Below are 58,710 nucleotides of genomic sequence, written 5' to 3'. Positions count from 1 at the left end.
TAGATATAAAATTAATACAGTCACTGGCAATCACCACAAAGTATTTAAGGTAAATTATATACATTATCAAAATCTGTCATGTATCATATTTCTATCTAATGCATCCAAATGCCCTAATGATTAGTGAATGGAAGCAAACTGATAAGCTACAAGAGATATCTAGAAAATTGGTCACTGAGACTGTATTAGAAATCTTCCAGGAATAGAAGCAAACAAAAAACAAGTAAGCCTAATTGTTCCCATGGTTGTAGTCAACATTAAATTAAAATGTACCACACAGTTTTTAAACTGTTGATTTAAAATTTCTTGGTTTTAAATGTGAAGAACGCCTTCTCTAAAGTATTCCTAAAATACAGCAGAAAGCTTAATAAAGAACTGTGATAGAGCTCTGTGTTTTATTACCTTATTTTATTTGCCTGGGTCATAAATGAAGGATTTCAATCTTTCATTTGGCATCTTTCAGAAGTACTGAATTTACAAGCATAAAAAAAGTTATATTTTTATTTTCTGATGTGATTTTAGAAAGTAAACTGGTGGTTTTATTAAGCATTTATTAACCTTATAACAATGCCTCAGATTTAATGTTAAATATATTACTTGTGTGTCCTGAAAAATATGTTTTAAATGTGGAGGAAATATGCTATTTCTTGAAAGAGAGAAGAAACACAGAACTAAGAAAAATGCATGGTCACTTGCCATAAAGCTTAAGCAGCATTGCTTTTTAGAGAGAGAAGAAAAATAAAACATTTTTCTTTTCTCAGGGTTTTAAAAAAATTAGTGACTTGGTCCTAACAATGAGAAGCATAACAGAAAATAGCAGAGATTTGGTTGCTTGATACTGTTGCTATGAGACTGAATTCAACCCAGCATGTGTGAGACCTTGTTCTGGCCCCTGAGCTCTACTGTATTCCAAGGCGCATGGAAGTGTGCAGTGGTAGATAGTTCTGGTGCCCTGTGATTGAGGACTACAAATGCCAGGATACAGAGATTGCCCATAATTTGGTAGGCTGTAAAGAATAACTAGAGATTAAGAGATCAAGAGGTAAGGGGTGGAGGAAAGTTATACTTAAAAACATAAATTCTTAAGGAAAGAACTCAATAATTTACCTAATGTAAAGATCTGATAACTAAAGTAATTTGAAATGAAGATTTCAAAAGACAATGTCTAACTCAGGCATGGACTAATAATCATATAATGTATGACTGGACTATAAAAATGAGATCCTAACTGTTATGTCAGAGATTCTTTAGGTGCAAGTAAAATCTTATGTAGAAGGGGGGGGTGGTTGGTAAGTCTGAGCAGTAATTTTCTAATGGTTTTTAAGAGTAATCACTTAAATTTGAAAATAAAAAAGAAGCAACCATACACAACATTTCATTAAGACCAATAAATGCAGAGCTGTTTTGGTTGACAAAGGGATGGGCATGGAGATAGGGGCACTCAACACATCTGGTATGGCCTTGAGGCTTCTTGGCACAATTTTAGGGCACTATTCAATATAAGTAAAGAGGTCCAGATGACTTCTCTAGGTCCTCTACATCCCTTGATCAATGATAAAACAGCCTGGCTTTAATAAAGATGTATCTTTAGATTTTTGCATATCTCCAAATTAATACCACTAAAGTATATAATTATCCCTACCTTTGCTCGTATGGCATAATTTTATCAGAGTAACCACACATACAATACATAAGAAACTACAAAAATGTTCTGAAATGACAGGCTGGGCAATTCCCAGGCTCACTTATTACCTACGTGACTTGTTCCCACATCAGCCTTGCAAAATAATCTAACTATTCAGATAGAGCCCTTTGCATAGTCTTTTATATAACCCTATTTTGGGGTTTAATGTTGGATTTAGTATTTCACTCCAAAGCATGCATAAGCATAACAGAAACTAAATACCACAACCCACAGTTTCATTCTCAACATTAGAAATTATTGTGGCAATATGGCAAATGATTTTGTGAAGTTCATGTTTCAATTCTATACATACTCAAGGCATGATGAAATTCTTGAATCAGTGAAATATCAGAATTGAGGAAATTAAGGATGTCCATGATAAAAATGCACACACTCACATAAACAAACATAAATAAAGACTTTCTCTAAGGAATTCAAAATGTTTCACACATGATTCTTTATCATTCATGTTAATGAAGGGCAGATGATCTTCATTTCAGTTAATGGCTTTAATTTTCCACCCTGCCAAATTTTTTTACTGACCCCACTGCTGAATAATTTAAACATAACATCCTCTTTCTCCCTTTGCATCATCCTTTAAAGGGAGAGCTAATGAATAATAAAAACACAAAATTGGACAACAGATCTAGAAAGGACAAAAAAGAAATTCTGAATCGTTCATAACTTGTATAATAAATAGGTGACTACCCTATTTAATCTTGTAATTCTCTTGTGAGCTAGAATGGGAAGATGCAATTTGCTAATAAGGAAACAGGCAAAGAGAATATATTCACTATGCTAATTCCAAATGATTTATCCAATGTCACCCTGAGCTAAGGTTCAGCATAGAATTGAGTGATTATTGAGATAATCTAAATAGGGCATTGGATTACTAAAGAAGCACATGGATCTCCTTCTCAGAAAATACAAAAATAAGATTGGTACTCATGTTGGCTGTGGATAGAAATAATTTTGTCAAAAGATACAATTATTAACTCTGGAGAAAATAACTCCTTTTCAAATAACATTAGGTATATCAATTCAAAATAAAAATTGCTATTGTTTTTCCTATTAGCTTTGGGGCACTGGCTTGTACTGGATAGATGCTGAAGGTCAGCAACAGACACTTTTTACCTTCAAGGGACTTTAAATCTAGGAGAGGGTGCAAATATATCCTAATAGTTATAAAATGCTCACATCAATGTTAGTGCTACACACAGATGAGGGACTGAGTATATGGAGCTTGACACCTAATAAAAAGGAGGGTAGTAGGTAGGGGTACAGATAAAACTAGACTAGGCATGAATTAAGTACTGAAGCTGATAATGAGTATATGAAGGTTCCTTACATTATTTTGTCCATTTAAGTTTTCTCATAATAAAAAGTGTCTCTTAAATTAAAAAAAAAAAAAAGGCTTCATGAATGAAGTGGCATTTGAGATACACCTTGACAAAAGGCACTATTTTGATAAACCAAGAAATGAGGGTAAAAACAGGAAGATGCTGATATGTAGTTGAAAATCCTGGGACTGTTTAGATTCAAAATTGTACTAGTTAGTTAGGACATAATGTAGGAAGCAGTGACAAAACTAAAAACTATTTTTATTATTATTGATTTGATGACTACAAATATTCAGTTGTGATGATTAAAACTGCAGTAATTGCAGTTAATAGCCATTGGGGACTTAAGCATGATTTGAGTAAATCTTTGATTAGTGGTGGGGGGGAAGAGAAAGACTGGGATGAAGCAGGTCTAAGTCCAAATTCCAATTACGAGGACATTACAAAGTTCAAAAGAGGCAATCTAGAAAAGAACAGTGACATTAGACATGGAAAAGAAAGACTAGAAAACAGGGAGAATGCTGGAACAATTGCTTGAACTGTGAAAAGACAGAAAGAGGACAGAGAAAGTAAAAGATAAATTCAAGATTTTGATTCCAGTCTGGGAGCACAGAAGCAGGGGTGACATATCTAGATAAGTGAAGAAGGCATGGTGGGTTTTGGCCATAGCTAGTCTGAAGGACTAGAGGGAAAGCATCTACACAGAGGTGACCAAAAGACAGGAAAGTATTGTTGCTCTACAAAAGAGAGGAATGGGAAAAGAAAGAAACTTGGGACTTATTCATATGGAACTAATCAGTGAAGCACAAAATTGCTGAGCAGGTGAGAGAGTGAAAAGAAAAAAGATTAGAGGGCTGAGAACAAAATCTTGGGGAGTTAGGGGCTTGGTTTGGGATAAGAAAAGAAAAACAGTGAAAGACAGAAGAGAATGTGGATAGAAATACTACTAATAACACCTTGTATTGACTCAAGATTGGCAAACAATAAACAATGCCAAATTTAAGAGGTTTAAAACAATGAAAGTTCTTTCCCTCAAGCAAGGGCCCAACATGGATTTCTGCTTAGGGAGCTCTACCAGCAGCAGTGCCTGGATTCAGATTCCTCCAAGTCCTTAAAGTCTATCCTGTTCAATCAAAGGATGGAAAAAGCAAATGGAAAATCATGGCAGGGAGGTTTTATGGATCAGCCCTAGAAGTGATGTGTATCCCTACTGCCCATATATCAGTAGCCAAAATTCAGTCACTCAGCTGCACCAAAATGTAAGGTCTAACTAGTCAGAATCTGTCATATCCTATGTTTGTTATCACACAATTTTTAGAAGACTTTCTTATACTTTACTATATAGTACAGTTTCATGGAAGGCAATTAAGCACAGTGGTTAAAAGTATGAGCTCTAGAGTTAAAATCACTTGGATTTGTTTCTTGGCTTCAGTATTTGAAGCACAGGTGTCACCTAGGATAAATTAATTCACCTCCCTGTCCCTCATCTGTAAAATGGTGATAATAACAAAAGCCAACCCACAGGACTGTTAGTAAGATTAAATGAGTTTAAATGTGAAGTGTTTAAATAGTGCCTGGCATGTGTCTGGCATATACTAAGTACTCAGTGCGGATTAGCCATTATTATCATATTAGAACTATCATATTAGGACTGTAGCAATTTAGTGACAGCGTGGGCATTAAATAATGTGAAATGTAGAGAGGCAGCAGCAGAGGCCAGAGGAGAAAAAGCCATCGATTTGTCCATTAAGCTACACAAATAATTGCAGAAAATTCTGCTTTGTTACAGTTGTTTAGCACCAACCAACTAAGAGGTGAAAGAGGCAAGATTCCCAAATCACAGCAAATTTCAGTTTATATGTTTAGAACTGCAAAATAAATGACCTCTGAGCAAATCAGATGGCATTGCAATCAAGTTAAATCCTAGAAGGTTCAGATGGGGTCTTATTCCAAAGATCTCATACTGAGTTTAATAATCCATGCCTTGGAGAAAGAATGCTTATCAATTTGAGATCCACTTTCTCTTCCTCCCTCTCTCAGGATGAAATCTTTTGGTAGATCACAGCCAGAGGACCTAAGCAAGCTCACTTCATCCGAGCAAGTACTCGACGATACTTTATGTATATATAGTGTAAGCATGAATATTGCCTATGGGTATTTAGTTTTGGAAGGTTCACTTTTTTTAAATTTTATTTATTTATGATAAGCACACAGTGAGAGAGAGAGAGAGAGGCAGAGACACAGGCAGAGGGAGAAGGGGGCCCCATGCAGGGAGCCTGACGTGGGATTCGATCCCAGGTCTCCAGGATCACGCCCTGGGCCAAAGGCAGGCGCTAAACCGCTGCACCACCCAGGGATCCTGGAAGGTTCACTTTTCTATCTTTTGTTGCTCTGTCCCCATGCCTGTCAAATAATCTATCCATTTTGTCACTTTTGTGGTTTCTTGGTAAATGCCCAATATATTTTTTATTTAAAAAATTATTTTAAAATTAAATCTTTTACTTTGATTTAATTGCAGGTTGGCATGGGTTCTAAATAGCAATATAGAGATCTAGGACACGCTTTACCTGTCATTTCCCCCAGTGGTCACATGGTACTAGTACAATACAGTACAGGACAGTACAGCATCACAACCAGAATACTGAAATTGATACAGTCAAGATACAGAACATTTCCATCACAAGGATCCCTGTTGTAACTGCCTTCATTCTGCACTCACTCCCACTCCTTCCTTGAACCCTAGTAACTACTAATCTGTTTTCCATTTTTATAATTTTGTCATTTCAAGAATGTTATGTAAATGAAATCGTATAGTATATAACCTTTTGTCATTGGCTTTTTTTTTCACTCAGCATAATTCTCTGCTGATATTACTCCAGGATGTTGTGTGTATCAATAATTTTCTTCTTTCTATTGCTGAATAGTATTCCACAGTGTGGGTGAACTGGTGTGTTTTACCATAAACCTGCTGAAGAATAACATCTGGGTTGCTTCCAGTTTTAAAAACACCCAGACAATGGTATACAAAAAATACATATCAACCATCCCTCCAACCTAATATCTAAGGCAATGAATCTAAGAACAACCAAGTAGGCAATGAGGGGAATACTGAACTAGACAGGTTTTTTTTTCCTAAAGCATAAATGCATAGGAAAAAAAAACCAATATGAAGCCTAGGAAAATATTCTGCAATGTGAAATTCTAGTATTTCACTTTTATGATATGAATAGACACCACAGTTTTGAATAACGTTTACCATAGGAAATTTTAGAAAGCTTTTCTCTATATCCCTCAAAATCCAGAAAAATTTAGATTCTATGAAACTGGAACTAAAAGATGAGATAACAGACCTGGAAAAAGGGAATTGGCTAAAATCCAGGTGAACTGAATTATAGGAAGAAAGATCAGGAAAAAAAACAAAAAGAAAATTCATCTGCAGAACTGAAAACACTGTCACAAGTAATAAATTGCAGATATAGAAAATATTTTGGCAATTAGGATGATACACTTGGTTAACTCTACTGTAATAAAGAAAGAGAAAAATGAAATTTTGAAAGAGAAGATTATAGAAAGAGAACATAGGGAACAGAGAGTGAACAAATGGAAGCAAAGTGAAACTTTAGACTGAACAGAAGAAAGTTTCTAGTCTGAAGAAAGACTGGTCTATATAGATGGAAGAGGTATTAAAATTAATGAAAAGACAAGACTAGGAATAGATACTATTTAAATATATCTCCATGACTGTAGGGAATTATAAGCAAATGAAAAGATCCTAGAGGCATTAGGAAAAAGGGAAAAAAAAAACAGTTTTTATCCTATAATAAGAATTGAGCTTGTCTTAGACAGCTTATAACAAACAAAATAGCATTTCATAATAAATAGAAGAAAATAGAGCTACATCTAAAGCTCTGAGGGAAAAAAAGATTGAGACTCAAAAATTTCAACCAAAACAAAATTTGTCATTTACAATTGAAAGCAGCAGAAAAAGTCTCAGGTATAGAAGGTCTCAGAACATATGCCATTCATCTAGTCTTAAATAAACTGTGAAGACATATTTCAGGTAAATGAGAAACAAAGCAAACAGAAAACTCAATTACGGTATTGTAAATTAATTATAAACATTGAAGACAATGAAATATAGAATTAAATTAATAAAACTTTTTTTGGAGTGATTTCAAAACAAGAGGCAAAAATCACTTTTAAAAGATGCAGTATAAAGACATTCAATAATCTGGATGTTGGGTGAAGGGGGTACTAATTCCTTTGTATTACCAATTCTGTTTTTTTTTTTTTTTGTATTTTTTTATTGCAGTTCAATTTGCCAACATATAGCAAAACACCTAGTGTTCATCCCGTCAAGTGCCCCCCTCAGTGCCTGTCATCCAGTCACCCCCACCTCCTGCCCACCTGCCCATCCACTACCCTTGGTTTTTTCCCAGAGTTAGGAGTCTCTCATGTTCTGTCTCCCTCACTGATATTTCCCACTCATTTTCTCTCCTTTCCCCTTTATTCCCTTTCACTATTTTTTTATATTCCCTGAATGAATGAAACCATATGTCCTTCTCCAATTGACTTACTTCACACAGCATATTACCCTCCAGTTCCATCCACGTTGAAACAAATGGTGGGTATTCGTCCTTTCTGATGGCTGAGGAATATTCCATTGTATACATAAACCACATCTTCTTTATCCATTCATCTTTTGATGGACACCGAGGCTTCTTCCACAGTTTGGCTATTGTGGACATTGCTGCTACGGACATTGGGGTACAGGTGTCCTGCCATTTCCCTACATCAATACCTTTGGGGTAAATCCCCTGTAGTGCAATAGCTGGGTCGTAGGGCAGTTCTATATTTAACTCTTTGAGGAACCTCCACACAGTTTTCCAGAGTGGCTACACCAGTTCACATTCCCACCAACAGTACAAGAGGGTTCCCCTTTCTCCACATCCTCTCCAACATTTGTTGTTTCCTGTCTTGTTAGTTTTCACCATTCTCACTCTCATTCGCCACAATGAGATCATTGTGGTTTGGATTTGTATTTCCCTGATGGCAAGTGATACGGGACATTTTCTCATGTGCATGTTGGCCATGTGTATGTTTTCTTTGGTGAAATTTCTGTTCATGTCTTTTTCCCACTTCATGATTGGATTGTTTGTTTCTTTGCTGTTGAGTTTAAGAAGTTCTTTCTAGATCTTGGATACTAGCCCTTTATCTGATAGGTCATTTGCAAATATCTTCTCCCATTCTGTAGGTTGTCTTTTAGTTTTGTTGACTGTTTCTTTTGCTGTGCAGAAGCTTTTTATTTTGATGAAGTCCCAATAGTTCATTTTTTGCTTTTGTTTCCCTCACCTTCATAGATGTGTCTTGCAAGAAGTTGATGTGGCCAAGTTAAAAAAGGGTGTTGCCTGTGTTCTCCTCTAGGATTTTGATGGATTCTTGTCTCACATTTAGATCTTTCAACCATTTTGAGTGTATTTTTGTGTCTGGTGTAAGAGAATGGTCTAGTTTCATTTTTCTGCACGTGGCTGTCCAATTTTCGCAACACCATTTATTGAAGAGACTGTCCTTTTTCCAGTGGATAGTTTTACCTGCTTTGTTGAATATTAGTTGACCATAGAGTTGAGGGCCCACTTCTGGGATCTCTATTCTGTTCCACTGATCTATGTGTCTGTTTATGTGCCAGTACCACACTGTCTTGATCATCACAGCTTTGTAGTACAGCTTGAAATCCAGCATAGTGATGCCCCCGGCTCTGGTTTTCTTTTTCAATATTCCCCCGGCTATTTGGGGTCTTTTCTGCTTCCACACAAATCTTAAGATTATTTGTTCCAACTCTCTGAAGAAAGCCATGGTAATTTTTTTTTTTTTTTTGCCCATGGTATTTTGACAGGGATTGCATTGAATGTGTAAATTGCCCTGGGTAGCATTGACATTTTCACAATATTAATTCTTCCAATCCATGAGCATGGAATATTTTTCCATCTCTTTGTGTCTTCCTCAATTTCCTTCAGAAGTGTTCGATAGTTTTTAGGGTATAGATCCTTTACCTCTTTGGTTAGGTTTATTCCTAGGTATCTTATGCTTTTGGGTGCAATTGTAAATGGGATTGACTCCTTAATTTCTCTTTCTTCAGTCTCATTGTTAGTGCATAGAAACGCCACTGATTTCTGGGCATTGATTTTGTATCCTGCCACGTTGCCGAATTGCTGTATGAGTTCTAGCAACCTTGGGGTGGAGTCTTTTGGGTTTTCTATGCACAGTATCATGTCATCTGCAAAGAGGGAGAGTTTGACTTCTCTGCCAATATGAATGCCTTTTATTTCTTTTTGTTGCCTGATTGCTGAGGCTAGGACTTCCAGTACTATGTTGAATAGCAGTGGTAAGAGTGGACATCCCCGTCTTATTCCTGATCTTAGGGGAAAGGCTCCCAGTGTTTCCCCATTAAGAATGATATTTGCTGTGGGCTTTCGTAGCTGGCTTTTAAGATGCTGAGGAATTTCCCTCTATCCCTACACTCTGAAAAGTTTTGATCAGGAATGGATGCTGTATTTTATCAAATGCTTTCTCTGCATCTTATTGAGAGGATCATATGGTTCTTGTTTTTTCTCTTGTCAATATGATGTATCACATTGATTGCTTTACGAGTGTTGAACTAGCTTTGCTTCCCGGGGATAAATCCCACTTGGTCAGGGTGAATAATCTTAATGTATTGTTGGATCCTACTGGCTAGTATCTTGTTGAGAATTTTTGCCTCTGTGTTCATCAGGGATATTGGTCTATAATTCTCCTTTTTGGTGGAGTCTTTGTCTGGTTTTGGAATTAAGGTGACGCTGGCCTTATAAAACGAGTTTGGAAGTATTCCATCCCTTTCTATCTTTCAGGAACAGCTTTAGTAGAATAGGTGTGGTTTCTTCTTTAAACATTTGATAGAATTCCCCTGGGAAGCCATCTGGCCCTGGGCTTTTGTGTCTTGGGAGGTCTGATGATGGCTTCAATTTCCTCCCTGGTTATCGACCTGTTCAGGTTTTCTATTTCTTCCTGTTCCACTTTTGGTAATTTGTGGTTTTCCAGAAATGCGTCCATTTCTTCTAGATTGCCTAATTTATTGGCGTATAGCTGCTCATAATATGTTTTTAAAATCATTTGTATTTCCTTGGTATTTGTTGTGATCTCTTATTTTTTATTCATGATTTTATTAATTAGAGTCTTTTTGTTTTTAATAAGGCTGGCTAATGGTTTACCTATCTTATTAATTCTTTCAAAAACCAACTCCTAGTTTTGTTGATCTGTTCCACAGTTCTTCTGGTCTCTATTTCATTGAGTTCTGCTCAAATCTTTATTAATTATCTTCTTCTGCTTGGTGTAGGTTTTATTTGCTGTTCTTTCTCCAGTTCCTTTAGGCGCAAAGTTAGCTTGTGTATTTGAGTTTTTTCCAGTTTTTTGAGGGAGGCTTGCAATGTGATGTATTTTGCTCTCAGGACTGCTTTTGCTGCATCCCAAAGATTTTGAATGGTTATACCTTCATTCTCATTAGTTTCCATGAATCTTTTTAATTCTTCTCTAATTTTCTGGTTGACTCTTTCATCTTTTAGCAGGATGCTCTTTAACCTCCACGTGTTTGAGTTTCTTCAAAATTTCTTCTTGTGACTGAGTTCTAGTTTCAAAGCATTATGGTCTGAAAATATGCAGGGGACAATCCCAATCTTTTGGTATCAGTTGAGACCTGATTTGTGACCTAGTATGTGGTCTATTCTGGAGAAAGTTCCAAGTGCAGTTGAGAAGAATGTGTATTCAGTTGCATATGTATGTAAAGTTCTATAAATATCTGTGAAATCCATCTGGTCCAGTGTATCATTTAAAGCTCTTGTTTCTTTGGAGATGTTATACTTAGAAAACCTGTCATTTGCAGAAAGTGCCGTTGAAGTCTCCCAGTATTAGTGTATTATTATCTAAGTATGTCTTTACTTTAGTTATTAATTGATTGATACTTGGCATCTCCCACATCAGGGGCATACATATTCATGATTGTTAGGTCCTCTTGTTGGATAGATCCTTTAAGTATGATATAGTGTCCCTCTTCATCTCTCACTACAGTCTTCGGGGTAAACCCTAATTTATCTGCTATGAGGATGGCTACCCCTGCTTTCTTTTGAGGATAATTTGAATGGTAAATGGTTTTCCAACCTTTCACTTTCAGGCTGTAGGCGTCCTTAGGTCTAAAATGAGTCTCTTGTAGACAGCAAATAGATGGCTCTTGCTTTTTTATCCAGTCTGAACCCCTACGCCTTTTGATGGGATCATTAAGCCCATTCACGTTCAGAGTTACTAATGAAAGATATGAATTTAGTGCCATCATAATACCTATTCAGTCCCTGTTTTTGTGGATTATTTCTTTGGGTGTCCCCTTTCTTTTACAGAGTCTCCCTTAATGTTTCTTGCAGAGCTGCTTTGGTGATCACATATTCTTTCAGTTTCTGCCTATCTTGGAAGCTCTTTATCTCTCCTTCTATTCTGAATGAGAGCCTTGCTGGATAAAGTATTCTTGGCTGCATGTTCTTCTCATTTAGGACCCTGAATATATCCTGCCAGCCTTTCTGGTCTGCCAGGTCTCTGTGGAGAGGGCTGCTGTTAATCTAATATTTCTCCCCGTATAACTTAGGGACCTCTTGTCTCTTGCTTCTTTAAGGATTTTCTCTTTATCTTTGGAATTTGCAAGTTTCACTATTAAATGTTGAGGCGTTGAATGTTTTTTATTGATTTTGGGGGGGACCTCTCTGTCTCCTGGATTTGAATGTCTGTTTCCTTCCCCAAATTAGGGAAGTTCTCAGCTATGATTTGTTCAAATATGTTTTCTGGTCCTCTGTCTCTCTCCGCAACCTCTGGAACCCCAATTAAACATAGATTTTTCCTTCTGAGGCTGTCATTTATTTCTCTTAACTTTCCTCATTGTCTTTTAATTGTGTTTCTCTTTTTTCCTCAGCATCCTTCCTTGCCATCAATTTGTCTTCTATGTCACTCACTCTTTCTTCTACCTCATTAACTCTCACTGTTAGCACCTCCATTTTGGATTGCATCTCATTTAATTGATTTTTAATTTTGGCCTGATTAGATCTAAATTCTGCAGTCATGAAGTCTCTTGAATCCTTTATGCTTTTTTCCAGATCCACCAGTAGCTTTATAACTGTGCTTCTGAATTGGCTTTCTGACATTGAATTATAATCTAAATTCTGTAACTCTGTGGCAGAGAGTACTGTTCCTGATTCTTTTTTGTGGTGAGTTCTTCTTTCTAGTCATTTTGCTTAGTGCAGCATGGCTAAAAATGAGTTGTACTTGTTAGAAGTGCAAACTCTTTTCTCTGAGTGTTCCAGCTGTTCTCTCTTTAAATATCAGGTCGAATTCGTAGGTTTTCAGTATGATTTAAAAGTTATAAGTTGGTGAGGACAGGTGACCTGGGGATCCTACTCCTCCACCATCTTGCCCCTTTTATCTGCTGGAGACCCACAGCAGAGTGGCGGACACTGAGTGCTCCATCAAAGTCCTCCTGATTCTTTTTATTTTATTTGGTATATTAATCATTAAAGAAACATGGATTTATTTATGTAATGTGATGGCAATCTTTAGTAAAATTATCAGATAATATCAGATATTATCAACACCACTAGAATAAGTACTAAAATTTCAATTTTCTTACAGCAAAAATAGAAATCAAAATAGAAATCAACAGAATTATCAAAGAAACATAAAAACAAAAATGACACATGTTAAAATGCATGAAGCTGTCAGCTAGGACAGTAAGTGTCAGTGGGTTAAAATTTTCAATTAAAATACATAAATATTCTCAGACTAAGTCAAAATACAAAGTCAATTATGTGTTCTTTACAAAGAGACATATTGCCAAACAAAATAGAAATGTTTTAAAGTAAGATACCTAAACTATTTCAAACAAAGTAAAAACAAAGAGAAAAAGGACAAAAGGGAAAAAGCACATGTTCAATTATTAATGATGGCCAGAGTAGAACCCAGGGCAAGGAAAGAGCACCAAACAGGGCAAAGATGATGATTATTTTATTTTTATAAAGGTAACTTTATAACAGAAATAAGTGATTATGTATCTGACATATCATCAAAATTTACAAAACAAAACTGTAAGAGTAATGGATACAAATTCTAATTGTTAGAAATAAATATCTTTAATTTTGTACCCCATGAGTAGAGGATAAATGATCTTTCAAGAATCTATAGCACTCTTTACAAATTGATCATAAATTAGATCAAAGTTTGAAGATTTTCATAGTAAAGTTTGGAAATCTACATACAACATGAGAATAATGTAAGTTTGAATCTTTCTCATTTCACTCTCTTTGCTTTTTATGTGTAAAGGGAAGACTTTTGTGGAGGACTCTGGCATTTGTCATTGTGAGAACTAATTTCATGGTGAATACTACCTAGAAGAAATTGTGTGTTTTGAAATAATTTGGAAGATCACTTCTGTTAGCATGTTGGACATTTATTTTTTAACTAATTTATGCTCACAAGGTATATGGCCTTCATGAGCATGTGGCCATTCAAACCACTTATCTACTTTAATACAGTCACCTCAATAGAGTTATTCAGGTGGTTATTTGAAGTTTTGTAGTATAATCTTCTTGTATGAGACTGTGCTTTTGTGGGTTAGAAATTAACATTAAAAAGAATCATGCACATGATACTCTATGTGGAAAACGCAAAAGACTCCAATCCAAAATTGCTAGAACTCATACAGAAATTCAGTATAAAATCAATGCACAGAAATCAGTTGCATTTCTATATACTAACAATGAGACAGAAGAAAGAGAAATTAAGGAGTCAATCCCATTTATAATTGTGCCAATAATCATAAGATACTTAGGAATAAACCTAACCAAAGAGGCAAAGGATCAGTACCCAGAAATCTATAGAATACTCATGAAAGAAATTGAGGAAAACACAAAGAAATGGAAAAATGTTCTATGCTCATGGTTTGGAAGAACAAATATTGTTAAAATGTCTACACTACACAGAGAAATCTATACATTCAATATGATCCCTATCAAAATACCATCAATTCATTTCTTAGAGTTGGAATAAATAATCCTAAAATTCGTATGGAACCAGAAAAGACCCCAAAAAGCCAAACGAATGTTGAAAAAGAACACCAAAACTTGTGGCATCACAATTCCAGAGCCCAAGCTCTATTACAAAGCTGTGATCATCAAGACAGTATGGCACTGGCACATAAACGGACACATAGATCCATGGAACAGAATAGAGAACCCAGAAATGGACCCTCACCTTTATGGTCAATTCATCTTTGACAAAGCAGGAAGGAAGGAACATATAATTGAAAAAATACAGCCTCTCCAACAAATGGTGTTGGGAAAATTGGACAGCCACATACAAAAGAATGAAACTGGACCATTTTCTTAAACCATACACAAAAATAGACTCAAAATGGATGAGAGATCTAAATGTGAGATAGGAATCCATCAAAATCCTAGAGGAGAACACAGGCAGCAACTTCTGTGACCTTGGCCACAGCAACTTCTTTCTAGACACGTCTTGCTAGATACATCTCGAGAAGTGTCTAGTTTATCCAATGAATACCCACCATTTGCTTCCACATGGATGGAACTGGAGGGTATTACGCAAGGGATTATAGGGTAAAGGAGAGAAAATGAGTGAAAATATCAGAGAGGGTGACAGAACATGAGAAACTCCTAACTCTGGGAAATGAACAAGGGGTAGTGGAAGGGGAGGTGGGCAGGGGGATGGGGTGACCGGGTGACAGGCACTGAGAGGGAGCACTGGGTATTATATGTTGGCAAATTGAACTCCAATAAAAATATACACAAAAAGTAAAAAATAAGTTTAAAAAAAGGAGTGTCTAGTTTATCAAACTCAATACCCAAAAAACAAACAATCAAGAAATGGGCAGAAGACATGAACAGACATTTCTCCAAAAAGGCATACAAATGGCCAACAGACACATAATAAAATGCTCAACATCACTTGGCTTCAGGGAAATAAAAATCAAAACCACAATGAGATACCACCTCTCACCAGTCAGAATGGCTAAAATGAACAAGTCAGTAAATAACAGATGTTGGTGAAGATGTGGAGAAAGGACAACCCTTGTATACTGTTGGTGGAAATGCAAGCTGGTGCCGTCATTCTGGAAAACAGTATGGAGGTTTCTCAAAAAATTGAAAATAGAGCTACTTTATGACCCAGCAATTGCACTACTAGGGTTTTACTCCAAAGATACAAATGTAGTATGATCTGAAGAGGCACCTGCACCCCAGTGCAGCAGCAATGTTTACAGCAGCAATGTCCACAGTAGTCAAACTATGGAAAGAGCCCAGATTTCCATCAACAGATGAATGGATAAAGAAGATGGGGCATATATAAATACAATTGAATGCCACTCAGCCATAAAAAAAAAGAAAGAAAGAAGAAAGAAGAAAGAAAGAAAGAAAGAAAGAAAGAAAGAAAGAAAGAAAGAAAGAAAGAAAGTTCTCCATTTGCAACGATATGGATTGAACTAGAGGTTATTATGCTAAGCGACATAAGTCAAATCTGAGAAAGACAATTATTATATGATCTCATTCGATGTGGTTTAAGAAACAAAACAGAGGATCATAGGAAAAGGGAGGGGAAAATAAGACAAAATCAGAGAGGGAGACAAAGCATAAAAGGCTCTTAATAATAGGAAACAAACTGGAGGTTGCTGGAGGGGAGAGGAATGGGAGGATGGGGTAAGTGGGTGATAGACCTTAAGGAGGGCACATGATGTAATGAGTGCTGGGTATTATTTAACACTGATGAATCACTAAACTCTACCTCTGAAACCAATAATACACTATATGTTAATTTAATTTAAATTAAAAAATAAAAATAAAAAGGTTCATGCATTAATTTAGGTTGTATATGATTCGTCACTCAGCATGTCATTGCAGACTACCTTGTAATGGAGGAGTGGGATTAAGTGGGAAGAAAAATACCAGAGCTCTCCTTTTTGATAGAATGAAAATTTTAAACCTTTAGGAATCCTACTTGGAAGAACATGTACTTTGGTGAAAATACAGGATTTAAATGTTATATTCAAAAGATCAGAACTTGACTTTTTTATTTCTAGATGTGAGAATAACTCATATAACTACATCAGAATCTTAAAAAGTGAGCACTGTTTCAATTTAAAATGGCACACTGTTACCATTAGGGATTCAGGTAAATTAGTTTTCAGTTGGACTTCCAGTCTCATATCTGTTCCTTGAGTTGGTCAATGTTAAAATGCAGTTCCCAAATATTTGGTAATTTCTGCCTTTTTCTCAAATTTCTGTAGCAGTTACCACTTCATTTCCTTTTTTCACCTTCCTTTATTTTTCCTTCCTATTTCAACCAAACAACTCATTATGTAATTAACAAAATAACATTTTTAAGTAGTAATAAGAGAGAGGTCAAGAATATCTTTTGAGAGTCCAGAAATATGACTATCTTAAATCTTATAACCCAAAATTATTTTTCAAAGAGTATATTATTTTAAAAATCTAGTTTATAAGGTTCGTTCAGGATTTACTAGGCTTATACAAATAACATCAAGATAAAGAAAGGTAATCATAGACATATTAAATGTCTCACTTTAAAGTTGTTTTTCTCTGAGTCATTTATCTAATTTCTAGATGAATTTCTTTTTTTTTTTTTTAATTTATGTATGATAGTCACACAGAGAGAGAGAGAGAGGCAGAGACATAGGCAGAGGGAGAAGCAGGCTCCATGCACCGGGAGCCCGATGTGGGATTCGATCCCGGGTCTCCAGGATCGCACCCTGGGCCAAAGGCAGGCACCAAACCACTGCGCCACTCAGGGATCCTCTAGATGAATTTATAAATTCAATGGTTGAGAGCAATGAACCATATCCTTAGAAGTGTTTTCCCTCTGGTGAAATTCAATAAGATGTTGAAGTATTACTGTTTCTAGGAATTAACATTTTTTTTACCATAACAATTAAAGCAATTTGATGGGCATCTGGATTAAATGTTCATCTCTTATTTTGGCTCAGGTCATGACCTCAGGGTTGTGAGCTCAAGCCCCTCATCTGGCTCTGCACTGGGTGTGGAGCCTGCTTAAGAGTCTCTCTCCCTCTCCCTCTGGCCCTCCCACTGCTCATGCTCTCTCTCTTTCAAAAAATAAATACAATCTTTTTTTTTTTTTTTTAAGAGAGAGGCAGAGATATGGGCAGAAGGAGAAGCAGGTGTCCTATGGGGAGCCTGATGCTGGACTCAATCCCAGGAACCCGGAATCATGACCTGAGCCAAAGGCAGACGCTCGAGGCTGAGCCACCCAAGTGCCTCAATAAATACAATCTTTAAAGTAACTTGAGAACAGGACAATTAAATATATGTATATGTATCAGGTTCATCTCCCAACATAAGAAAGAATAAAACTGGGACTCCTGGGTGGCTCAGCAGTTGAGCATCTGCCTTCGGCTCAGGGTGTGATCCCAGCATCCTGGGATTGAGTCCCACATCCGGCTCCCAGTGAGGAGCCTGCTTCTCCCTCTGCCTATGTCTCTGCCTCTCTCTCTGTGTCTCTCATGAATAAATAAAAATCTTAAAAAAAAAAAAACAATAAAACTTGTTTGTTATGTCAATAATATCTCAATAATATTTTTTAATTAAAAAAGCTTCTTTATTAAATGTCTATCAATCTTCATGGATTGGAAAAAAGTGTACTTTGGAAAAGCTGACATTTTACTGCACATATTATTTATCTTTATGTTGTAGGATTTAAAGAGATAAAATACTACAAATAAAATAACATTCAAACAAATTATTTGCCACGTTCTCAAGTTAAACATATCCCTTTCCCTTCCTCCATCATCTTCTTTTTTACTTTTACAGTATAGCCTCTAAAAGTCATTGTGTTATGTATTCATAGTAGTGTACCTTAGGATGAATGCTTTGATTTCAGCTTCAGAAAAAAAAAAAAAAAAAAGAAGAAAAAATTGAGCAATAGAATTTTGATAATAGAATACATTTCCTTAAATTTTATTCCAATCTTATTTAGATTTAACACAGCTTTACAAAGGATTTATACCTCACAAAAATATATCTATTATGTTTGAGGTGAAAGTGGCAAAGTTTGTAAACATGAGAAAAATAAAAGGCATTCTGAGTCTGAAAGATTATCTCACATTAGAACATTTGATTAAAGCTAAAATGTCTGTTATATCTTGATCAGGGGTAACCTTTCCTTACAATTACCCAGAATTACCAACATTATACACAAAACTTCACTATGCCAGTCTTTCTGTTTCATTGCCTTAGTCACCAAATTGGAGTTGTTTTAAAAAAAAAAAAATCCATCCATTTGCTTCAAACAGCTATTCCTTCTCTTTTATGAGGTAACCAAGAATTACCTATGCTATGCTGCTTGTAGATCAAGCGATTAAGAGCTAATTAGCTGGACGCCTGGGTGGCTCAGCAGTTGAGCGTCTGCCTTTGGCTCAGGGTCTGATCGGATTCCCAGGATTAAATCCCACATCCAGCTCCTTGCATGGAGCCTGCTTCTTCCTCTACCTGTGTCTCTGCCTCTCTTTCTGTGTCTCTCATGAATAAATAAATAAAATTAAAAAAAAAAAAAAAAAGCTAGGGCAGCCTGGGTGGCTCAGTGGTTTGGCGCTGCCTTTGGCCCAGAGTGATTCTGGGGACCTGGGATGGAGTCCGTGTTGGGCTCCCTGCATGGAGCCTACTTCTCCCTCTGTCTGTGTCTCTGTGCCTCTCTCTCTCTCATACTCTCTCTCTCTCTGTTTCTCATGAATAAATAAATAAAATCTTAAAAAAAAAAAGGAAATGCTATAAGAGTAATTTCTGTTTAAAAAAAAAGAGCTAATTAGCTAGTTTTGCTAATTGTACTGTGTTCCTGTGTCCTTTGCATTGATCACTAAATACTACATGTAAGTTAAATCTTTACCTTATATCCTTAGGAATGTGAAGAAAAAGAAAAAAGAGCCCCCAGAATGCTCCATAACATAGATGAAATACTCATACCAAAATATATCATTGCAAAATTTTAGTACAATGGAAATGGTATTCTAGAAAGAAAATAACAGGTTACATAACATGAATGAAAAATCAAAATAGTTTTATACTTCTCATTGGAATAGAGGAAGTTCAAGGCTAACTGGGGTTCACTTTCAAAATTCTGAAGAAAAATTACTTCTGTCCTAAAGTTCTGTATTAAGAAAACTTTTAATCAAGATTTACTGTAGGATAAATAAATTTCAGCTAGGCAAGTTCTAAGAAATATATTTTCCCTGTTCCCTTTGCTCAGGAAGCTACTGAAGGCTGAATTCTTCAAAATGAGGGATCAAACCAAGAAAGAACTGGCAAACCAAAAACAGTATTTCCAACCCAACAGAGAGATGAAGTTAATAACCATGATGCTCATGAAGGGAAATCTCAGGACAAAAAAAAAAAAAAAAATGCAGGAATAGAGGATAACTCATTCATAGTGGAGCGTGGCAGAGACTCTGTGAGAGTCTCCATTAGGAAGATGAAAATGATAGGATGAGCATTGGGTGTTATACTATATGTTGGAAAATTGAATTTAAATAAAATATTAAAAAAAAGAAAATAATGGAATATCTGATACTTTTGAGCATTTGAGAGATTTATATAACTTGTTAAAAGTTTGGATGGAATCATTCATAAATATATGGAAAGTTAAGCAAATAAGAAAAGACAAGTATTAGTTCTAAACAAATAGAGTTAAGCAACAAAGGAAAAATAATCATAATTTCCTTTCCTGGTTCAGCTGGGAATATTATTTAAATTACATTTGTAAAGCCACTCCAGCTCCCTATTATTATTTCCATGATAATTCTGTTTTCTATTATTTTACTTTCAACATATTTGTATCTTTGCAAGGGTGTCTCTTTATATAGCACATGATTAGATTTTTTTGAACCACTCTGCCATTCTTTGTCTTTTGATAAGACTATTTAATACATTTACATTTAATGTAATTACTGATAAGGTAGGATTTATGTCCATCACTTTTTTTTTAAGATTTTATTTATTCATAGAGACATAGAGAGAGAGAGAGAGAGAGAGGCAGAGACACAGGCAGAGGGAGAAGCAGGCTCCATACAGGAAGCCCAATGTGGGACTCGATCCCGGGTCTCCAGGATCACACCCCAGGCAGCAGGCAGTGCTAAACCTCTGCATCACCGGGGCTGCCCTATGTCCATCACTTTGATATTTATTTTTTTATGTCTTCTTTATTCCTTTATTCTTCCACTACTACCTTTATTTTGTATCTTAGATTTTTTTCAGTATATCATTTTATTCTCTTGTCACTTATTTTATTATTATTTTTGAGTTATTTTGTTAGTGGTTGCCCTCAGGATTCCATTAAACAGCTTAATCTAATTTGGGTTAATATTAATTTAATTTTTTGAAAATGTCTTCATGCTCTCTTTATTATTAAGTTTTTAATTTTAACTTCAGTAAGTTAAAGTACAAGTTTAGTTTCAAGTTACAATATGTTGATTCAACAATTTTATACATTATTCAGCATTCCTCATGATAAGAATACTTTTAATTCCTACTGCTTATTTCACTCATCCCCCTACCCACCTTCTCTCTGGCAACCATCAGTTTGTTCTCAATAGTTAAAAATCTGTTTCTTGTTTTATCTCTTCTTTTTTCTTTTAAAGATTTTATTTATTTATTCATGAGAGACACACATGGAGAGAGAGAGAGAGGCAGAGACAGGCAGAGGGAGAAGCAGGCTCCATGCAAGAAGTCGGAAGTGGGACTGGATCCTGGGACTCTGGGATCACGCCCTGGGCCAAAGGCAGTGGCTCAACCGCTGAGCCACCCAGGCGTCCCTCTCTCCCATTTTTTACTTTTTCTCATTTGTTTCTTAAGTTTTACATACGAATTAAATCATATATTTGTCTTTCTCTGACTTATTTTGCTTACTGTTATGCCCTCTAGATCCATCCATGTTGTTGCAAATGGAAATGTTATAGTATTTTTTATGGTTGAATTATATATATATATACACAAATATTCATCAATTGATAGATACTTGAGCTGCTTCCATAGTTTGGCTATTGTAAATAATGCTGCAATGAACATAGGGGTGTATATATCCTTCCGAATTAGTGTTGTTGTTGTTTGGTAAACATGGAGTAGTGTGCTTACTGGATTGTAGGGTAGTTCTACTTCTAACTCCATACTATTTTCCACAATGGCTGCATCAGTTAGCATTCTCACCAACAGTGCACCAGGGTTCCTATTTCTCCATATCTTCCCAACACTTGTTTTTTCTTGTGGTGTGAGGTGATAGCTCATTGTGGTTTTGATTTGCATTTTCCTGATGATAAATGATGCTGAGCATCTTTTCATGTGTCTATTTGCCATTTGGATGTCTTTTTGAAAAAATGTCTGGCATGTCTTCTGCTCAATTTTTAGTTGGATTATTTGGTTTTTGGTTGTTGAGTTGTATAAATTTTTTTTAAAGATTTTTTAAAAAGATTTTATTTATTCATGAGAGACAGAGAGAGAAAGAGAGAGAGACAGAGACACAGGCAGAGAGAGAAGCAGGCCCCATGCAGGGAGCCTGATGTGGGTCTCGATCCCAGGACTCCAGGATCACGCCCTGGGCCAAAGGCAGGTGCTAAATTGCTGAGCCACCTAGGGATCCCCAAGTTGTATAAACTTTTTAATAAATTTTGGATACTAACCCTTTATGGATATATGTCATTTGCAAATATCCTCTCTTGTTCAGTAGGTTGTCTTTTAGCTCTATTAATTATTTACTTCACTGTGCAGAAGCTTTTTATTTTGATGAAGTGCCTAGTTTTTGCTTTTATTTCCTTTGCTTTAGTAGAAATCTAGAAAAATTGCTGATTTCAGAGAAATTACTGCCTGTGCTCTTTTCCAGGATTTTTATGGTTCCAGGTCTCACATATAGGCCTTTAATCCATTTTAAGTTTATTTTTGTATATGGTGAAAGAGAGTGGTCCAGTTTCATTCTTCTGCATTTAGCTGTCCAGTTTTCCCCATACCAATTATAAAGACGTTGTCTTTTTCTCATGATATATTCATTCCTCCTTTAATTTCCATATAACTGTGAGTTTATTTCTTGGTTTTCTATTCTGCTCCATTGAGCTATGTGTCTATTTCTATGCTAGTATCATACTGTTTTGATTACTACAGCATTGTAAGATAGCTTAAGGTCTAGAGCTATAATACATCAAATGATATCTTTCTTTTTCAAGATTGCTTTGATTCTTTGGGGTCTTTTGTGGTTCCATAAAAATTTTAGGATTGTTTGTTCTAGTTCTGTGAAAAATGGTGTTGGTATTTTGATAGGGAGTACATTAAATCTGTAGATTGCTTTGGGATGCCTGCGTGGCTCAGTAGCTGAGCATCTGCCTTCAATTCAGGGCATGATCCCATGGTCCTGGGATGGACGCCCACATCTGGCTCCCTGTGCAGCAGGGAGTCTGCTAATCTCTCTCCTTCTGCCTCTCTCTCTCTCTGTGCCTCTTTTCTCAAATAAATAAATAAGATATTTTTAAAAAATGAAGATGTTTCTGGTCATTACTTCTTCAAATATTCCCTCTGCCTCTTTATCTTCCTCCTCTTTTCCTGAAACTCCTATTATACATATGCTAGATGCTTGATGGTGCCCTGTAGGTCTCTTAGAATATTTTGAATTTTCCTTCCTTTTTTTTTTTTCTTATTCCTTAGACTAAATAATCTCAATTGATTTACTTGAAAGTTCATTGATTCTTTCTTCTGCAAACTCAAATCTGCTGTTGAGCCTCTCAAGTGAATTTTTCATTCCATATATTACACATCTTAACTCCAAAATTTCTATTTGGATCTTGTTATTATTTCTATCCTGTTGTTAACAGTCTTTATTTGACAAGTCATCATTCTCAGACTTTCTTTTAATTCTTTAGGCATTATTTCCTTTGGTTCTTTCAACGTATTTATAATAGATGATTTAAAGTCTTTGTCTAGTAGTTTAACATTTGGGTTTTTTTCAAGGACTGTTTCTATTAACCGTTTTCTCCCTCTGTGTATATAGCCATACTTTCTGGGGTTGTTTGTTTATTTTTGCATGTCTCATATTTTTAATTAAAATGTGGACATTTAAAAATGTATGATAGGGATCCCTGGGTGGCGCAGCGGTTTGGTGCCTGCCTTTGGCCCAGGGCGCGATCCTGGAGACCCGGGATCGAATCCCACATCGGGCTCCCGGTGCATGGAGCCTGCTTCTCCCTCTGCCTGTGTCTCTGCCTCTCTCTCTCTGTGACTATCATAAATAAATAAAAATTAAAAAAAAAAAAAAGTGTTTAAAAAAAAAATGTATGATGTGGCAATTCTGGAAATCAGGTATCCATTCCCTCCAGGGATCATTATGAATGCTGAGTTTTGTTTTGTTTTACTGCTTTTTTTGGTTGTTTTTAGTGATTTTCCTGGACTAATTCTGTGAAGTCTGTATGCCCTGTTATGTTTTGCTACTTATATCTTTTCTTGGTTATCTTTGTAGTCAGCTAATGTTTGGACACAGATTTCCTTAAGTGCCTGAACTAATAACTCCTCTGCCTTTTGCCTAAGGTCTCTATGTGTATATTGGGGCTTCTCACAATTTAGCATCCTGCCTTAGCCTTCACTTCCTGATTGCACAGAGCCTCTAGGTTAGACAGAGGTGAGAAATGTTCTCAGGGTTTTTTCCTGGAAATTCACATAGTCCTGCACAGGCATGGCCCTCTAGATTCCCAGAAATATGTTAAAGCTTTTCAAATTCCCCTGTTAACAACTCATTTCCCAGATAGTCTTTTAAAGTCTTTTGGCCATCATTTTGTTTGCCTCAACTGGTGTTCCTGCCTCAAGTGTCTTTGAAGTTAAACAATTTCCTGTGATTGTTTTCCGGCCGCCCCCCCTTGATTGTTTTTGATTAACACCCTGATAATAGGGCTTTTCCCACTGAATAAGTTGTAAGTCTAGTCAAATAATGACAAGTACTACGAATAAGGATTTTCTAGCAAATTCCAGACATGTCAAATAGTGACATTCTTTGGGGATGGAACATTTTAAGGAGCTTCAAACCTGGTCAGCACCTTTCTGTAGTTGCTAGGCTGCTGGTTTTCAAGGCTACTGTGAAGCCGGTGAGAGAAGGATGGGAATAGTGCAAGTTAAAATGCTCACTGTTTTTATAAAGTTTCAGCAGTGTTTCTTGAAATACTCCTTGGATTCTTTCAAATTAATTTTCAAAGTTCTGAAAAAGTTGATTTTGACAATTTTCGCCTGTGTTCCCACTGCTTTTATGGAGGAGTGAATTTTCAGAGGTCCTTAACTCCACCATTCTGGAAGTCCCACACCTGAGTACTGTTGAAATTATAAGGTAAACACTGATTATTTTTTTAACCAAAATTATATTGTTTGGCAAGTTAGAGGGGGAGGGGGATAAATGTTTGAAGAGTGGTTTCATGTGATACAAACAGGAGTAGAGAGAAAACTAAATATTTACCTTCTTCAGTGGGAAGTTAAGAGAAAATGCCCCAAACTAAGAAGTCAGAAGCTGACATTCCAATAATATCATTTACAAACAATGCAAGTAAATACTAAATTGATTAGCTTAAGTCTTTTTCTCCCTGGCTGCTTGAAGCTTAGCCACCATCATGAACAGCACGGTAACTATCTAGACCAGGAAATTCATGACCAACTGACTACTTCAACAAAAGTAGTAGAACATCATTGATGTTCTTCACACCAGAAAAGCTACAATACCTCGAAGAGAAATTCAGGAAAAACTTGCTAAAATGTACGAGACTATATCAGATGTCATCTGTATATTTGGATTCAGAACTTATTGTGGTGGTGGCAAGACAACTGGCTTTAACATGATTTACGATTCCTTGAATTATGGGGGGAAAAAAAAACAAACATAGACTTGCAAGACATGGTCTGTATAAGCAGAAAAAGATCGCAAGAAAACAGCAAAAGGAACACAAGAACAGAGTGAAGAAAGCCAGATGGACTGCAAAAGCCAATGCTGATGCTGGCAAAAAGTGAACTGGAGATTGGACAACGGAAGGAGTAAATATTCTGCAGTGACTTTACCTGTGGTGACTGCGCAGTTTTTTTCATGAAAGGATTAATAATCCAAGAACTATAAATAAATTAATTAAGTCCATGGCAATAGAGAAGCTGTGTTGCAGGTATGACATAGATCACTAGCAGTCTGCTTGATGCTAGTGACAAGGCTCCAGTTAGACCACCTGACAGCAACTGCATTCTTGTAGGCCACAGAGAGGAGGTTTTGATAATAATGGAGAAGCTCCGGTTGAGCTCCATGACAAGAATCATTCACTGTGCTATTCCTTCTACTCTACTTCCAAGGACTGGAGCAGTGTTCAGTCCAGATTCCTTGTTGTACAAGGAAGCAACACAGGTTCCTGTGTTGTAGACAGGAGCAACCCCAAAGTTCCTTGTCTCATGCCTTGGAGAAAGGAGCCTCTTACTTCCTTCCCCTGGAGGTAATCATCTCTGTTGCCATTGAAGAGCAAAATTCCCCTGGATCTACTCAGCACTCACATGCCCACAGAAGCTTACAGCTTGGTAGGGCTTGCGAAGTACAGTTTGCTGGTGGGCAAGTGCCGTTAGCACAGAGCCACTCACTGGTTGACTGTGCACTGTGGCCTAAACCTGGGATGTTACCACTGCGTTCATAGGTTCTGGCTTCCTCAGCAGCTGCTTGGATAGACTAGATGGCACAGACTGGAAATGCTGAGGAGATATACAGTGGAGTCAACTGCTGCAGTCACCACAAAACCAAGACCAGCTAGGTAATGGATATCCTATTATTTGTTCCCCATGTTTCCCTCCTTTATTTTTCCCTCACTACCAGATTCCTGGGATCACACCAAAAAAATAGATAGAGAAGGTAAGTTTTTTCCCTTGAACCCTGTTATCTAGGGATCCCAAGCAAGGAGACTATGGTATCTCTTAACATACCTATAAAACTATGTTTTCTTTTTTAGACTAGGTTTATACATAATGTTCATTAATATAGAATCTTAAGGAAAGAAAAGGGAGGGAGAAAGGGAGAAGGAGAAAAAAAGATACTAGATACTGTGTTACATCAAATGAGAAAGTAAACCAAGAGAAGATATTTCATCCAAAAAACATGGAATTTATCAAAAGAGAAGTCTTAGAATGGTAACTGAAGTATGGATCTAGAGTAGAGCAAGAAAATAGAGGTTTATAGGAGGGAGGTCAGGACAATGACTTTTTAAACTGTGTTCATGTATTACTTTGGTTACATTTAAAATTAATTAAAATATGTAGACAGTTTCCAGATATTTAATTTCTGAACTATGTGGTGCATTCCTAGAACTGGGCAGCAGCATGCAAAAGTACAAGACAAGTAGCCAATAGAGAGCTATAGTGAGGATGGCAAGGCCCTTACACAATGAGAAGCAGAGCAGTGTGCAATATGCCAATATGAGCTGGAGCAAAACCATAATCAGGTTCAGGATTAACTATGGATTGGAGGTGCATGGACAGATTAGAATTTGATGATGGTATCTTAGGGCTCAGACAGTGAAAGCTGAGATAGACTAAGTGGCCTCAAAACACTGAGGTGGATCAGATAGATTTCTAGGCAAATGGTTTGTATTGAGTACTAGAAAGTCAGGGATCTAATTAAGATTAATAATGGATCAAGAATTCAGATAAGGGATCAAATAACAGGAATAGAACACCCTTGAGGAAAACAAGCAAACAAAACAAAATTTGGCATTCTAAAGACATTTTGACTCAGGTCAGGAACTATTTCTGAACATAGGAACCAGCTGCCTTTATTATCTACCTTGAAGCTTTCAGCTGGAGTCCTTGAGGGTAGGTTAGATCTCTAGACTGGAGTGGAGAATGAGGAAGCGGCATTTCTGGTGTAATATAAATCATATCTTAGTGATGTATGTCATAAACTTTCAATAAAACGGCACAGTTAACATTTTATGTGTTTGATAAATTGAAGCTGGTATTCCTTCCATCTCCAGAAGTGTATAAGTCACTATTTTGAGCCAAAAGGAATAAAAAAACCCATTTTCTTCTGGGATATTTTTCTAGAACTGATGGCCTCTACAACAATAATCAAAATTGCTTTCCCACATAGTTTTATAAGGTACACAGTGGTGGGTGGCAAACCTTTGTCTAATCTAAATCGCTCCTTCTGGGTGTGAATGTTATTCCTATGCAGCAGTAGAGGAATAATCTCCATTGCGACCTCTCTCCTCTTACTATAATTCATTCATTCATAGAAATGACTAGTCAGAAACGGGTTCTCAGACCAGTTGTCCATCTTCACAGAGAAAAAAAAAAAAGTTGGTTGCTAATTTAAATAATTAAGAGTTTAAGCCTTCATTACACTTCTAGAACATTCTAGAACTCTACCAGGACCATTACTACAAGGTAAACAGAACAGAGTGGCTGCCCTCAAGAAGCTCACAGTTTAGTAAGGAATGGAGGCAAGAATATAATCCTTTTTCCCCAACTGTGATTAGTGCTCTTGTTAGGATATGGGCATAATGTTATGGAATCCCTCTGGGGAGTACCTAACCTAGTCTTAGGGATAGGAAAGCTTTTTGGAGTAAAGACTTTATCCAAAAGGGTTATTGCAATCAGAGGAAGGTGACTGTTGCAACAGGAAGAATACATAGACTGTACGATCTAAAAGGTCATGCAAAAAATTTTTTTTTCCTTTTTTATAGGGAAGGAGAGAAAAGCTAGAGGGAATCAGGTGTGGGGGAGTGGGATGAGTAAGCATCATCAGATAATTATCAGGGAAGGTCTTTTCTTGCAGTCTGCTGATGACCTGGAGAGGCTGTTAAGGAGGACTGTTCTGCCCCAGAGCCCAAGGGTGGGGCAAAGTTCAGGCACCTAGCCGGAGAAGAGAAGCCTGACTAAAGTTTTTCAAGTGAAGCATTCTGTCCAGGTAGGCCAGCAGGGACAAACCGTTCACCTAATCATTTAAGAGGCAAAGAATAGGAATGGGAGGGTCTGTGTCTGGCCTTGTCAGAGGTAAACAAAGAGGGCATCAATGAGTCCTATTTAAGAATCGAGAAGACTGGCTCTTTGCAGTAAATCTTTTCCTGGAGCACAAAAGAATTGGAGTTGGGGGATTTATTAATCATAGCTTTTTCTAGTGGCATAGGGCTCGGGTAGAGTTTGATATTATCAGTATCTACAATGATACTGTCAAGCAGATCAAGGGGGCATTTGAGATAGGAACATTTGTGAGGCAAAATAAATATGGTATATCCAAGGAATATGAGGAGTTGGTGCAGTTGACCTTGGAAGTAGGAGACTTTGAATTCTACTGCAGCAATTCAGAAGGAAATGTTCACTTGAATTAAGGAGTAGTAGTCAAGTGCCAGATAAATGTTGGCCTGTGAGATGGACTAAAGCTATTGTAAAGGGAAATCTAGGCAGTGTGAGCTATAAAACTATCAAAGATTTACTAAGGAATCATGTACCTCGGTTAAGAAAGCAGTCAAAGGAGTAATCAGATCAAGAGGGTGGATACTCCGTTCTATCTGAGATAAGGTATCAGATCCTTATATACAGAAGGCCAAGAAGCAAAACTACATAAAACAGACCTATTTTCTCGGCAATGACTTTTTGGATATGATTCCTAAAGTACAGGTAACAAAATAAAAAAATAGACAAATGGCTAAAAGCTTCTGTACAGCAAAGGAAACAGTCGACAGAGTGAAAGGCAAACTACTGAATGGGGAGGGGGGATACTTATAAACCATACATCCGATAAGGTGTTATACATCCAAAGTATAGGGCAGCCTGGCTGGCTCAGCGGTTTAGCACCGCCTTCAGCCCAGGGAGTGATCCTGGAGGCCCAGGATTGAGTCCCACGTCGGGCTCCCTGCATGGAGCCTGCTTCTCCCTCTGCCTGTGTCTCTGCCTCTCTTTCTGTGTGTCTCATGAATAAATAAATAAAATCTTTAAAAAATATAAAATAAAAAAATAAAATAAAATCCAAAGTATATAAGGAACTCATACAACTCAAGGGTAAAAAAAACTAATAACCATTTAGAAAGTGGACCAAAAAAGAGAACACATATTTCTCAAAAGAAGACACACAAATGGTCAACAGGTATATGGAAGATTATTCAACAATACTAATCATCAGGGAAATGTAAACCAAAACCACAATGAGATATCACCTCATACCCATTAGAATGGGTACTGTCTTTTTAGACAAAAGAACCAATGTTGGGAAGGATGTGAAGAAAAAGGAATCCTTGTTCACTGAGCAGGGAGCCTGATGCAGGGCTCTATCCCAGGACCTTTGGATCATGACCTGAGCCTAAGGCAGATGTTTAGCCAACTGAACCACCCAGGGACCCCTCTAGCAGTCCTACTTCTAGGTATATATCCAAAAGAAATAAAATCAGTGGCCAGAATAGATATTGTCTGCACTGTCATGTTCATTGTAGCATTATTCACAGTAGCCATGACATAAAAATAAACTAAACGTCCATCCACAGATGAATGGATAAAGAAAATGTGGCCTATACATACCATAGAATATTACTCAGCCTTAAAATAAAATGAAACCTGGTCATTTGTGACATGAATGAAACTGGAGGATATTGTGATAGATGAAATATGCCAAACACAGAAAGACAAATACTGTATGTAGAATCTAAAAAAGTTGAAGTTATGGAAGCAGACAGTACAATGGTGGTTGTGAGAGAGGAGTAGGGAAATAGGGAGCTGTTAGACGAAGGGTATAAAGTTTCCATTTTATAGGATGAATAAGTTCTGGAGATCTAAGGTACACCATAATGACTATAGTTAATAATTACTATATTGTCCCTTGAAATTTGCTGAGATCTTATATGTTCTCACCAGACACATAAAAATAACAATCTAAATTGATGGATATGTTAATTAGCTTGATTGTGCTAATCATTTCATAAGCTATACATATACTAAGCCATCATGTTGTACACTGTAAATATATGTAATTTTTGTCAGTTATACCTCAATAAAGCTGGAAAATAAATATTATAAAATGTTAAAGACCTATTTTAAGCTAATTAGATGACTATGAGCCCACTGTAATATGATATACTTCAGCACTCTGTTCACATTTTCAATATCGATAGCTTGGAATTAAGCAATGCATTCATTGCTAGTCACATTTAAAGACTTAGCTAAGTTAATATATCCAGTACTAATCCAGAGCTTTAAGTACAGCACTCGTGCTAGAGGCCCATGACTCAGATATATTCCCATTCTCATCCCTAGATATGGTTGCCAAAACAATTTCCCTAAACACCATATCCAAGAAATGAAACTCCATGTTCCTAGAAGTTCCACAAAGGCAAGACCACATTTCTTCCAAACAACAAACAAAATGAATTACTTGCCAAAATCTGCTTAACATAGTCATTGTCAACAAACATTAATATTAAGGTAGCAGAGTTTCTTGGGGTATGGGTTTTGGGTTTTTTTGTTTTTTGTTTTTGTTTTACTGTTTGTACTGATGAAATCAATTGGGAAACTATCACTTATCATTGGATAGCTTTTGCATATGCTATAGTCTATAATATTAATCTTTTTAGTAGACCTTCTCTCTTCTATTCATTTATCCAGCAATTACTGAGCGACCATGATGTGCCAGGAAATGTGCTATGTTCCAGGAATACTAAAATGAATAAGACAAGGCTTTATACTCAAGGATTTCGTGATAATGAAAAGGGTAACCATCTATGTAGTTATACTATATATGCATCATGTACTAATTTACAAACTATGATGTGAGCTCTCTCATTCCCTAAAATCTCATTCAGTTCCTGGCTTGTTTTTGTACGGTTGAGGAGTTAAGAATGTTCTTTACATTTTTAAAGGTTTCTAAATAAGTAAATAAAACAAAGAAGATAAAACAGATTCCTTATGTGCCTGTAAAGGCTAAAATATTTACTATCTGGCTGTTACAGAAAAGTTTGCTGACCTCTGCTCTAGACCAGTGATTCTTAAATGAAGGTTTTCCTCAAAACTGTCTGTGAACTTTATTTATTGTTTTAAATACACATGGTGGATGGGATCCTGGCATTGGTATTTTCACTAGATTCGGGTGATTCTTATGTGTACTGTGGTTGAGAAGCTTTGCCCTATGCACTTTGTCTAAGACAGTTTCCAGAACACTGACCTGGGTTTACGGAGACTTTCAGGAAGGATTTTTTTTCATTAACACAGCTTACCCTGTATACCACAGAAAAACCTTTTACCTTATTTTACATGCCTTAGTGGAATAGCCCCCTACCTCTTACATAATAACATTTTAAATTAACACTGTTCTTTGAAAGGCAGAAAACACATTCACATCTATTATATAATTTGATCTTAATTATGGCCTAGAATTACTACTTTACAGATAAAAAAAACCTGAGGTTTAGAGAAGTCAAGTGCTCAAGGTCGTATAGGGCTTCTGGTTCCTACTTCATTGTTCTTTCTCCACATTGTCTCCTACTTACTTTTTTCTGATTCTCCACTGAAATAGACTAGACAGTCTATTCTTACTACCCAGTAGCAAAATTTCATTACATTCCATAAATCTGTTAGCTAAAGAACGTAATTCCTGTTTAACTTGAGAGCCTGTATGTCTTAAGGCAGACTTGTGTTACAATAATTCCTCTAATTTGCAAGCACTTTTTCACATATATTATGTACTTGAAATAAACTAGAAGCTAACTCCTACTCGGGTATAAATGGAGAAAAAAGTATCTCTCTAGAGCATTATTCAACATAAAGCTCATGAAATAATTTGCCCAGGCACAAGGTTCATCCTGCCTAAGCAAATTAAACAATTTTGTTAACCCTGATGTCTTTTGTTAGAAGTGAAATTTATGATAACTGTATTGGCTCTACGTAGCACCCAGAAGTCTTTGTTTGCTCTCAGCTAGAGCTATTTATATCCCAGGATATTGATATTCTTTCACTTAATCAAAAAATATTCCAACTAAAATAAATATAAATGCCACATTCTTTTGAATATGCAAAGCCAAAACAAAGGCAAAATAACCAAAGAATTATTTGCAAACACTTTGGATATATTCTTACTTCATTCTTTCCACAAGTCTTTAGTTTTGACCAATCCTTATATTCAGAAGCTGTCAGAAGATGGATAACTCAAATGTATCCTGTATTAGATTGTGTGTTTGTCAGGTTCATTGATAATGTTGATGTTAGAAATGAAAGAGTAACACATTTTAACCCTGTATTGGCGTAACTTGGGAGAATACTTAATGCTGCCAAATAGGAAGTGTCACGATATCGGTGTTGGTGTCCAAGGTGAGAAAGGGAGGAAGGGTTCAGTTAGGAATAACTTTAGAAATTCAGGCCAAAGTGGAGAGTGGAAAGTAGAATTCCATAATATCCACTGTATGCAGAACAGAGAGGCAACTGCTCAGGGGATTCTGAGTACATTTTTTAAAAAAGCAGACTTCATTTTTAGAGCAGTTCTATGTTTATAGAAAAATTGTGCAGAAGTACACATCTCCCCTCCCTTCACTGTTCCCCCATCATCAACACCTTGCAATGGTGTGGTACATCTGTCACAACTGTTAAACCTACATCGATGTATTACTGAGTGTAGCTTTTAGAGACAACAAGTTCAAGTTATGTAAATCAAAAGAAAAGCCTATTTCAGGATAGTAAGAAATTAATAATGGGCCTTTTGAAAAGGATATTGGAGGAGGTAAAGTATCATAAAAAGTTTTCTAAGTCAAAGGAAAGAGAATGAGATTAGCTTTTCTGGGGGCTTCTAAGAAAGAAGGTTCTTCACTTTTCTGTAGCTTCCATGAGCTAGCCTTCTCTTTCTACAGCCATTTTGCCACCATAAGAGAAACTCACTTTAAGATAAAGATGACAGGGAACCCTGGGTGGCGTAGTGGTTTGGCGCCTGCCTTTGGCCCAGGGCGCGATCCTGGAGACCCGTGATCGAGTCCCACGTCGGGCTCCCGGTGCATGAAGCCTGCTTCTCCCTCTGCCTGTGTCTCTGCCTCTCTCTCTCTCTCTCTGTGACTATCATAAATAAAATAAAAAAAAATAAGATAAAGATGACAATGTAGAAGACAGAGAAGAGAGAATAATGAAATAAAACAACCTTTGTTTTGATATCCTTGAGTCACTGGATCAAACCAATCCTGAAGCACACCTATATTACTTTATAATCGAGTGAACCAGTAAATCCTCTTTTTTTATTTTTTAGTGTTCAATGACTTATCAGTTGTGTATAACACTCAGTGCTCATCACATCACAAGCCCTCCTTAATGCCCATGCCAGTAAATCCTCTTTACTATTGAAGCTAGTTTCAGCTGGATTTTCATTGCTTGCAACATGAAGAATTATAATGATGTGATAATTATATTTAAGATAACTGCAGAGTCATGTTGTTTTTCTTCACTGTTCACATCAAACACTATTATAGATGGATATCCAGATCAAGTGGGTGCTTACCTGACCGCTACAATCAAGATGCTACAAACTGGTTGCAAACTAGGTAAACTGCAACTTATGTGCCAAAATTTCTTCCTTAATTGTTTTCATTTCTGTCTGGGAGTAGTTGCACTTACACATGGTTATTAACCATGCTGGGAAAGATCACTGTGCCTGAAGAAACATCAGGGGTATGACCAAAGGCTCAACATGCGAGAATATTTCGAGCACTCCTTACCCCACTTAACCTCACAAAAGGCATGAAAGAAAAGAGCTCACTACCTAAATAATTTGGTATGAAAAGTAGAAGTGGGCACATATGGTATGATATTCTTTTTTACAAAGTTAAAAACAAAAACATGTTTTAACTAGTATTTACAAATGTATTAAAATATACAAAAGAAAGCAAAGGAACCACGAAATAGGAGGTAAAAGGATGGCTATCTCCATTTGGAGATGGGTTGGTAGAGAACCACAAGGTTAATTGTAAGTTTTCGTCATGGTCCTAACTTTTGTGTTGAGCAGGTCTTTGCAGATGCTTACTACATTATTGAAAAAACAAAACATGAATTGAACAATAAAAATTTTTAAAAACTACAGGGTATATTTTTATAAAATATATTAATATCTTTTTGTTTCCCTTCTGGAATTAAACTTCAGAGATTAAGCTGAATAAAAAGGCCTAAGTAGGAGACCTGTTTCCAAAAACTTTGGAATGACTTATGGACCATCTTTTGGTCTGCCTATTTGCTGAGGTTTGAATGGGACAGGTAATGGCAAATAAAGTTAGGTTAGTCAAATCCAATCTCCTGCTTTCTTCCCTGCTATCTTGTCCCTGAGGATGCCTAGGAATAGATTTGCAGTGACTGTATTAGCATGCTCAGGCCGCTATAACAAAATACTATGGCCTGGGTGGTTTAAACAACAGAAATGTATTTTCCCACGGTTCTGGAGGCTGGGAAGTCCAAGAACAAGGTGCCAGCACGTTTGGTTTCCGGCGAGGACTTTATTTCTGCCTTGCAGAGCCACCTTCTTGATGTGTCCTCGTGAGGAGGAGAGTGAGAGCTCTCTGGTGTCTTTTCCTCTCCTAAGGACACCAGTCCAATCAGATCAGGGCCTCCCTTCTCTGACTTCATTTAATCTTAATTACTCCCATAACGGCCCAGTCCACAAATCCCGTCACAGGTAAGGTTTCAACATGTAAATGTTGGTGGGACATAAACATTTGGTCTATCACGGTGACAAATACCCTGAAATTTTTTTTTTCTTGGTAAAACTACTTATCTAGTTATCTTAGTCCTTTAAGTTACAATTGTAAATAGCTTTTTCATACTTTTATATATAAAATCAGATAACATTCTGAGAACAGATTAGTAGATTAATCAAATGGAGAATATGCTTGGGTCTCACTGCCAATCTGGCCACCCTGGCACTGGTGTGTAGATGTTGGTGTTGGTGAGCAGAATGCTCTGCCCTTAGCTATAGATAGAGTCTAAGAAGCAAAGAGCCTGGGATGCCCAGATGGCTCACCGGTTTAGCATGGCTTTCAGCCCAGGGCATGATCTTGGAGACATGGGATCGAGTCCCACGTCAGGCTCCCTGCATGAAGCCTGCTTCTCCCTCTGCCTGTGTCTCTGCCTCTCTCTGTGTCTCTAATGAATAAATAAAAATCTTAAAAAAAAAAAAAAAGCAACAGAGAAGCTGTGGCCACAAACCAAACTCTACTTATCCACACTTCTAAATATGTTTGATTGATTATGAGATGCCCTTTTCAGCTATACCTGCATGTGAGGATAGTAATCAATGTCAATAATATATTCTTCTAATGTAACAGATAAGTATATATGTAAATTTTTTATATATGTAAATTTTATATATGCACAAACACATACACTTAATTTGTTTCAGAAATAATCTTTTCTCTTCAACTAATCATTCTTTTAGTGGCACCAAAATTCCCAAACCCTTTTATGCAGTACTTTGTCCCAAACAGGTTTTCCAAATTTGGGGTGGTAAAAATCCAATTTAGAGTTGTAATAAAATCTCATGCATGTATATTTGTAAAGTAACTTCATGTATTTTAGGTGAGCAAATGGCAAACCTGGGACTTATCTTTTGACCCCCAACTATGAAAATTACCCTATTTCCTTTGTGAAATACCTACTATTCCTCTATAGCTAACTTTTAATTCACTTATCAATGGTGAAGTCATTTTTTCTATTCTGAATTTAGAATAAAGTTGTTGAACTAAAAGCGGATTCTGGCTGAGAAACAAGATGTACGGGAAAACCTCACAGTGTAGTATGACACTAACACTGTTTCAACAATAACTCTCATGAGAAGACTTTATTTCCTTTAAAATTACAGATGAGAGGTGTGGATAGTTTCCTCTTCATATGTCATTTGAGTTGGTTATTTCACTTAAAAAAATATTTATAGTTCGGGTACATTCAAATCCTTTAAAGCTGGTATTTGAGAATAACAATACAAATTTAATTAAGTTCAATATAGTCTCTTTTCTCACTGGCAGCCTGCATATTTCGAAGTTTTAGCATGAATATGAGAACTTCAAATTGAGAGAACTGTTCTAGATATGTACTGAAGAAAATTTAAAGTCCTCTGCAGTGTCTCTAGTTAATAGATGTGAACAATAGACTCATACCTGCAGCGCATGAATGGGGAAAGCAGCTTGTGCTGGGTGCAGGAACAGGATCACCAAAGGTCTTATGGGTCAGAAATGGAATTTTAAAATCACTCCACTGCTTCACAAGGAACCTGTGTAAAGAATAAAGTCAGTACAGTGTGCTCTGTGGCTGGGGAGAGAGTTAACAACCTGGTGGCAACTGCCTTCAAAAGCTGTGCAGAAGTGCTCTCGTCCTCTAATGTATTCCAAGGCTGGGGCACGGCATCCCCACCTACTGATCCTCAATTCTGATGAAAATACAACCAAAGTACTTTGCTGACCCTGAAACCAGTTCTTTGGGTGGCCCCTGAGGTTAAAGTGGAAGGTTAAAGAAGCTCTAAGTCTAGACACCAATAAATAATGACCTGGGCCTCACAAGTCAGCATTTCTGCAAACTGCAGCAGGCTGTCTTTGGTTTCTTAAGCCAGCTACTACTTTAGGCATCCTTAGTCTATGGAAATTGTAATAACTTCATCTCTAACTGACTTTTTTAGAAATGTTGAAATGGAATAGCATGACTGTGTTTAAGGAGGTCAGCTGTTTGTTTAACTATGGGGGATCTCTTTTGTTCCTAACTAGTAAATTAATAATTATAAGTGTTATACACAAAGAGTGATTTAGAAAGGTTCTCCTTCACTAATAGGATTTGTGTCCTATAGATGTTCAAATGCTTTGCTTATGTCACACTGTAACAGTTAGCACTTCAGTGGAGGAAAAGTAGAAATATTTGAAAATCTTCAGTGATTAGCAAATCAAAGCCATTAGGGATTTTGATTGTTTTTGTGTATTTCTTGCTTTCCAGGATTAGTATTAAGTAGAAGGAATAAGATGCCTTTTAACTTGGAGGAAAGGCTGACATGATCTGATATGGATTGACTGAGGACAAAGTTTTTAGATACATCCAAAAAAGCTGAAAATAAGATTAAGAGGAGGAATTTAAATTTCTTAAAAGGATGAAAAAATTTGTATTCGCCTGGTAGTGATTATAAAATTATCCTCACAGCAAAAATTTCAGGAAATGTAATATCTCATAAGAATAACCATTAGTTACTAGTAAAATGAATAGCATAATCTAGTTGCTGGCAAAGGAGGCTCAAGCAGTTGATATTTTCATGGGAAACTACTCATTTCTGGATTACAATTGAGTTTGGAGAGACCTTTGAAAAAGCAAAGTGCTTTCAACCATGCCTTGGTGTGTTATTTTGATTAAAAAAATAGCCCCTCAGGTAAAATTTAAATACATTTTCCAAAAAAGTCATGTTATATGTTTTCTAGCAAATTCAAACAATTGCTTAGAAGTACACTCATCAGTATTAGCAATTATTAGTAATAATGGCAATTAAATATATTTATATGAACAATGAGCACAATTATTTCCCTTTAAAATTTACTTTGTAATCAAGCAAGCATACTCTCCACCTGATAAAGTGTGCACTGGTGAGCAAACATTTTTTCATTTAATATCCTTATTCGCATTTTTCTTGATGCTTATTTGTATATTTCTATTGATATAATAGTTTGCAAGAAAAAGAGCTCATGTCTGTGCCTGAAGGTGGAATCTTATGAATATGCAAATAATGTTTTGATGTGATGAAGTTTTTCTTTGGAATGGAACTGTGCCTCTTAAGTTATATTGAATATTAGCCGTAGCTTAGGAAGGACATAAAGCACATGAAAACTTGAGTTTTAAAGAAAAAATATCTGAGAAATAGTTGCTTTCTAGTCACAAAATGCTACATTGTTAAATCTGGTCTTCTTAATTTAGGTTAATGCTTTGTTGTAAAAAAAAAATTACTGCTATTCAATTTTTATTGTATAGAAGAGTAGTGAACCAGTAATATGCAAAGATGTATGGATTATCTACCTTGTATGTTATAGTGCACTTCGCAAAATGCAAATTCTGGGACACATCTTGTAAGAGTTTTAATTTAAGTGATATGACATGTCCAGATGGTTTTAAAATTTTCCTTTTGTGGACTCTTAAGAATAAACTAGTTTTTCATAATATCTCGTACTGTAAAAATATTCTACTGATATTTAAGTTCAACCCCTGACAAAAATCATGCACACAAAGCTATGGAAATATTAGGTTGAGGACACAGCAAGACAGCAGAATTGGCTTCTCAAACCGTATCAGCGTCTCAACAGGCTGACTGTGTGTTTCCTATTCAGGATTATATTCGTCCTCAGTCTGAACACCAAACCAATGGTTCTCAAACTTTGGTCAGTAGTAGCAAAACCATAGTGTTAAACGTTGCACAGTAATGTCAAAACAGTATCAAAAACACCTGTGGATCTTGATTAAAAATATAAAGGCTTAAGTCTTAATTTAATGAACACACATCACTGTTTCTTTTCTTTCTTTTTTTTTTTTTGGCTGCCTGAGATTCTGATACACACCAAATTTGGGGAACCATTACACTAAAATAGCCTTTAAGGAAAATATTAGGAAAATAAAAAGCCTGTGATGGAGGTCAATCCATTCTAAAATATTTGAAGTATGGCTATAGCTATTTAAAATAATATTTTAAAGAAAGAGAAAAGCATAAGATTTTTATGAGGGAACAATGAAGTTGTCTCTTTCTTTCTCACTTTAAGAATTTGGAAAGAAGATTGCCCTCTGAGATTTAAACTAATACAAATTTACAATTAAAGAAAGAGATCAGGCCATTGTAAGTAATCCAAGATACTGAGTCTAAAAGTGAGATCAAGATTTGGAGCATTCTGAAAATACTCATCAGGATAAATTCACGATTTTATTTATTTAATCATGAGAGACACAGAGAGAGAGAGAGGCAGAGACCTAGAGAGAGAAGCAGCCTCTCTGTGGGGAGCATGATGTGACATGTGACTCGATCCCAGGACCTTGGAATCACGACCTGAGCCAAAGACCTATGCTCAACCACTGAGTCACCCAGGTGTCCCAATCAGGATAAATTCAAATATGACTGTAACTTTAAAAAATGAAATTCTGTCACTTACATTCTGTTCCATCTAAGGAAAGAGTAGGTTAAAAAGATGGATGGAGGGCAGTGGTTTAGCGCTGCCTTCAGCCCAGGGCGTGATCCTGGAGACCCGGGATCGAGTCCTGCATCGGGCTCCCTGCATGGAGCCTGCTTCTTCCTCTGCCTATGACTCTGCCTCTCTCTCTTCCTCTCTCTGTGTTCTCATGAATAAATAAGTAAAATCTTAAAAAAAAAAAAAAAAAAAAAAAAAAAGAAGAAGAAGGATGGACTAAAGGGGATATTCAGATAGTAGGCCCATAAAAAGATGCTCACCATCACTTGTCACTATGGAAATGCAAATTAAACAGCAGTGAGTTACCACTGCACACCAATTAGGATGGTTAAAAACCAAAACACTGACAATATCAACTGCTGGTGAGGATGTAGATCAAGAATTCACAAAACAAAATGGCACAGCCACTTTGGAAAACAGTTTTGTAGCTAAACAAAGCTAAACATAGTCTTGCCATACAATTCAGTAAATCATGCTTCTTCCTCAACTGATATGAAAATTTATGTTCACACAAATATCTGTACATGACTATTTAGTCATAATCACAAAGAAGTTAAAACCCCCAAGATGTCATTCAGTAGGTAAATGGGTGAAGAAACTTGTACAGGGGCGCCTGGGAGGCTCAGGTGGTTAAGCATCTGCCTTCAGCTCAGGTCATGATACCAGAGCCTGCTTCTTCCTCTCTCTCCGCCACTCCCCCTGTTTGTGCTCTCTCTCTCAATTAAATAAAATCTTTAAAATTAAAAAAGAAGAAACTGTTGTACATCCATAAAATGGAATACTATTCAACAGTAATGAGAAATGAGCTGTTAAGCCATGCATAGATCAAGAGGAATTCACTCTGAAAAGGCTTCATGTATGATTCCATTTATAAAACATTCTGAAAAAGGCTGAATGCTACAAACATTGTAAAGTTCAGTGGTTGCTAGCAGTTTTGGAGACTAAGAGAAGCACAGGGGAATTTTAATGTAGTGAAACTCTTCTGTATACTATTGTAAAGGTAGCTGTGTGACACAATGCATTTGTTGAAACCCACAAAACTTTACAGCACGAAGTTTGAACCTTAATATGTACAAATTTTAAAATACCATTCAGGGGGTCAAGGGATCCCGGCATAGAATGAAGACCATGAGGTAAGAATCTAACTATACTATAAATGTATAAAATACTCTCATTAAAGGCAATTGGGAAATAAGTTGGAGACCTAAGGAACTTTGGAACTGAGTAGAGTTTGTAAAACCAAAGGCAAAAACAACTGTGCATAAACACTATATTCTAGTTGATCAAATTGTTTTCTATAGGGTATGGGTTAAAATGAAAAAACCAGTATACATATATATTGGATTGAAAAATTAAGTAAACGGATGATGGTCAGTAGGAGCCAGGTTTCTCATCGTTGGACTGGGTGGGAAGTTACAGATTAGCAAGTAGAAAAGGCTAGAATGATCCATATTGTAATGGATTAGAGTTAGCAACTTCAATATGAACTCATGTTTAGCATTTTTTTTTTATGATAGTCACACAGAGAGAGAGAGAAAGAGGCAGAGACACAGGCAGAGGGAGAAGCAGGCTCCAATGCACCGCGAGCCCGACGTGGGACTCGATCCCGGGTCTCCAGGATCACGCCCTGGGCCAAAGGCAGGCGCCAAACCGCTGCGCCACCCAGGGATCCCCTGTTTAGTTTAATATACATACAGATGGATATGTATAGAGATATTTATCAATTTGTGTATATACACAGGTTAGTATACACCCATATATTTCCTTGCTTTGTTAGCTAAGGAAACCTAGAAGGACACCACAGCAGAAATGAGCACATGTAGAAGCCAGATCTTGGTTTCTAATACTATTCTAATAAAAAGAAGCAAGCCTCCTTGCAGAAATAGTCAATTCTAGAACTGGGGAAGGAAATACAGAACAAATCTAGAGCATCTTATGGTGCCAAAAAAAAAAAAAAAAGGAATTGCTGAAAATACAAAAGTAGAACCAGAAAACCATAATAAGTAAGCATATTTTGGGGAACACAAAAGCTAAGTGAAAGAATTCCCAATGGCCAAACTGGAAAAATGTGAGCAACTAAATAAACATGTGGTATTGGATTGTAACTGAAAGTATAAAATAAATAGCTATGAGTCCATATAGGAATAGATATATAATTATATGGATATAACAAAATACTTTTAAAACAAAGAAATAAATAATAAGTCGGAGGAAATAACTAAATCGCCTATGCGGAATTCCAAATGATTAATGTAGATGCTCAACCTTTAAGGAGGTGCAGTTTAGCACCTTATACTCTAAGTGTGGGCTAGGTACAGTGACTTCCTTACCAAGAGTTCAGTATGGAAACGGGAAAAAGGGTAACTTTAGGGTAGATAAATCTGACAAACATCCCCTTAACCAGATAATCAAGGGGAGCATCAACAGGGATGAGTTATATCAATAATAGTACGTGTGGTTTTCCTCTCTCAAACCCATAATTCCAGTTTAATCATGAGAAAAATATCAGACAAATTCTAATTGACAAACATTCTACAAAATACCTGACCAGTACTCCATAAAATTATCAATGTCATTGAAACCAAGGAAAATCTAAAAAACCATCACAGTTAACAAGAACCTAAGGAGACAGGACAACTAAATGCAATGTGGTATTCTGGAACAGGAAAAGAACCTTAGATAAAAACAAAGGAAAGAAGGTTTTTAAAAAGATTTTTATTTTTTTATTTTTTTAAGTAACCTCACACCCAATGTGTGGCTTGAACTAACAACCCCAAGATCAAGAGTTACATGTTCTACTGACTGAGCCAGTCAGGTGCCCCAGGAAATCTTAATAAAGTATAGACTTTGATTAATAATGAGGTATCATTATTTGTTCATTAGCTATATGAAATGTACCTCATCAAGGTAAAATGTTAGTAATTGAGAAAATTTGGTATGGAGTATATGGGAATTCTCCATTCTATCTTTATAATTCTTTTTGTAAATTTAAAACTGTTCCAAAATAAAAAGTTTAAATATTTAAAAAGGGCATGGATTCTGGAAGAAAAAATATAAAACAACAGCAATAATCACGATCTTATGCCTCCTTTTACTAAAGATTTGAGGAGACTGAGGAGTGAACAGTACATGTAACCTCATACTGAACTTTCACATTCCACTCTGTCCTTCTCACTGCCCGTGTTCTCTTTCTCCCCTACTTTATTCTCTGCTGTCTCTCCATCCACAAATTCCTGTTCATTTCCAGGTCAAAGCCATTTAATTATACTGTTGCATCCTTGGTGCCTGCTAATCTCTACCTCAGGATTTCATTTCCATCTTAAAAAGATACTACATTGGCCAAGGCAACTCTATTGCCCCATAGGCTCCTTTACCTTTTCTCTGCTGCCTACAAGGCCTACTCCAACCAACCCACTCTGTAAATGCCCTCTTTCTTCTGATTACCTTCAACAAATTAATTTACACATTTATTTTATATTAATTATATTTCTGTCATGTCTTCTTGAGATTATAGCCTACTTTTATTTCTTGGATAGCAATGCACTGAATCATTTGTTTTCTGTTTATTAATATATAAAAATTTACTTCTAAGTAGTACATCTTTCATGTTGAAACAGTTTTCCCATTAGAAGCTGTATTAACTAAAACTAAAACAAACATATTTTCATATTGCTTATTTTAAGTAGGAAGCTCTGCCTTTGGAGGGGTTCTTCAATATATATAGTCTCAAGGGTCAGAAATGAGATCCCTTATTCCAGGTAAAAAGCCATTTTCTTCATTGGTATAGACTGGGCTACAGCAACAAAAAGACCCAAGTTCTTAAAGAATGCACTCAATTTGCTTTAAGACAATATTTCTTTTTTATATGATATTCCAGGGCAGCTGCTCAGAATGGCAGGAATAGCTCTCTACCACATGCATTTATGCAAGACCCTAGGCTACTTCAACCTGGATCCACTGACCCCTAGTGCCTCCTCATCTGCATCCAGATAGCAAAAGAGAAAAGTCCATGCTGAAGCATGGCCCTGACCTGGGAATGGTATTTCTTCCATTCAAGTTCCATGGGCTAATCTACCTGCATGATGGGATAGGAAATGCAGTCTTTCTTTCCGTTCAAGAGGAAAGAATAATAGTGGACATCTAGCAGTCTCCTCTACATCCAAGTAATACTATCTGAAGCTTGGAAAAGTTTATTTAGTAGAGCCCAGAGCTGCATGGTCACAAGGTCTCCATAGTTGAGAATGTGATCAAAATCAACAGGTTCCTCTATTGGTGAGTTCTAATTAAACATTTCTGAGAAAAATTAGAAGACTTTGACACCACATTTTCCATGTCATTCATCACTGAAGAAAGGAATGTCTTGGATTCATCAATATAGTAATACCAAAGCTGATGAGGCAATAATGGATCCACTTACCTTATACAACTACATAGAAGTCCATTCACAGGTATAGATTTACTTCTAGTCATAGCTCTTCCATTGAGAGAAGAAAATAAATCACTATAAGGAGCTCTGCTAATTTCAGTGGGTGGCTCAATCCTACTTGGATTTGGAAGACAGGACAATCACCTATCATATGTAAGCTATATTATATATATTTGGCCTTTTTTTTTCCTCCTAAAATAATTTCTGTAGGTTTCTTTTCTTTTTTTTTAAGATTTTATTTATCTATTCATTAGAGACACAGAGAAATTGGCAGAGGGAGAAGCAGGCTCCTGTGGGGAACCTGATGCAGGACTCAATCCCAGGATCCCGGGATCACGACCTGAGCCAAAGGCGGACGCTCAACCACTAAGCCACCTAGGTGCCCCTTTCTGTAGGCTTCTAACATAATATTTTTGTTTGTGTGCTTCGTGAAGAATATCCTTAACTTCTTTGTGGGAGCACCTTCCTAAAAATGTAGCCTCATACACATAATAATTATGCTCCAAAGACAAAATACTTTTACGATCCTTTTCCCTTTTAAAGTCTCTTTTACAGCTAATTTATAAACCATCCAAAAAAATTAGTTGTATTAGTTTATTCTCAGACCTTAATTTTTAATTCAAAATGGCTTTAGCTAGGTTGACCAGTCAAATCTAATGTGATTTCAAATGATTCCTGGTTCTTTCAAAATATTAAATCCATGAATTGACACCTTTGAAGTTATTTAAAGAAGTTTGCCACAGGCTTTGAAATTCTAAAAACAGTTCCAAAAACATTTTTTTTTCAGTTCCAAAAATATTTCAAGTAGTTGCAGCAACTTTGGACTAAGTGTCTAACTTCTCAAGGAGAATGGCTCTGAAAGGAAACATTCATTTGATGTTTAAGTTCTGATAAACTTGATTTTAAAACAACAATAAAACAAACATTACTTTATAGTGAATATATATAAGAAAGTAAAGAGTCAACATATCTGGTATGAAAGGTGAAACAGTTATACAGATAATTGCTTTATCTAATCATGGCTATTTTTACTTATTTACTTTGCATTTTTCACTAGAATCATATATGCAGAGTTTAAAATGTAAAATACATTTATTAGCCTTCTTATAGAGAAATGGCAGTCCTCTATCTTTTCTCCCTGCTCTATTTCCTCTTTGTCAGGAGCACTTCCAACATTTTTGGCTGATCTTTTGATATTTACCTCCATGTCTCCAAATAGCATGCTGCATAGTTTCTTCCTGTGTTCACAGTTTGGGATATTATCTATAGATCTACTGCAACGGAAGGAGAAGACCTCGCTAGCTTTCCTTCATGCTCCTATAACACATGCAAACCCTTCTCATTCCTCATTCTCTCTGTATATTTCTACCTCAATTTTGTGCTGACATTATTATTACTATGGAAACATTATTCATAGCTGTGCCATGTAGTAAATCATGATTCCCTTCCCTTTCCTGTACAACTTTTTGAATTAATCATTTTGTGTTGTTTTCCTGGTTTTCTCTAACTTATTTAACACTAATTCAAGCCCAAACTCTATGTCAATTGTCTAAATTTCTCTCAAATATGCTAAGATGTTGGAAATGTTCTATCAGTTTTATTCCCCATTCTCAACTTTATCTTCTAGAAGAACTCTTTCTCGAAGCCTTCTGGCTTTTCCCATTCTGGATGTACTGCTTCCTCAAACCTGCATTCTGATGGTTTGGGATCTCCCTCCACCATGATCTTGAGATTCTCTTTGCCTTATTCTGCTAATTCTGCTGTGTTCTCTTTCTTAATTTTCTCTCCCTTTTGATGGAGCAAATCCTCAGACATTCTTCTGAAAAAAGATGCATGGGAAATAATTGAGATCTTACATGTCTGAAACTATCTTTATTCTGTCCTGAACCTAAATCAATAGTTTTCTAAGTATAGAATTAAAGCATAGAAATCATTTTGCTTCATTATATTGAAGACATTGCTCCATTGCCTTCAAGATTTAAGTAGTGCTATTCAGAAATTCAATGCCATTTTCCTCTCTGATCCTTGGTTTGTGACATGCCCCCTCTAGAAGCTTACCAGAACTCTCTGTGGTCCACAGTGTTCAGATAATCTAGTATGGATCTGTCTTCAATTTGCTAGCCTATATTGAGCTTTTTCAATCCAGAAAATTATGTGTTTTAAGTCTGAATAATTGTCTCATATTGTATCTCCGATGATTCCCTCCCCTCCTGTGGTCGGCAGAACTCTAAGCCAGCCCCCCTGATTCCCACTCCATAGTATACATGCCTTTATATCCCCTTGCGTATAGACAGAACTTGTGACTTACTTCAAACCAACAGAATATGGCAAAGGGGATGAAACTGCAAAACAAATATAGCAAAGACCCATGATTACACAGTGTTATATGGCAAAGTGAAGGGAATTTTCAAATGTAATATAGATCCCTAATCAGTTGACTTTAAGTTAATCAAAAGAGAGATTATCCTGGGTAGACCCGACTTGCAGGTGATCCTTTTAAAGGAGAGTGTAAAGGTAAAAGTCTCTTTCCTGCTGGCCTTGAAAAGCAAGCTACCAGAAGTTCTAATGCTATAAAGAAACAAATTCTGCCCCAAAACACATAAGCTTAGAAATGGACATTGAGCCTCTGAAGAGACCCCAGCCCCAGCCATCATTTATCATAGTTTTGTGAGACCCTGAGCACAGGATCCAGTTAAGGGTACCTGGACTTCTGACCCAATGGGCCCAATTTTTCTGATCTGTTTTTCATTTCTGCTAATATATATGTATATATAAAATTCCAGTAGCTTATTTTGTTCTCTGAATGTTTTCATTTGTTATAGTATCCTTTTTTAAAAAAGATTTTATTTATTTATTCATGACAGACACACAAAGAGAGACAGAGAGAGAGAGAGAGGCAGAGACACAAGCAGAGGGAGAAGCAGGCTCCATGCAGGGAGCCCGACATGGGACTCGATCCTGGGACTCCAGGATCACGCCCTGGGGTGAAGGCAGGTGCCAAACCGCTGAGCCACCAGGGCTGCCCTGTTATAGTATCCTATTATTGCTTCATGGTTGCAAGGATTTTTTAAACACTTCTGAGTTTATTAATAACGTGATTTATGTTTTATTTTGTTTTTGGAGTTTTATTCTCCACTTAGGGCATGTGTTCCCTCCAAGTTGCTTTTATCTGTTGCTTTATTTTGGTCTCTTTACCTTTCAAATTGAAGATTTCTCCCTGGTGATAAAGATAACAGGTATCTGTGGGGGCGAGTGTTGGGGAGGAAGTGGGAAAGTGACTCATCCTACAGTTTTACTTTAGGGTAATCTGGCTTGGCTATTTGGTTGAGGAGCCTAGGATGCCAATATCTTTAAACTTTTTCTTTTGAGCTTGTCAGACTGCATGGAGATGGATCTTCCAATCTCCTGGCTGAGGGTAAAAGTCTGTCAACTATTATTCTGGAAGGTAGGTAGGTAAAAAGACTTAGGGTTTTCAGCATTTAGCATGTATATTTCTACTTCTTTTCCCCACTTTCCGTATCCTATTCTCCCCTCCAACCCCCATCCAGCCAAGAATCTGTGTCTCACCTTCCCCAAGGACTAGATCTCTAGTTCTCTGCCAGGGTTGGCGGGTTATTTGGCGGGCAGAGGAGGGAGCAATGGTTGCCTGGATGCTGGGAGTTGAGGATGTCAATGATAGATCGGACTGATTTTTCCACCTTCAGCATATTCTCCTATTTTTCCCACCCTCCTTCAATCTCCATTTCCAAAGACATCTAGTGCTGCCAGTCTCTGCTGTAAAATTGAGTTAGTCTACAACTTTCCTCCTTGCCAGCTTTGGGATCTGTATTCTCAGGTCCATTAAGTTCTCTCTACCACTCATTCACTCGCTGTCTAGCCTCCAGGTCGTTTGCTTGCTTGTTTGTTCTCTGTTGTTCTGCTCTTCTGTTCTCCCCGTCTTCACTGGTTTGTGCTTCCTAAATATGTATCTTACTACCATTTCTGGGGTTTGGGAAGAAAGTAAGAATAGACGTATATTTGCCATATCAATTTGCCATAATTACCAGTAAGTCTGTTTATGTTTTACTGGAAAAATTTTATGGTTTTGTAGGGAGAAGGTATTCCAGATAATTGCTCTATGGAAAAACAAATATAGCAAAGACCTACATGCTCTGTCTTTTCTGGGATCTGTCTGAGGAAGTACATTCTTTTTCCTCCCCAAAGCTTTGACTCAGGTCAGTAAATTGATTAAACAATTTTAGAGAGTGATTCTTTCCTCTGGGGAGATAAAGAACATTTATTTGTCAATAAATATATGGACTCTGAAAAAAAGTAAATGCCTCTTCATTGATAATTAATTTTTCATGCTCACATAAAACTGGCAACTTCCACTCCCTGAGAGATTATTTTGGAATACGGCTGCTTGAAGCTGAGGTTTCTTTCTGTTAAGTACTGGCTTTATTCCATTGTTGACAGCCCAGTCCATCAAACCAGAAGAGCTTCTGACAAAGTGATGAAGAACCAGCATCGCCTTTGTCTTCTCTATTTTGTTTTTAGTACTTGTTCACATAGCAACTACCCAAAACAACATATAAGCCAATTCGTAGTTGTAAAAGAATATTCATAAGTTAAAGAACTATCTCCCTAAAAATGTGGTCACACATATTTGGCAAGTTTAAGGTTGAGAACATCATCAAAAAGATTATCACATTTGGCATTTAAAAATCTTTTGTCTCTACGGGCATTTTAATATCTGTTGGGTTCTCCCAACATCCCAAACCTTGGCAGAAATGGCCCTGCAATATTTGTTTTTATTTTAAGAACTCTTATGAAATTCATTCCCTGAACAGGGTGTCCTGATACTGTACTCGAGGGATTTTTCTCTAAGTTATAAATCTACGTCTCTGAGGACCGTGACCTTCTCAGAGAAGCCTTTACTGCCCACCCTGTCCAAAATTGTCCCCTGTCTGCAGTCTATAACTCTCTTTCATTTTCTTTATAAAACTGATCACATTCTGGAATTCTGCTACTTGCTAGCTGCCTACCCTTAACTGTCTAAATATCCTCACCAGAGGTAAACTCCCCTAAGGCAGGGCCCTTGTTTGGTTTGCTCTCTGCTGGACTCCTAGTTCTGTACAGAAGCGTTTGCACTTCGTTCCTCAGCTCCAGCTCTCCCCCGCCAGCCACTCATACTACTTGCTCCTCCACATTCCTCCTGCCCCAGTTCAAATGTCACCTCAGAGAGGCCTCCCTGACCACTATGTCTAAAGTTGATCTCTCCTAATTATTGTCTATTCTCATCAGGGCCTTCAGTCGCAAGCAATCAAAGGTGACTTCAGTTGGTTAAACAGAAAAGGAGTTTAATAGAAGATTATTTTGCAGCTTACTGAACGGTTGAAAGAGCTGGAGAGCTAGGCTTGAGTTCAACTTCCAGACTAGCAACCAAAATTATGTTGCAGAACTGATTTGATAAAGGAGTAACTCTAGCTGCTAAGGACAAGTTGGTTCTTTTATGCCAGTTAGTATCTTATAGCCCCAGTTACTATTAAAGGAGGGAGGGAGAGAAATAACCTGAATTATCTTTTTTTGCATCACTAGCATCTGATTCAAATTCTGACATGGCTGTATCTAATTAGTGGAACCCAAGTCAAATGCTCTAGGCATAGGTGCAGATGCAAAAGGCGCCATTAAAAACTATAAACTAAAAAACAAAAAAAAACCAAAAACAAAAACAAAAAAACCTATAAACTATAGGGGGAGCTAATCTTTACCCAACACCAAACCTCAAACTATGGAGCATTCGCAAAGCATTGAAAAGTTTTTATATGCGTCCATCATAGTTTCACACCCAACCTGCTTTGTCTGGCAGCAGAGGAAGAAGTTTTGGGTAGCAAAACTCTATCAATAGCCCATCAGAGAACTGGCCCAGATTCACTTCTACACCTGCCCAGTGCATAATGCTGTTTTTTTTGACATGGAAGACTGGACCCCATATTTTCTACCTGTCCTGACCAACTGAATCTATATCACTGGCATTCAGATGTAGATCATTAGAAAATTCTTACAAATTTGGAATCTCAGAAACTGATGGTGACCCTGAGATGGGTAATCACCCTCGCAAACAAATTTGAAGTGTGCCTAATTCAACCAAATCCATAACATTGTGACTGCTCAGCCAACTACAATTATTTATCCTCCTTAGTGCAACCCTCTAGATGTTCCCATGTGTGTGCAAGCATGTGTGGGCAAACTGAAACACAGTCAGCAGGACATTTCTTCCCAGAAAGCCAATTTTACTAATAGCAAGTCAATTCAAGCACATTTTTCTTGTAAAACAAACATGGACCTATTATGGGATAGTATATAACCATTTCTTACATTTTCAAGGTAAACAACCACAATATTTTAAAGACATTTCAGACTTGCTGCTTTGGGTTACCTTCAACAGCCCCCCTAATTTCCTGCCATAACTGTGTCATCCTATTGATGGAATTTGGTCACCCAAACTCACTCCTTTACCATGATTTAGGGGGTATGTTGATGGAAAATGCCAAGAAAACTGCTCTAAACCTACCTCAAGTACCAATTACTCAGCTTTCAATACAGTCTAAGAATATACAATAGTCCTTTTTAATCTTTCTGGGGCTGGAACTATCACGATGAGAGATCACTTGAAGGTGATATTTTGCAGATATCACCCAAGGTTGATAAAATCCAGAATTCTCTACTAAAGTTTATCAATCCACAGGTTCGTGGGTCAAGAAATTGCTACCAAGATCCTTGGGCAAAAAGGAGACAGAGCTTTTCTTGGTCATCCTCCTACCTTCTTTTCTCTACGAATTCAGAACCTAAGGTAACCACAAACTTTCTACTCTGGGGTCACATTCTGGTATGCCTTCTCAAAATTCTCCATGCTCTAAAATTCTCTCTCACTTTTAATTGTTCTTGCTCAGCTTACTGCCCTCAATCCTCACCATAAACAATGAAACTGAGCCTTTACTAATGAATATCTATCTACCTAGAGCAAAGAATCAAGAAAACGAATTATTCATCTGAAGTAATTCATACCAAAATATGAATGGCTGATAAGCTGCTTCTGTTTTGAAAGTAGAAATAGAATGGTTATCCAAATTAGTTCATTCAATAGGGTGGGTATTGTGTCTGTTTTGTTCACTCTCAGGACTCTAACACAAGTGCCTGGAAATGAATATTAAATATTTGTTGACTGGCAGAATATTTGGGGATGGCAGCTTTGAGTAAGGAAAACATGTTGGTGCCCATGTTATTCTTCGACCGCCTACATCCCTACTTATTTTGACAGGCAGAAAAATAAGACCAGTGATTTCGGTTTTGGTTTCTTCTTCACTACTCATAGCTAAAAATTTGCTTGTATCTCATCTATATCATTAAATAGTAACAAATACATGGTAGGGTTGTTAGTAAGGTTTGGGCTGGGGGGTCGTTTAACTTAGAATTTCTCTTCCTCCAAAAGATGTTTAAAAAAATTTCCTTCTAGAACTTTCAGGGGCACACCCTAATATAAGAATAAGCCCATGAGCAGGGAATTCGAATGCAATCCTCTATAGCACTTACACTGACAGAACTGAATTTGGGAGACAATATGTAGGATGCAGAGTCTGGAATAAAAGTCCAAGTTTCTAATTCAGACTCAGCCAGTGGTCTGATCCCATGCAAGTCATCTAACTGCTTTCATGGGTTATTTTCTCCCACTATTCCCATATCTTACCTGAAACCTGCTAACCTGCAAGGCTTAAAATCTCTTATTAAAATTGCAAAGTAGTCCTCCTTGTTAGCAGGAGTTTGAGCCAAGACCCCCTGCGGATGCCTGAAGCTGCAAATAGTACTGAACCCTGTATATACTGTTTTTTCCTATACATACATACCTATGACAAAATTTGATTTATAAATTAGAGATTAACAGCAATAACTGATAATAAAATTGAACAATTCTAGCTATATACTGTAATAAAAGTGATGTGAACGTGGTCTCTTTCTCTCTCTCAAAATAACTCAACGTGCTATATTCACCCTTCTTCTTCTTGTGATGATGTGAGATGATAAAATGCCAAATGATGAGATGATGTGAGGTGAATGACGTAGGCATCAAGTCCATAGAGTTAGGCTATTTTTGACCTTCTGCTGATTTGTCAGACGAGGATCACCTGCTTCCAGACTACTTAAGGTTCACCGTGGGTAACCAAAACCACAGACAGCAAAACTGAGGACAAGGAGAGACAACTTCACAAAATTGTTTTCAGAGAAAATAAAAATGACAACAATGACACCAATTATACAGGTTATGAGTGTGTTACATTTCCAGAAAGAGATTGAAGATACAATATATAAAATATCAGTTACGTAGTGGCAGTGAACTATATTTTTAAGTGAATTCATCCATGTAACTAGTAAAAGCTAAACACAGAATATAACATGGCCTCATGCTTAAGGGGAAATGCATAATAATGCCCACTGGGGAAATGGAACAATGGAGATGTAGCTCTAACAGTGATCCTGCTTACCAGGCTTTTCCTGTCCACCTTCTCCTGCCTTTTGTCATCCTCTTCTTCTGGGGGTACACTTTCACTGGCAAGGAGTACAAAAAAGCCATTACAAAAAGAAACTGGTAAAGTGATAAAGTATTGACCCAGTGGGCAAGGAAATGAATTATATAACTATAGAATGGTGTGTGGGAAAATATGTACAGACAGGAGATGAATAAAAAGAGGCACTGTGCATGTTATTAACTTGGACAGGAATAAAAGAAAAGGATCTTATCATCTAACTTTTTTCTCTGCCTTATTTTTCTGGATAGATTTGACAGCTCGGAATTCCTCAGTGACTTTCCCTTCTTTGTTTTACATCTTTTGGTTCATCTTTCTTCCCTTTCTTTCACAGTTTTCAAGCTCCAATCTTAAACTCAAAAAAAAAAAAAAAAAAAGTAAAGTAAAAGAACAAGGAAGAAGAATGCTGGGCCTGGGGCTTGCACGTAACTCTGCCAGACTCAGAAGAGTCTCGGTTTCTCTGCACTGTGTTTCTCCATCTGTAAAGTGGGGATGATGATACTTGTCCCAGCCATGAAACAGGAATGTGTGACTAAGGAGTGGGAGGACGTGAGCAAAAATTAACCTCTCAGGCATCATTGTCACTATCTCTCCTCTAGAATCTCTCCTCATTTGGGAGAAGCCTTGGTGGTGGGGCACCTCTGAGGACCATGTCTTCTCCACTCCCACAGCCACAACTCTTTATTTACCTAGTCCATAGACAATTGTGTTTTTTGCCTGGGCTATGATCCCATTTCATTCTTTCTGCTTCTCCCATATTTTTAGTTGAAATGAACTAATATCTCATTAATATCTGTAATCCATTTGTCTATGATTTTTTAAAGACATGTAAAATCCTAATCCTATGTGAGATTAATTGCCAATTCTAATTCTTAAATTGGAACCATGTGACATTTTCTTTAAAGTCTATTAAATATTTATCAATAAGAAAGCTTACTTTTATACTCTTTTATATTCATTATAGCTAATGACTTTTTGTTTTGTTTTTGCCCTCTCTGACCTGTTTTGAAACTGCCCTTTCAAAATTACCCATAGTGTCCCAAGAAATAAAGTAAGTATGACAAATCCCAAAACTCCTGAACATTTCTGTAGGAAACACGTTTTCTTGACACTGTCCACACCAACTGAATATTATGAAACCTTGTTTCCTTTCATCTCTACACCCTGAAGAAAAAAAATAAAAAGTTCGATTTCCACATTACATCAAGAATTTAAATTTTCCTGTGGGATATGGAACTCTGTAACACCTCCAGCAAAATAGTCTATACTTCTCCTTAAATCTTTACAATTATTGTTTTTAAGAAAGCAAATTAAACAAAGCAAATGGTGACATTGGATTGGAGTTCTCTAATGCAAAATGATAGATCTCAGAGGGCCTTTTAAAAATATACCTTACCTAGTTGCTATTTATTATCAAACATAGCTAAATGTTTGTAGTGTGTGAATATTTTAAAACAAACCTATCAGGGTGTCTGAGTACAGAGTTAAGTCAATAGTTTGCAAACATCTCTTTGTTTCTTTAGACACATTTAGCTACTGATATATCTTTTTCAGTGAATGAAGCAGACCTGCACACATACAATAAAGGAAAGCAAAAATTACCAGGTTTGGACTTTGCTTCACAGCCAGAAAGATTCTGTTGAGCCTGCCAGCAGGAGATCTTGCGTATTAATACTCTACCTGGAAGAGCTGACATGTTGAAAATGAGATTAACACCTTCCTGTTTTACATTAACTAAGGCTAAAGTGTCATTTGCCTTATCAGGAGAAAAAAAATTCAATACTGAAATGATAGGGTTGCCAGCAAGGTATGGTTTTAAGCAAATGTTGAAATACTAAGTAGGATTTTTTTGTGTGGTGGTGGTGAGTCTTTGAAGATAAATGCGTTGTGCGAATAAAAGTCAAAATAATCAGGATGACTCCAAGACTAAATACAAACACGTGGAGCACAGCAACTCCTTTTCAGGCCAATACTAATTGACATTTGGCTCGTCGTAAACAACTCGTCAGAGCACTTAAAAAATAATAAATAAATGAATGCACGATGTCAAAGAGTACTGATGCCTTAGTATGTGTTGCCAATTCCAAACCAGCCTAGAAACAGAAGAGCTAATATAAATGATTTATTTGTTCAGATATAAGATAGCACTTTTTAATTCCCTCACTTCACAACCCATCCAGTTATGTATTTACTAAAGATGAGCATTTAGATGAAAAAATATTAAAAATTCTAATGTAGGGAAGTCTCTGGATCATTGTCAAATACGGTGTGGGAGGAGTGGGCCAAAACTGGCTCCATGTTCCTCTCCTCCAAAAGGACCCCAAACAGAAACTGGTGGGCTTTTCTCAGGCTGTGAAGGCCAGGCGGTCATCCACACTATCAGGGATAGCTCCCTTCTGCTGCACGGGGCACACTTGTAGGAGTGGCAGAGAGTCCAGAAAGGAAGACAGGAGTTCTTTGTCCTCCAGGCCTCAGAGTCTAACTAATTGTACTGACAGGTATCAGTGATGGCTAGAGTACAAAGTGGACTCCAATCAGAGCAGAGGCATAAACACCTGAAATGGGAGCAGTGAAGGGAGGGAGAAGAATACTCCGGGGACGACCCGGGACAATTTCCTGGAGGAGATACGGTGTGAGCTGGATCCTGCAGGATGAATAGGATTTTAACAGGTGGGAAGGGAAAAGGATGGTGAGGGCTTTCTAGGTAGAATGGACCAATTCATTATATTTTGACACCATGATCACATAGAGCATTATGGTTAAATAGACACCTAAAATACATCAATGGAAAATATGTTATTACAGAAAATGCTGTCAGCAATCCACTTAAAACAAAAAAAACTACCTATACATGTGGACTGAATACACAAACGGTAAGAAAAAGAGAGAAAATGAGACTTTATTCTCCTTGCTAAATGTCTACTATTCAAACCTTAAGAATAAAACATACCAGTAGCTATTGTTTCTATTCATTTCAGAGCTTCTAATTGCTGCTATCTCATGGGGTCTCCAGGAGAAGGAAGGAGGAAGGGGAAATGAAAATGCACGAGATTTTCAGGAATGCCAACAATGTGAAGTTGGAATCCCACTCTAACTACTTTCATTCATTGTTCCAAAGGTGACACTGGTCCTTGTGTTCAAACGGAGCAGGAGGAGGACAAGCAGTTTTAAGGTGGCACAAAGGAAGGCAACTTGATGCCTCCTTAAGGAGAAGCTGCAGAGGGCTGTGCTGGTGGGGACGGTGATAACAGCAAAAACAGCAATGTGAGATGGAAAAGAGTGCTGCGGTGGGATGGGGGGGGGGGGGAGCAGTCCTGCTAACTTGGGATGAGGTAGGAGGAAGAGGTGGAGGTAACTTGGACAGGTGTTTGAGGAGGATCTGTGAGTGATGCAAATGCAGGGGCAGCAGAAGCAGCGAGGCAGGATGCAGGAACATATCCAGGGAGCTCCCAGGAATAATGGAGAGCACACGTTGCATCATCAGGATCATTGAGACCCGAATCCTCTGGGGAAGTCATGTCTTTTTTGTACTAAATGTTTTGAAGCAGAGCTTGGGGGTGGAGTGAAAGAGGAGGGGAAAATCACTGGGAAAAATTAAGCAGTCTGAAAGGAGTGTAAGATTATGAAGATAAATGTTTACCTCTCTGCTGCATTGTATCTCTTGAAATGAAACTGTTTTTGAATAGTGCTGCATCCGTACTGCAAGAATGTGGGCATTGTGAACAAATTGACTGTCTCAGATGATTTGACACATTTTGATTTCTGCTTAGGAAAATATCTGTTAATCCTATTAGAAAGAGAAGGAGAGGGTCCTGAGTAGGAATGTAAGAGATCAAATCACTTACCATCTTGCTCACACTCTCCCACCGCCAAGGTCTTAAAGTCAGCATTTCCACAAGACCTGGCGCCTCCCCCCTGCCCCACCTGGCACTGCATCAAGACCCCTACTCCACCTCCCCATCCTTGCCATGGCCCTGGCGAAAATCAAGACCATACTGGATGGTTGCCTTGTCGCTGGCAAACTAAAGCAGAAAAGACCCGATTTTATGCTTTCTTTTCATGTAGTTTTGTTTTCTTTTCCTCCCTCCTCCCTTCTATCCTTTTCTCTTTCTTCTCTCCCCCCGCCCCCCTTTCTTCTTTATAAGGTTCGCTGTTTGCTAATATCCAACTCCAGACCATTCTTCCTGTTTGGCAAAGGAAGCAGTTTTATTGTTTGGTATCCCCAGGGGGGATATGGTGTCTATGATGTTGTCTAGGCCCAGCCTCCCCTAGGAAGGTTAACCACCTCCAGCTTACTCTCCGAGGGGGCAAAGGATGGCAACCACACGCTTGAGCACCAGCCATCCTCTTTTGCCAGAAAGTGGAGCTGTTCCCGCCCTGGTCTACCTCTGCTTCCCACGATGGTGTATCTCAGCATCGTAGGGCAACTCACTGGGACCAGTCGCCTGGAATCTGAATCGATAGAGTACAAATTAGGAACAAGGGAAACAGAAGACTTTTCCCCCCAACTACTTCCTGAAAAAGGTTCTTCTGGGAGCAACACCCTAGTCTGATCAAAGGATCTGTTCATCTGTCTCAAGAGCCAACGCTGGAGCCCAGCATGTAGCTAAAAATATGCACTCACAGTCCTAGAAAATTGTATTCATTAGACTCTACCTACAGGTCCTCACCCAGAATCTGCTCTATGCCAAAGCAGCGTGCTGCTGTTAATCCTCCTTTATAGATTAGGCAGTAAAATAAAGAGGGTGGGGCTGAAATGCAGGGGAAGCCTGCACACGTGTTTGGAAAGGAAGAAAAGCAAAAGCACGGGGATTTCTTGCTCTCTCCTTTACGTTCCCAGTTGCTGGGGTTGTCCAGAGAGATGCAGGGCTTTTTCATGTTTATAGTATTTTCACTTCCACGGGGTTAGTGCTACTTATAAAATGGGAATTTAGAGACAGAGCAAATAAATGCTTTTCAAACTGGGGCACGTTATTATTTTGGGGGTCCATCTTCCCCTCTTCTTTATATGTGAGGGAGGAAATAAAAAGCACCAGAGCTGACATTACTGAGCACTTACTACGTGCCCAGCACTGGGGCGAGTGCGTTATACATGGAATCTCCGTTCCTTCTAAGATACCTGGGAGGTAGGTACTTCTGCTCACCACCACTTTGCAGAGGAGGACACTAAGCTTGCAGAAAGGTGAAAGAACTCAAGCAAGTGAGTGGCAGAACTGGGATTCGAACCCGAAGCTTCCAAAAGTCTTGCTCTTGATATCTGCGCCATAAGGCCATCTCTACGTAGTTCCTGTAAAAATACGTCTTACGGCTTTCTTCTGAGATCTCGGTGACTGCATCTTAATAACAATTATGTCATCATCTTCCTCTTTACGATTTTCTGCCCTCAAATAGTAGGGTTCCCTGAAGGCAGGGACTGTGTCTCCCTCACCTCTGCACCTCCACGACCCTTAAAACAAAGTATCTTGCACAGAATAGGAGCTAAAGAATTATTTGTTGAAATGCACTTTAGAGTACCTCTGAATCTAAATAAAGCCCATCTAAACAAGTCCATTTCCCAAACACTGGGGTTTTCCTCTTCTTTGTAGCCATCCTCTTCTTGTTTTGTTTTCAAAAGGTTGATTTTGAACTGGAGGGACATTGCAGTTGTCTTGTCACTTAGCGTGATTTGAAAGTGAGAGTCTGTGTAGTGCTTTAGCCTGCCCTCAGCAATCAGGCCTCACACTCACGAGGCTCTGATTGTAGGAGTTGCCTTATTTGCATTGATGAGGATGAGCCAGCTGCTAGAGCATACAGAACTGCACCTGACACAATCACCGAGTTCAGGATTAGCGCGGGGAATCAGGAATCCACTGCGCTGCGTGGCAATCTCAGCCCTACATTAGAGTCACTCATGCAAAATGACCCAAATTTGCAATGAGCACAATTAGCAATCCAAAGATGCATGTTAATTTGGGGGCCGATATTTTCCTACATTTCCCTAAATTAAAAATAATAAATATACTCTTTCCTAGTTGAGTCTAGGCATGAAAATAATTCAGGGGATTGTGAGTTTGTACAAAATGCATAAAGCCCCCAAAATGTGGATTTCTCTGGGTAACTAGCCCCCAAACATGCACACACACATATACACCGGAGGGAGGTATTAAGTTTGGCATCAAATATGGTAAGATCTTTGTGGTGTCACGTTCCTTTTTGAGTCAGTAGAAAACAGCCATTTACAAGGATAAAAATACTAGAAATAACAATAGCTATGATATGTGGAAAAGGAAAATCGAAGCTTTAAAAAAGGGATTTGATATTTTCTATTATGTATTAATATTTCTGAGGCTATGTTTGGGTCACATATAACCACAGATACACTCGGTGATTTCAGGATTTTCTAAAAGTGCAAGAGATTATGTCGAATTTTTATTAAAGAGAGTCTA

General features: G+C 37.3%; 1 long non-coding RNA gene across 1 annotated transcript; it reads left to right on the top strand.

Annotated features, from left to right (window-relative positions):
• The first annotated feature begins 27,931 nt into the window (after nucleotides 1-27,931).
• Nucleotides 27,932-52,113, top strand: LOC125754794 (uncharacterized). Its single transcript, XR_007409635.1, has 3 exons — nucleotides 27,932-28,068; nucleotides 50,452-50,556; nucleotides 51,876-52,113. It is a non-coding gene; the product is annotated as an uncharacterized LOC125754794 (long non-coding RNA).
• Nucleotides 52,114-58,710: the final 6,597 nt, after the last annotated feature.

Source organism: Canis lupus, chromosome 3, assembly GCF_003254725.2.
Source record: "Canis lupus dingo isolate Sandy chromosome 3, ASM325472v2, whole genome shotgun sequence".
NCBI lineage: Eukaryota > Metazoa > Chordata > Mammalia > Carnivora > Canidae > Canis > Canis lupus.
This window is presented reverse-complemented; position numbering and strand designations above follow the sequence as displayed.